Consider the following 72,089-nt stretch of genomic DNA (forward strand, 5'->3'; position numbering starts at 1 on the left):
TGATGACGAACTCAACTTCATGACCAACTTCTTTGGTAACAAAGATGACCAACTACCACCACCACCACCATCCATTGATAACAACAACAAAGACAAGGGTGTAATTGAGTCTCCAACGGTTCAAAATGATCATGCCAACAATGTTTTGGGCCACTCAGGCCTTTCGGGCGTCAATTCCTTTGGATTCAATAACAACAATGGTGATCACCAGTTCCTCAATGACAAGAACAATGGTGATCATCAGTTCGTCAATGACATGATTGTTGGAGGTGGTGGCTTTTCCTCTTCCACAACTGAGCCAAACATGTTCATAAATACCCATATTGAAGAACCACGAAAAACCCATTTGTCTTCTGACTTTTACCTCCCCAATCTGTTTGATGGAGCCACCACTACTTCACCTTCCATGGGTTGGTACTATCATGGTAACAACAGGGTGGATTCTCTAACTGGTCAAGCTTCTTCAAGTGGGAATGGGAAGAAAGATACGGATTTGAAGGAGATGTTTGCTGCTTCTCACTTCTCTCATGGTGGCAATGGCAACCCTAACTTTGTGCTCTAAGTATATGTACTCTCCATCCAATCTTTTCTTTTAATATTAGGCAATGGCGGTTAGATTTGGCTTCTTTCATATTAGATTCAGAGGTTGTTTGAGATGTTCTAAATAAGTGTATTTTTTGACTTTTTATGAAATATGAGTTGGGTTTGAAGTGATGTGATAGAGAGATGATGTGACTTAAATAAGATGATATGACTTAAATAGGATAGTAACTTTTTAACTTTTTTTAAAGATGCCAAACTTAATCTAAATATCCAGTCAAAATTCAAAAAGATTGTGGACTCCATAACAATAGCTGTCATCATGGATCCACAACTTTTTGTCAAAATTTAAACTGACCAACAAATCTGACTGAAGAGAAAGTTGAACTGATTTCTAAAAACTAAGCAAAGTGCCTTCAAGACTTTGGGTTACTTTTTGATAAATTGCATTGAATGAACACTTTGCCTGTATTAGAAATGACAGATAATTTGTTGATGGCAATATATATGTCCTACCTTATGAATTGTATTTGTTTTGTGCCTCGACTAATATTGGGTGTGGGGTGGGGGGGGGGGGGGGGGGGGTTTAAAATGTATTTTGGAGTTAGTTTTAGTGTTTGTTAATTAGTTGCAATGTAATTTTTTTTTTTAATTCAAGTTGCAATGTAATTACTCCTTCATTGGGGCGTTTCTTTTCTTTTTCCTAAATTTTCTTTTGGATTTTTCCTTTAATTTGACGATAGTGTTTTGGTTCTTTGGCAAACTCTCCATCGATTTGAATGCATTAAATAGCTATATATATGCGCACGTGTGTAGCATAGCTTACATTTGAATTTTTTTTTTTGTTTTGATGATTTGATAAATAGAAAAAATGAGTTAAATTTGAGAAATAGTAATTATTTGCCATGGCAGTTAATAATATGGCAGTTAATAATATTTGAATGGTGACTTCTCCAACCTCCCCTGGTTTTGCTGTCAAATAGGATCAGTAGATGGGTACCTTGTTTTTGGCTGCTGTTGTATGAATTGGTTGGTGGTCTGAATTACTTGGTCAGAATTGGCTGCTGCTGTTATGTGACCTGATTCTGGTGCTGGTCTGTAGGTGGTGATTGAGAGGAACATATTAGAATGGAATCTTCTTTTTGGTTTGCTAATGCACTAATAATTGGTGTGATGCTGCTAAGCTATTGGTGGTTGTTCTGCTGCTATTGCGGCTGCAGAGTGGCAGTTGTTGCCGCTGATTTGTCCTACTACGAATGCCTGCTTCATGAATCTTGGTTATGTGCTCTGCTGAAATCATCTGCTGTGAATTTCTGTTTTGTTTGTCTGATTTGTTTGTTTTGTTTTTGCTTTTGCTCTACATGTTGGTTACTCACCAACTTGGAGCTTGGAGTTTGTGCTAGCAGATAATTTGGTGTGCATCTAGGTGCCAACCTAGTTGGGATCTGAATGTTTCACTTTGATACTTTTTGCACTCTCCGCTTTATTGATGTATATTATCATACTCTGTATGTTTTGTTCCATCAATAAAGTTTCCTATTTTTGCTGATCAAAAAAAAAAAAAAAAAAAAATATGAGAAAAAAAGTGCGGCAAAATTTGTAATTATTTTTAGTTGTGTGTTTTATATAATAAATAAATATGGAATTTTTTTTTTTTTTCCCACTTATTAGTTCCTATCATCATAGCTTTGAAATGTATATTTATTTACTTCTATGTTAAATTAAGATTACCTCAAGTATTAAGGGGATCCTCTTTGTTCTAATCACACACAAAAAATAGAGGTCCAGTTTAATTTCTTAAATAAATAAATAAAGAAATTATTTCTATTATGTTTTTTACTCTTACCCTAGAAAAAAAAAAAATTCAAAGAGAGATCGTTACTTGTATATCTTTATAAAATTATAATAGGCGGACTACATATTTCCCACCTTGAATGTAATTATTGAAAAGAAGGTCTTTAATGCCATACTCAACAGTGATAATATGGATGCTTCGACACGAGTCACATAGCTCTAATATGTCGTTTTGTGATTGTATGTTAAAAGAAAATCATTATTTTTAATTTTTCATTTGAAATATGTTATCTGATGTTCTTACTGTTATTTTTCATGTTCTTTAAAACGGAATTTGGGTTCGGATGATTATGGAAGTCGTGACAAAAACAAACATGATCGATAGTCCGGGTGATTATGGGAGTCGTGACAAAAACAAATATGATTGATATATATATTTATTTTATGGACCGTTATATTACATAACAACCGGTCGTGTTTATAGTTCCAATAGTTGACAAATCTATCTTTGATATGCCTGCTGTTATTTTCCGTATGTTGTTAATGTTCGTTAAAATTTGAGATTTTAGATGTTACAAATTTAGCTATTCTTTCATTTCTAAACTATTTATCTTTTGCATTTTTCTAGAATTGTACATGAACAATTTAATGATACTAACTTGTTTGATTGACTATAAGTTGTTGCTGACATATGTACATTTCATGGAATATAAATAATAAACTCATTCTCAACTAGAAAACTTTTGCATTGAATTAAATTTCTGTCTAAACCTAAATGACATTTTCTAAAACCTATTTTTGTCAACAATGGAGGGAATTTTCTTATATTATCAAAAAGTTTCCATAGGACAAATAAGGAAATCTTTAAGGAATGAGTTTTCCTCAGTAAAACAACAATTCACATATCTATATATTATACAAGGAGAAGGGGATTTTTAATCCACAAATCTTGTGAGAGCTCCAATATCTCAATCTTAATTTCTTAATTTTTTGATTTAAAAAAAAAATAAACTCATCACTTATTGACTTCTCCTAAACATTTTTGACTTCTCCCATACATAACCTTTTCAACTTTTCCCATACTTATTATAGTTTTTTTTTCCACTTCTACCACATAATTCTTCACTTTCAACTTTTTTTTTCATACCTATTGTAGCCGGCAGCCCATCTTCACTTTCAACTTCTTTCAACTTCACTTTCAACTTTTTCCAAGTCAAGACAAATCAAGATTAAAAAAAAAAAAAAAAAAAAAATTCAAAATCGGTAAGTAATCTTTTCATTTATTTTTAATGATTCTTTTTTTCATTTACTTTTTTTATTATGAAAAAAAATAATTATAATTAGATAAATACGAACGGTCATAAAAAAAAAATTTAAATCCTATAAGTAATCTTTTTATTTATCTCTCTCTCTCTCTCTCTCTCTCTCTCTCTATCTTCTATTCTGGGTTGAGTAAGGCATGGTCAAACAGTGTGCATGTGAGGTGAAGGCAAAGATTAATATCTATAGCGCTACTAGGTGGCTCGAAAGGGAGCTGGCCCGATTGGCTCGAATTTCAAAATGACATCGTTTTGGAATTTTTTTTTTTCCTTCGCTTTTCTCTCTGTTTTCCTAGTTCTCTTCCAAACACAACCCAGAAAAGCTTTTGATCTCCTCTAACTCTCATCCACATATCCAATCCTCAAAATCAGCCCAACATTCAAAGCTAAAGACACCATCAAAACATTCCTCAATGACAAAACTCTCCTCTTATCCATCTTCATAGTATAGAGTTTAACTAGAATTTTAAAGAAATAAATAGACGGAGGTGGGTGGGTGGGTGGCGGAGAAGAACAAGTCAAAGGTGTTTTAGAGGTAGTGGGGATGTGTGTCAGATTTCGGCGAAAAACCATAGATCTATGTGTGTGTACACACACACACACACATATATATGAGAGAGAGAGAGCCACCCATCGGTGCTGCCATCACTGTCTCATCTGTGTATACACACACAGATCTATGTGTATACAGATCTGTTCCCCGTCTTTGTTTTTCTTCTCCATCTTTTCTCTTACTCCTTCTTCTCTCCATCATCTTTCTCTTTCTCCTTCTTTTCTTCCTCCTCATTCTCTCTATCTTTTCTCCTTCTCTCTCTTGCCTCTTCTCTCTTTCTTCTATTTGTTTCAGAGAGGGAAGGAAAAGAAAAAAAGAAAAGAAAAAAAAAGAATACCCAAAACGATGTCGTTTTGGGTATTCGAGCCATTTCGGGTCAATTTTTTTCGAGCTACAAAGTATTATTCTAATATCTATGGGGTTTGGAGATCTGAGTTTGATGGGCCATTTTTTATTTTTTATTTTTTTCCCCACTTATTTTATTTTATTTTTTTATCAAATTTTAATTTATTTGTTTGCTAACTTATTTTTACAGAGATTTTGCATAGGTTGTGTGTAGGGGAGACAAAGTTAGTTGCAGGGTCGTAGCTATTCAGGCCTCGTTTGGGAACAGGCTAATTTAGTAACTTTTTGGTTATTTGGCTAAAATATGAGCTAAAAAAAACTAGTATGTTTGGGATGACTTTTTGTCTTTTTACGAAAAGATGTGCAAAAAGTAGAGAGAAAAGAGAATCTTTAACTTTTTGGTATGGGTTGTTGGCTTTTTGACTAATTTAATAACTTTTTGATTTTTTGACTAAAAGAGAGGGTTCCCAAATGAGATTCCTTGTTTGATAAACCTAAATACTTGATCATTCTTTCTAAGTGTTTGACACATTTACACTCAAAAAAAAAAAAAAAAAATAAATAAATAAATTGCGATTTATATCTTATCTAGCAAAAAAAAAAAAAATTATAATTTGATTTTTTAATTCATTATATTTTTTGAAAAAAAAATTATTGAGTTTTTCAACTATCAATTAACTTAATTTGTAATTTGATTTTTAACTCACTGTATTTTTTGAAAAAACAGAAGAAGATTGTATTCATTAAGTTCACATAAAGTACCCATTATTGATGATAATTAGATTATATATTGAAAAACAAAAATTGTAATTGATTTTTTTAACTCATTGTGTTTTTTGAAAAAAAAAAAGGATTATATTCATTAAGTTCACATAAAATACCCATTATTGATAATGATTAGATTGAATTTTGAAAAAAAAAAATTGTAATTGATTTTTTTAACTCACTGTGCTTTTTGAAAAAAATAATAATTGTGTTTTTTAACTATCAATTGACTTAATTTGTGATTTGATTTTTAACTCATTATGTTTTTTGAAAAAAAAAAAAAGATTATATTCATTAGGTTCACATAAAGTATCCATTATTGATGATGTTTAAATTGAATTTTGAAAAAGAAAATTGTAATTGATTTTTTTGACTCACTTTGTTTTTTGAAAAAAAAAAAATTGATTGTATTTTTTAACTATCAATTGACTTAATTTGTGATTTGATTTTTAACTCACTGTGTTTTCTAGGGGGGGAAAGGATTGTATTCATTAGATTCACATAAAGTATCCATTATTTATTGATGATGATTAAATTGTATTTGGAAGGAAAAAATTTTAATTGATTTTTTTTAACTCACTATATTTTTTGAAAAATAAATTATTGTGTTTTTTAACTATCAATTAGCTTAATTTGTAATTAGGTTGTTAATTGAGGACAATTAGTTGCATGGAGATGTCTCAAAAGTCACAATGACAACAAATATTAATGTTCACAACAAGGTAAGAATAAACTATTATGTTATTCATTTTTCCGTATTATTTGTACATGACTTATAATTTTATACTTATCTTATTACTATTCTCATTGTATTATTTCACATAAGTTTATTTGGGATATTTAATTATTTTTCAATGATTTTTTAATGATGAAATAGTCATAAATCCTATATCCGAGGGCATTAGATTGCATGGAGATGTGTCACAGCCCGCAATGACAACAAATAATAACATTATTCTACAAAAATGTAATAATTATTTCCATTACAAGAAAAATCACCTTTGGCGACTAAATTTTTAGTTGCCAAAAGTCGACCTTTTAGTTTTCCCGACTAAAATTTTTAGTCGCCGCTTTTGTCCCGAATATATGGTCGTCGGAGGTATTGGCGACTAAAACTTTTTTAGCCGGCAAAAAGCAGGTCTTTAGTGACCAAAGTTTCAGTCGCCAATAGTGATTTACACTTTTGAAAATCATACATTTAGCGACTAATCCTTCAGTCGCCAATACTCACTGAATCGCCGACTAAACCGTTTAGTCGCCAAAATAAAGACTTTTGGTGACTAATAATTTTAGTCGCCAAAGGTGCTTCCGTGGAAAAAAAAAAAAATCAACTTTTTTGCTTTTTCTAAGATTCGAACCACTAACCTGTCCCACATTCTAAACCTTTAGCAACACACTCCCAACACTATGCCACTACAACACCACATGAATATATATGCAATATATATATTATTTATATAGTATATTGACCCGTATTAATATAAAACTATATGTATAAATATAATTATTTTTATTCAATATAATTTATGTAAAAAATAAATTATTTACTAAAAAAAATTGAGGCCACTTTTGGCGACTAAATATATTCTGTAATTTTGGGCTACTAATTATTTTTTAGTCGCTAAAAAAATAAGTTTCGCCTAAAAATAAACAGTTTTGGCGACTAAACCTGTTTTTGGTCGCCAAAAAGTCCACTTTTGGCTACTAAACTGAATTTTGGTTGCAAATTGCTTGTTTTTAGCTACTAAATTTTTTTTAGTAGCCAAAAAGCTTCACTTTCAGCAACCAAACTGTTTTTAGTCGCCAAAACACGTATAATCGGCGACCAAACTGTTTTTTAGTCGCCAAAACCTATACTTTTGGCTACTAAATTATTTTAGTCACCAAAAACCGTCACTTTTGGATACTAAAAAACCTTTAGTCGGTAAAACCCATATAATCGGCAACTAAATTGATTTTTAGTCGCCAATAACTATACATTTGGCTACTAAATTGTTTTAGTCGCCAAAAGTCTTCACTTTTGGCTACTAATTCCATTTTAGTCGCCGAAAATGGCACTTTTAGCGACAAAAATAATTTTTTTAGTCGCCATTTCTGCATTTTCTTGTAGTGTTCGTAATAATTTTGTTTAAAAAAATAATGCCAACTCCTGCAATTTAAATATACATTGTCTCATTATATATTTAATAATCACTTTAAAAAAATTTTGCTTGTGTTTTTTAACTGATTGTGTTTTTTTGAAAAAAAAAAATAAAAATTGATTCAGTTTGTTTGATTTGGATTTTCACGATTCACTTTTCAGAAAATTAATTTTTTTTGTTTTTCGTATATTTTTGTTTTCACTGAATTTTTTTTAATATTTTAAGCACTTTTTTTAGTTTTTAAATAAACCATACATAAATACACTTAATAAAATATAAATATTACTTAAAAAAATTTTGTAATTGTGTTTTTTTAATTGATTGTATTTTTTTGAGGAAAAAAAATGATTCAATTTGTTTGGTTTGAATTTTTAAGATTTACTTTTTAAAAAATTAAAAATTAGTAATAGTGGTTTATGATTTTAATCTTTTTTTTTTTATTTCTTTTTCTTTTTCTTTTTCATTCAATCATATAAACACATAATTCCCTGTTATTAAATAAAACAAACGTGAAATTTTGACAAAACTCAAGACAGCTTTCCACCTTACTCAATATAATTCTCACAATTATATATATTGTATGAATCTTATATCGTAAAGTTGGTATCTTAGAATCGAAAAAATAAATTCTTAATTTCATAGTCATTGGTAAATATCAAATACTAAAAGAATTCGAATACGTGATTTTGCACCTATGCCAAATGTAAGAATTGTTATCATCCCAAGTAATGAAAGTTAAACGATATGTATATAAATTCGTTTATAGAGAGAGATTAATTTATGTTTTTTCAAATATTTTGTAGATTTCATATTTTCGAATACTTGGGTACATCGAACAAATTGATATTGACAACCTTTAAATTGATTTGGGTAAAAGCTACTATCAAAAAGTTGAATATCATTATGGTCACATTGTTTGTCGTCATTGCATACATGATGATATTGATATTATAACGAGGTAATTTTCTTTAGGTAAATAATTGCTATATATAATAATAATTCAAACTTAACACGTGTTTTAATTTTTTATTAGGTACAATATTTCTTTTTAACAAGTTTTTTTTTTTAATTATTATATTAAATATAATGTTAACATCGTGGTTAAAGACAGTACTGGTTCAATAAATGTGACTATTCAAGATAAACAAACAGAGTTTATCTTGCGATGTCAACCATTGTATTTGAAGAATATGAGATCAAAGGTAGAAAACTATGAAATTTAGGGTCTAGCTTGTCTCATGTTGAGATTAAGATTAGACCGTCCAGTCCGGCCCATAGAGTCTATTTTTTAGCCCCATTTTGATAATCCGAACCGTTGAATGTGTAGAATTTGTCGAGTACTATATCTTTGAAAAAAATCACGTTAATCGGATATCGATAGTTATTTGATCGGATCAGATTTGTATAAAAAAAAATGAACGGTTAAAAAATAAACGGTTGACAGAATATCATCCGATCAAATAGCTATCGATATCCGATCAACGTGATTTCATACACGGCTATAGTACTCGACAAATTATATACATTCAACGGTTTGCATTATCAAAATGGAGCCCAAAAATGGGTCACATGGGCCGGACTCGACGGTCCAATCTTAATCTCAACATGAGACAAGCTGGATCCAAAATTTATTATAAATAATTTATTTTTACCTTTTTTAAACACAATTGTATAATTCTAAAATTTTATAGGATAATGGAGTTAGAATGATTAAAGATTATATTGCGTCATGCCGAGACCGTGTCTATGTATTTATCATACCTGTACCAACAATGCTACGTCAACTAGATTGTGCACCATGCGTGATCTTTGTTTTAAATATAAATTAGTCGGAATAATGTCTATACTTTTTAGAAGGTATAATAATAATAATAATAATACTACGTAAGTATAATATTTTTACTTTTTAACATTTTATAAACACATAATATATGTATTATTCATCAATTATAATACTAACTATCATGTTGACAATGCAGGAATGCCGATAGAAGACCCACAATAATTTAGATTTTAGTTATAATATATTTTATTTATTCAGTGAATTTCGAACATATATAATAAATTTTTATTTTTATTATTTCAATTATGAAATGTCAACATTTTCTTTCAAAATTACGTATATTTTATGCTAGCAATTTAAAAATATGTTTGTCATAATAATAAATAAAATTTTTAAATCTAATCCCATGTATAGCACGGGTAATATGCTAGTATCAAAGAAAAAAAAAATGAAAAGTTACAGTTAAAAAATAAATAAATAATTCACATGAAATAGCATAGTCAATCAAAATAAATTAGGGAAAGAAAAATAAAGTATATAACTTACTTTTTAACTAAATTAAAATTAATCATTTAATATTTAGGCATAGTTTGGGAAGTTGGTTTTGGTGGGTTAGGGGCTAAAATAGTCACAAAAAACAAAATAGGCTATTTTAGTCAGAAAAAACAAAACATTAAATCCAACCCATAATCATTACACTCCTCTTTCACAAAAAAAGTCAAAAAAGCTAAAAAGCTAAAAAACCCTTTCCAAATCAGACTTTTTAACTCCAGACTAAAATAATCAAAAAATTAAAAAGTTAAAAAACCAACCCACTTCCCAAACGGAGGCTTAAAAGCCCCCCTTACTGTAAACTATTCACTGAAGTTACTTAAATGTTACTAATGTCGTGGTTTTCTTTTAGAAAAAAGCGAAGTATTAACTGAACATTATTTTATCTCTCATTTAGTCCAACCATTTAATCATTACCACCACAATGTCAGGTTTCTTATTGGTAAAACTCAACTGCGACAAAGGTCCTGTTTGGTAGGATTTATTTTCAATTTATTTTAATTTTTAACTTAATTTAAGTTATTTTAATGTGTTTGGTTCAGCTTAACAATACAGTTTATAACTTTTTGTAAGTCACAAATCAATTTATTCTTTGAGTGGGGAGGAGAAACTTAATTTATAAGTCAAAAATCAGCTTATGTTCACAGTTATAAGTTATAAGCTGTTAAACTATAAGTTATAATCACTTTCCCACAGTTCTACCAAACGGGACCAAAGTGTAATTGCCAAACTGCAAAGTTTTCAAGAAGGGCTTTGCCAATGGCCTTTTTAGCCTAGCGGTATCGGAGGTTCGACTCCCACAAGCGCAAGGTTGTATGGTAAGTCTCCTTTGCCTTAGGCCATCTCCAACGGTGCATCAAACCTTGCATCAGATTTGAAATTTGATGAAAAAAATCTCCTTTTCTCACTCCAATGGTTTCACCAAATTGATATCAAAATGAGAATGGAACAAAAGTTTCATCAAACTGAGGACAAGCTTCAGATTTCATTTTTTCACTGTTCTATACCGTTGGATGGGGGCAACCGGTCAACCAACCGGATGTTTGGCCGGTTGACCCACCAGTCGACCGGTTCTCTTTCAAATAAGTAGGTTCAAACAAGGTAAAAAGGTTCAAACAGGTTAAAAAAAAAAAAAAAGTACCTTAGCGGTCGACCTGCCGGTCGATTCGCCGGTCGACCCACCGGATGACCCTTCCCTTTTGATGCACTGTTGGAGCAAGCTATATTAGATTGAGAAAATCAGCTATTTTTTACTCAGATTTGGTGAAAAAGTAATGCACCGTTGGAGAAGCTCTTATATCTGTACAAAACAAGTATTTTTTTGGGTCTTATATATATATATATATATTATGCAACAGTCCTAACAGCATTTTTAATGACAAATATTATAATAATATTTGTTAAAATTATAATTTGACAATAAATAGTATGTTACCCAAAAGACAACCTAAAGGGTGGGTGAATTAGGTTTTTACAAATAAAAATAATTATACCCTAATAAGAATTATGACTAGCACAATAGATAAATATAGTTAATGAAATAAAAAATAATTAAAATAAGTGTTCCAACAACTATGTCAGTTAATGATTTTAGCACAGTGAAAATGTGAAATATAGCTATGGCAATTTAAATAAAATAAAGAGATAAGAGAGAGAGAGAGACAAACAAATTTATAATGGTCCGGTTTCAACTCGGCCTATGTCCACTCCTCAAGCTTCACTTGAAATTTTTCACTATACTCTAACTTTAAGGGTGCTAGAACCTTTTCGCAGATGGAGCAATCCTCCACATATTTTACACAGACTTTCTAAGTCAAACACTGAGTAAACTACACTCTTACAAGGTTGAAAAGAATGTGTTTTTGCTTTCACAGAAAGTTACAAGAATTATCTCTCAAAGATAGATATAAAAATGAAGCTCTGATTTTTCTGTAAACCTTACATAGGAAAGATGGGCTCAAAGCTATACATCTCAATGTATAATTTCTGAAAGATGATCTAAACAAAAATTGAAGAACACTTCTCAGAGAATTTTTCAGAGAATAGATGTGAGTAATTATAGATCAAAGAATATTTTTTGATTTTTTTTTTGTAACCTGTTTACATTAGAGGTTTTGGTATATATAATGAAACTTATAACCGTTTATAGCCGTTGTATTCATTTGAATATCTTCCACTCTATCATTACTAATTTGAATATCTTCCACTTCATCATTACTAATTTGAATATCTTCCACTTGAATCTTTTGGCCTGCTGCTGTGCTGGGTTGTTTGAACCTTTTGTTTTGGGCAGTTTGAACCTCTAGTTGGGTATTATTTTTGGGTTGAAATGAACTTCTGATTTAAGCAAATATTAAATACATTCAAATAATATTTAGGATAAAAGTTTAGGTGAGAAATAATGAGACAAAATAAATTTTGATTCTTTCTATTTTTCTCTTTCAAATAAATTAAAACATAATTAAATAAATCATCAAAATAAATTTTGGATTCTATTTTTCTTTTTCAAATAAAATATAATTAAATAAATCATCAAAATAAATTTTGGATTCTATTTTTCTCTTTCAAATAAATTAAAATATAATTAAATAAATCATCAAAATAAATTTTGGATTTTATTTTTTTCTTTCAAATAAATTAAAACATAAGTAAATAAATTATCAAAATAAATAAGTCTAACAATCTCCCCCTTTTTTATGATGACACACAATGATGTTTTGATTTGATTTGGGAGTAAGAAAGACTCCCCCTCAAGTCATGCTCCCTGAATTCAATTCTTAATACATATCTTAATACATAGGTTAGGACATGTGTAATAAATAAACTTTAATCAATAACATGACATAAGATTAAGATATCAAACTATAAATACATAATTTCATATTAGTTTGAAAATAATACCATAATATATAACATCATAATACATAATATCATAATATATAACATCATAATACATAATATCAAAAGTTTCTCCCCCTGTGACATTATCAAAAAGGAAATCATGGCTCAGAATCGGGAAAAGGAGAAGAAAAATGATAGGGATAAATGACATAAAAAATAGATAATCAAAACAGAGATATAGACATATATATATATATATATATATATATATATATATATATATATATATGATTCGCCCATCTCTCTTTTTTCCGTCAAAAATCGCATCGGGCATGCGGCCTCGCTTTTGTGTCAGCCGACCGATAAAAGCAAGACGGGTCAACCAACTGCCTCGTCTGTCTCTCCTGCTTGTCTTCTTCTTCTTAATCACCCACTTCTCCTTCTTCGTCCTCATTCGCTTGTATCCCTTTCTACGTCGTCTTGAGAGAGATAGAGCATAAAGTCTACCAAAAACGACCCTCCTTTCGATTACATCTCTCTTGTCAACCATATGGCCTCGCCCCGTCCCCTCACTCTCTTTTTGGACCTGAATGACCCCTCAAGCGTTGCTGGGCTGAGTGCCCCGGCGCCTACTCTTCCTAACCTTCCTATGATGTCGATTGAGCAAATAATGATAACGCAATCAGATATTGAAGCCAATCATTTCACACTGACGTCTTGTATAGAGATGGTGATTACAGTCACAAAATTGGCGCATTGACTGTAGAATAGAACAAGTGAGCTCTACCAGGTCAACGCTCAACTCTCTCTGCTCCAACGCATGTACAAGGATGCGCGAGCAGAGATTTGTGCACTGAAGGCCGAAAATAAAGAGTTTAAACAGAAGACCACCACCATAGCCCGATTTGGAGCAACATTGTTCTTGGCTTTTGATAGTCGGTGGGGAGTGCTCGCTTTCAATGAAAGCACGGGGGCAGGGATGTCAAGCGTCGCCCAAGGCGATAAAAAGAAGAAGAGAGCTGTGGAAGGGGCGAGTAAGTGAGGTCGACCAATAGCCGAAAAAATGAAGGGAATTTGTTTTTTATTTTTTATTATTTTTATTTTTATTTTATGTAAATATGTATATTTTGATTTGTGTTTTTTTTTTATGTTTAATGTAATCACTTGAAGATGAAAGTAAAGTGCAAAAAAAATAAATCAAAATTAAGCCTCAGGGCAAAATAACAAAAAAATAAATAAAATAAAATAAAAAGAAAAGAAAAGAAGAAAAAAATAATAATAAAGGAAATGAAGCCTATTAGTAAAACAACAAAAAATAAATAAAAAAGTAAAAGATATTAAGCCTAATAGAAATAAAAAAATAAATTAAAATAAAATAATACCAGCAGAAATTATACTTAATGGGACGTCAGTGTTGCTGGAAGGGTAATGCAAAAAAAAAAAAAAAAAAAATACCATGAGAGTTTTAAAGAAAATCAATGTATGCAAAGTTAATTTTACCTCAAGATGTAGAATCCAAAAAAAAATTACAAAGTTGAGAATAACAAACTGTTAAGGATAATAAATGTATGAAGGACTTGAGAGCATGCAACTGATATAAATGTTTCCATATCAATGTAGCAATACACATATATCATTTTAACAAAAATTCAAGTTTCACAGTTGTGCGGGGAGCAAATATTCAGGCAAGCCCGCACTCCTTTCTTCCAAGCTCCTTCCTGTCCGATCGACCTGTGAGCACAACGACGATGAGCTACCCGGCGGTGTGTGGCCGGAAAACCCCTCCGACGATCAAGTTAGACACACACACAGGGATAGAGAGAGAGAGAGAGGACTGAGTTGTGTTTAGTGTTTTTCTCACCAAATTGTGTCATCTGCCAAGCATGGGGGGCGCAGACATGCTTATATACCTTCTGCGCCCCAAATCTACTTCCAGTGATCTCTCGACACGTGGTGCAGCACAAATCTTGCTGAACATCACCTAACCCGACTGCCAGCCCACTCTACTGGGAGCTTGGCAGCCGGGTTGTAGCATCTCGGCTGTCAACGGCCATGTTGTGCAGTTGGCCAGAGCACTCCGCTCGCCGCGCTCTATTTCGATCGAGCTCGGTTGCATCCTGGCATTGCCGAGCTCGGGACAGCTCACGCTGGTTTACCATCGGTCTTCCTGCCGAGCTAACTCTTGGACCGTGGAATAACCACGTGTCGCCTGGCGCCGGACATTCCGCTTGACCGGCTTCTAAATCGTGAAGCCAAACAGCCCGGTCCAACCACGCCTTCCCTTATCCGAGCAAAACCTCTAAGGATGGGGCCGTGTTACCGCGGCCCAACCTTGTTCGGCCAAATCCGTCCGGCCCAAACCTGTTTGGCCATTATCACGGCTCAAACCAGATCATAAATCTCCCTCTCAATTGCCCCTTAATTCCGTCCGCGCAAGCGTGATTGGGATTACCTGTTCTGACCGGGTTAACTCTTCCTCGGTCTTTAGTTTTGCGAGAGGTCAACAGGGCTACTTTACTTGCTCGGTTCCCTGACTTGCTCGGTCGTCGCTTCGTCTGACCAACCTGTCCCCTCAACTCTGTCGCCGCTATTAATGGGGGCACGTGTTATGCGCTGATTGGTCCTCGAGCGGCCAACCAACGCGTCCGTTAGCATTCAAATTTTTGGCGGTTTTTCCACCTTAAAAGCATGCCCAGCTTCCTTCATCCCACTCTTCTTGCTTCTCCATTCTCTTTGACGACCTAGAGCTCGTGCCATTCTTCCCTTGCCATTTCTGAGCTTGCGTTTGAAAGAGGAGCCACTGTCTTCAACTGGTAAGTCCTTCAAGCCCCCATTTTTACTATTTCACTTGGTATTGCACATATTAGGGCATAAATCTGTAGATTTTAGGACGTACCCTACCCCAAATCCTCACCTGGCCCTTATTCGCGTCGCTGTTCTTGCTGTTCTTCATTTTCCCTGATGAATACTGAAGATCTGGGGCGGACCAGGCTCCAGGTCTTCTTTTGATCCAAAAAATCATTCAGACCGAGCAAATAACCAGTCTGTCAAAACCTTAGGAGAAACCGGGTAGGCAGAGAACTCGGTCGCTAGACCGGGCTAAAATCTGGTCCGCTTGAGCGACCGAGCTCCTTGACTCACCCTATCGACCGAGGTGGTTGGCACCCTCTACGACCGAGCTAAGGTCAAGCTCGTTTTGCGCGACCGCGCTCACATTTACAATTGCCATCCTTTTCCTGTAGAGTCCAAGGGGACTACTGACCAAATATTGACGCTCTCAAAAACCGAGCAACCATCCAGACACCAGTCTTTGCCAAACCACCTCAGCCGAGCTAAACCAGCCGGCTACACATGGGGCGCTTCTGCTTCCTTGTTGACACCCCGGCTGCCTTGGCCGTATTCCGGGAAGACTACGGTGTCCCGGCAAATGTTCACCTAGAGCTCGCCGAGATCGAGACAACCCCTTGGGGCAGATTAGACCAGTGCCCCTTCACCGTTCTTTCCATTGTTGAAGGAGGCCTCCGCTTCTCAGTCAACCCTCTGCTGACCGAATTCCTACGCCGTACCGGGCTAGCACCCACACAAGTGTCAACCAACACCTACCAAATAATCAACGGCATTCACGAACTAAATAACCGGCTAGGGACCAACTTAGGTTTAGCCGAGATATTGCGACAGTACATCCTTAGGCACACTGGCGACGGCCTCGCCTACTATTTAAAGATTAGGCCGGGCAAAGAAAAAATAGTGACCGGTACCCCAGAAAAAGACTTATATGACGACAACTTCTTCTGGGTGTCCGGCAATTATGAAACAGCCGACGTACCGGGCTGGTTCATTAGCAAGAATTTCGGCGAGACATGTAAGTCGTGTTAACTTTCCCAGTCAATTGCCTTTGTTCCATAATCTGAACTTTAACATTTTTCTTCTTTCTTTTGCAGCAATCCACGCCTTACAAGCCAACTACCACTACCCCAACGAGGAAGCCATCATGGCCGTGCTCCGTTATCGCAACCGGGATTGCAACGAGCTGCTCGGCTACACCTCGACATACCGATACTCTGCTCCACGCCGGAGTAAGGTCACAAACTTCCTCCGTGCTCCATCACCTCCTCCAGACCCAACACTACCGGACGTGCCCCTAATCCGGTTAACCGAGGAAGAAGAGATGGCAAAACGAAGCCGTATCAAAAACCTCCTCACTGCAACATCCGCCGAGATACTGAGCGTCGTCACCCGCGCTCCAGCTGCCTGTCAATCAAGTGGCGCCGTGGTGGCGTTGGCGTCCCCAACCAGCAAGGAAGCCCGTCGGGCTGGGAAAAGGCCTCGCGCAGATCCCTCCGCCGAGCTGGTTGAAGAGCTGACTACCGAGCAACCCACCATCACCATAGACCCAACACCGGCATGGCGACCGCAGCTCAAGCACCGGGGTAAGGAGATCCCGGCAACGGCCTCCGTGAAGGGCGACAAAGAACATCTCCTTGCCTTTGACCTCTCCAAGGCCCTTCTCTTGTCGAGCGACGTGGTCAGAAGCGACCATGTCCCAGACACCCGACTGGTGAAGTCGGCCGTGAAGTCCATGACCAGGGTAAGAGTCTCAAACTTCTACTCAAATTTTCACAAGTGTTTACACGGTTTCCACTCTGATCCAATTTTCTTCTTGCAGGCCATCCAAAAGCAACACTTGGTCATGGAGCGTATCCATCAACTGCGGTAAAAGGCAAACGACACTGCCAGCCAAGTCCAAAGCCTTCAGACCGAGCTCGGCTGAGCAAAGTCCTCTCTTCAGATTGCTAATGCTGACAACACCAATTTGCTCGGCAAGATTGACGCCGCCGAACAAGAAAGAGATGCAATAAAAGTCGAGCTCGAGGCACTCAAAAAGTCAAAGGAGAAGGAGTACGAAGACACCAATAATGCCGGCTTCAAGGAGGCCGAGCACAGTTACAAGAAGCAAGTCTTTGCCACCCAGGACATTTACTTCCAGGCGGGTTGGAAGGCTGCTTGCACTCAGCTCGGTCAAGGTCCTGATACCGACGTGTTTGCCTCCCCACCGGCCGTCTTCCTACCGAGCTATCTCGTGCCATATGCCAACGACGTCTTCAGCGCGTTGCAGGCTGAGGCCGAAGAAGGACTTGAAGGAGAAGGCGAGGCAGATGCTGGGGGAGAGGATTGCCAAGAGCAGGAGCAGCCCGGCCAAACTGTGACCGGCGTCCGAGATCAAACCCCACCAATCAACCTGGAGGAAGCTGGCGATGAATTCACTAACCTTTCCCCCCTAGTGTAGTTTTCTTTGTTTTTCTTTCTTTTTTCTCCACATATGTAATTGGGCTGTCTGCCCCACCTCTTGTACATATTTTTATCATCAATGAAAAAGCTCAATTTTCTTGAAGTGTTGGCACGGTCAGCTGAGTAACCTCAACCAGACAAAATACTTCGGCAACATTAACCATCTTGCTGAACTTAACTAACCGGCAAAGGCATCTCGGTAGTAGATAAAGCTGAGCACGTCAACTCTTTCAACCAGAGTAAATCATCTCGGTTGAGAATACCCAGGTTGAGCAAAACATCAACTCTTTCAACCGGAGTAAATCATCTCGGTTGAGAATACCCAAGTTGAGCAAAACATTAAGGCCAAGTTTGGGAAGACTAAAAAAGTGCACTTTTTGTCTTTTTGGACTAAAAAATTGAGGTTGAAAATATGGATGTTTGGGTTAACTTTTTGACTTTTTATTGAAAAATGTGTAATAAAAAATTGTAAAAATTGATTTGTAGGGAAAAATTTGAATTGGGAGTTGTGCAGCCGTAATTGTTGACTTTTGGTGAATAGTGTTAACTTTTTAACTTTTTGAGTAACTTTTTGGCTTTTTAACTTTTTTTAAAGTCCCCAAACTTGGCCTAAATCTTTTAACAGGAGTAAATCATCTCCGTTAAGAATACCCAAGTTGAGCAAAACATCAACTCTTTCAACCGGAGTAAATCATCTCGGTTGAGAATCTCAAAACTCAAAGCAACATTAAAAATGCTGAGGCAAAGATGAGTCACTTTTATATATTGACAAAAATGAATATTACATGAAGTGTAAGGCAAAAAATTTCTTTGCACAAAAGAAAGCTAAAGCTAGAAATAATACAGCTTGAGGTTGGTTGCATTCCATGGTCGGGGTATTCCTCTACCATCCAAGTCCTCCAGGTGATATGCCCCATTGCCCGCCAGACCGGTTATCTTGTAAGGTCCTTTCCAATTTGCCCCTAGTTTGCCTTCACCTGGTACCAAGGTATTGCCCATGACTTTCCTCAAGACCCAATCACCTACTTTGAACGGTCTGGGGTGCACCGTTTTGTTGTATTTCCTTGAGAGCTCTTGTTGGTAGGCAGCCACATGGATGAGAGCCTTTTCCTGACGCTCTTCCACTAGATCTAGTTCAAGGGCAATGGCTTCGGCGTTCAGCTCGGGTTCAAAACTTTCACGTTTGAGGGTGGGCATGCCGACTTCCAAAGGTATGACTGCCTCCATGCAATAAGCCAAAGCAAATGGAGTTTCCCCGGTAGACCGCCGCGGGGTTGTTCAATATGCCCAAAGGACGCTGGGGAGTTCCTCAGCCCACTTTCCCTTGGCTTTTTCCAGCCGTTTCTTCAACCCATCAAGTATGATCTTCTTCGACGTCTCGGCTTGGCCATTGGACTGTGGGTAAGCCGGAGTAGAGTTGTAGAATTCAATCTTTAAATCTTCACAAAACCCTCTGAATAGGTGACCGTCAAACTGGTGCCGTTATCAGAGATCAGAATTTTGGGGACGCCAAACCGCGTGACCACGTTCTGCCAGACAAACCGCTTCACGTCTTTCTCCTTGATTATTGCCAAAGGCTCCGCTTCAACCCATTTAGTGAAGTAGTCTGTGGCCGCGATGAAGAACTTCTGGTTGCTTGGTGCTGTTGGGAGCGACCCAACTATATCTAGCCCCCACATCGCAAAGGGCCAAGGGCTGGTGAGGGGAAGAAGTTCCCTGGCCGGCTGGTGGATTTGGTGGGCAAACTTTTGGCATTTCTCACACTTGCGAACATATTTCTGGGCGTTGGCTTGCATGCATGGCCACCAGTAGCCTTGCGAAATAGCTCAGTAGGCCAAGGACCTGCCCCCTATATGACTGCCACAGATGCCTTCATGAATTTCGTAAAGGAAAGCTTCCACGCTGCTTGAGTGCACACACTTCAGGTAGGGACCGGTGAAAGACTTCTTGTATAAAGCGCCTAATGGAGAGAGCCAAAACCGTTTGGACTTCACCCGCACTTTATGTGCTTCCTTCTTGTCGGCTGGAAGGGTCTGTTCTCTGAGAAAGAGGATGATAGGGTCCATCCAAGAAGGACCTAGCTCGGCGCAGAGTACTTCTGTCTGCCCGGTTTCCTCAATGCTGGGCCTCGAAAGGAATTCAATCAAAAGAGGGTTGGGAGATGTGCTGTCAACCATAGAAGCAAGGCCAGCCAATTCATCTGCTCGGCCGTTTTCTTCTCGGCCAATTTGTTGGACCCTGATTGCCTGAAATCGCTTGATGTGGTCTCTGACCAGAGCTTGGTACTTCATCATTCTGTCATCTTTTGCCTCGTAAACCCCAGAAACTTGGTTAACCACAAGCTGGGAATCACTGTAAACCATTAGCTCGGATGCTTGCATCTGAAGTGAGCTCTTGAGACCGGCCAATAGCGCCTCGTACTCAGCCTCATTGTTGGATGCTGGGAAGCCAAGGGTGATAGAATGTTCAATAGTCAGTCCGTGACGGTTCGAGGCTCCATCAACAAAAAGTTTCCACATTTCGCCGACAAAGAGCTTCCAACACTCTGAGGGGTCCTGAGAAGCTTGAAGGTTGATGGGATCACGGTTGCTCGGCTGTTTGGCTTCCGGTCCCGTGTCGCCAGGCTGCGGTATTATGTCGGCCGCAGGCTCTGTGCTGAGCGGTTCCATTTTTTCCCTCCTCGGTGATGTGGTGTCGAACAAAGCGGGTTGGTCAGTGATACCCAACTCCGTCATCACATCACCGGGCTGTAGTATCGTATTAACTGAAGGTGCTTCGGCGGGGCGCGCAAGTTCCGCGTCGCCAATGCCGCCAAGCTGTGGTATTTTGGTCGAGCTTGCATTCACCTCTTCATTTGCCACGGCAATATCGACCGGGCATACCGGATGAGTTCCAGGTAAGAATTTAGCAACGAAGTCGGCCAAAGTCTGGGCTTTTATGGCAGTGCGCGGCTGGAACTTCACATCAAACTGTCCCAATTCGACCGCCCACTTAAGAAAACTTTTTAAGTAGAAATCGACATTTCAAGCTTGCCACGAATAAAATTGAAGCGATCCTCACTTAGGGGTTTTGTGAAAATATCCGCCAATTGCTTGTTGGTGTTTACAAATTCAAGTACAATATCCCATTTTTGAACATGATCTCTTAAAAAATGATGTTGAATTTCAATATATTTTGTTCGTGAGTGTTGAACTGGATTTTTGCTTAAATTGATGGCACTAATATTATCACATTTAATAGGGATATGATCATAATGCAAATCAAAGTCCTCTAATTGTTGTTTTATCCAAAGTATTTGGGCACAACAACTTCCGGAAGCTATATATTCAGTTTCGTCCGTTGATAAAGCAACATAATTTTACTTTTTGCTAAACCAAGACACTAATGAGTTACCAAGAAAATGACAAGTGCCACTGGTGGTTTTTCTATCACGTTTGCATCCGGCAAAGTCAGCATCCGAGTGACTAATTAAATCAAATGCAACACCTCTAGGATAAAACAATCCCAAATTTTGAGTGCCAACAAGATATCTAAAAATTCTTTTAACAGCACTGAGATGCGATTCCTTAGGATTTGATTTATATCTAGCACACATACAAACACTAAACATAATATCGGGTCTACTTACAGTTAAATAAAGAAGTGAGCCGATCATACCTCGACATTTTATTTGATCAATGGACTTACCTTTTTCATCTTTGTCTAGCTTAATGGATATTCTCATAGGTGTTCCAGCTATTTTTGAGTTATACATACCAAACTTTTTAAGTAGTTCTTTTGTGTACTTAGCTTGGTTGATAAAAATTCCTTCCTTACATTGTTTGATTTGAAGTCTAAGGAAATAATTTAGCTCCTCCATCATGCTCATCTCAAACTCATCTTGCATACACTTGGCAAATTCCTTACACAAGGTTTCATTAGTAGCATCAAATATAATGTCATCCACATATATTTGCACAATAAGTAAATCATTATTTTTAGTTTTAACAAAAAGTGTTGTGTCAATCGTTCTTATAGAAAAATTATTTTCAATCAAAAATTTACGTAATCATTCATACCATGCACGAGGTGCTTGTTTCAAACCATATAAAGCTTTTAATAATTTAAAAATATGATTTGGAAAAGCATAATCTTCAAAACCTGGGAGTTGTTTAACATAAACTTCCTCATTTATAAAACCATTAAGAAAGACACTTTTTACATCCATTTGATAAAGTTTGAAATCTCTAAAACATGCAAATGCAAGTAACATGCGAATGACTTCTAATCTAGCAACCGGAGCAAAGGTTTCATCGAAATCAATACCTTCTTCTTGATTGTATCCTTGGGCAACAAGTCTAACCTTGTTTCTTATAATTATGCCGGATTCATCAAGCTTGTTTCGAAAGATCCATTTGGTACCGAAAAATGGTATGATCTTTAGGTTTTAGCACAAGTTCTCACACTTTGTTTCTTTCAAATTGGTTAAGCTTTTCATGCATAGCTATCATCCAATGTTCATCGAATTCAGCTTTTTGAAAGTTTTTAGGCTCAATCTGTGAGAGAAAAGCCAAGTCACTACAAATGTTTCTAAGTGAAGAGCAAGTTTCAATACCTTTTGAAGGGTCACCTAGGATTAAATCTTTAGGGTGATTATGAACAAACTTCCATTCTCTTGGCAAATCATCATTGTTTCCTCATTCTTCTTGAGGTGGAAGAATAAGTTGTTCAATCTCTTTGTTCAACTAACATGGTTGGTTCTCTTCTTTGTAGATACTTGAATCTTCCACATTTGGTTCCAAATCTATATTATCACTAACAATTTGCTTTTGAGCAGAGATGTCATTTTCATCAAATGCCACATGTATAAATTCTTCCACAACAAGTGTTCTTTTATTAAAAACACGATGAGCTTTGCTAGTTAAGAAATAGCCAAGAAAAATTATTTCATTAGATTTTGAATCAAATTTACCTAAGTTATCCTTACCATTATTATGCACAAAATATTTACAACCAAAAACATGCAAGTGACTAATGTTGGGCTTTCTATCATGCCAAAGTTCATAAGGAGTCTTTTTGAGAATAGGTCTAATTAATGCACAATTTAAAATATAGCATGCGGTGTGAACGGCTTTGGCCCAAAAATATTTAGGAAGATTATTTTCGCAAAGTATTGTTCTACTCATCTCTTCTAAAGTTCTATTCTTCCTTTCTACTATACCATTTTGTTGAGGAGTTCTAGGTGCTGAAAAATTATGTCCAATACCATGCTCATCACAAAACAATTCAAATTTCTCATTTTTCAAGTTCTCTACCATGGTCGGTTCGAATATTAGTAATAAGAAATCCTTTTTCATTTTGAATTTTACGATAGAGTTTTGTGAAAGAAAAAAATGTTTCATCTTTGTGTGCTAAAAACATAACCTATGTAAATCTTGAATAATTATCAACAATAACAAGACAATAATGTTTACCACCTAGACTAGATGTCCTTGAGGGACCAATTAAATCCATATGCAGTGGTTGTAAAGGTCTAGTTGTGGAAATATGAGATTTTGATTTAAACGATGTTTTAGTTTGTTTTCCTTGTTGACAAACACTACAAAGATGATCTTTTTCAAATTTAATTTTTGGAAGTCTAATGACCAAATCATTTCTCAAAAGTTTAGCAATTAAATCCATATGAGCATGACCAAGTCTTCTATGCCATGACCAACTATTTTCATTATTAACATATAGACATTTTAACATCACTAGTATAGAGATCATTGAGATAAAAAACATAAACATTATCGTGACGAATACCAACGAATAAAGCTTTATGATCATTTGTGCTTTCAATTGTGCAATGTGATTTATCAAAAATAACTCGATTACCTTTATCACATAATTGACTAATACTAAGTAGATTATGCTTAAGTTCATTAACAAGTAAAACATTTTCAATAGAAAGGTTAGGAGAAATACCGATGCTACCAATACTGATGATTTTTCCTTTTTTGTTGTCTCCAAAAGTAACAAAGCCTCCATCTTTGGATGACAGTGTAGTAAAGAAGGATTTATCTCCGGTCATGTGTCTGGAACATCCACTATCAAGGTACCACTTCCCTCATTTAGCTTTGGACTTAAAGCAAACCTACAAGATGACAATCAAGTGTTAGTTTTTGGTATCCATAGTTTCTTGGGTCCTTCTTGGTTAGTTTTGTTAGATCCCTTAACAATCCAAATCTTTTTAATTCCCATGTTTATATTATTTTTGAATGGACAAGAAGATACATAATGGCCTTTCTTTCTACAATAATAACAAGTAATATGAGGGTGAGTCATGAGAGGTGCCTTTGCAAAAATTGTATTGAGATTCTTTTGTTTTTTAATAGGGTCATATCCAATGCCTGCTTTATCGAAAACACATCTTTGATTTCCAAGAAGCATGTTAAGATTATTTCTACCTTTTACAAAATTTTCAAGTGTTTTTGTTAAATCATCAATATTGTTTTTTAAAGTAGTTTTCTCATTAGAGATAGTATCAAAATCATTTTTCAAAACAATTTTTTCTTTCTTTAATTCTTCTACATTAACAGATAAAGATGCAACAGATTTCTTCAACACATTATTTTTGGCACAAACTTTTCTAAATTCATCTTGTAGTTCATGGAATGCACTTTCAAGTTCTTCATAAAGAGCAGTTACCTCATCTTGAGTAGAGTCTTCATCTTCAAGAGTCATGAGACATAAGTTGGCTACTTCATTTTCAGTTTCATCACTTGAGTTTTCATCTTCACTTTCTCCCCAAGCTGCTACCATGGCCTTTTTGTTTCTTTTGTAGTCTTTTCCATGATTCTTTAATTTTGGACAATCCATCTTCATATGTCTAGGATTTTTGCACTCATAGCAAATAATAAGCTCTTTCTTGTTATCTTTGTTGTACTTTTTCTTGAAAGGTCTTCTTCCTTAATAATTGTTTTTTTTTAAGTGCTTTTTGAGATTTCTACTAAACATGGCATAGCTTTCATCATCACTGGAGTTTTCATGTTCTTCTTCATTTGATGAGGCTTTGAATGTAATTTCACTTTTCTTTTTATTTTCAACATCCTCATGTCCTTTCATGGCGATCTCATGAGTTATAAGGGAACCCATAAGCTCATCCAATCCAAGTATGGAGAGATTTTTGGCTTCTATAATGGTCGTGACTTTTGCTTCCCAATTCTTTGGTAAACACCTAAGAATTTTTCTCACCAACTCACTGTTAGTATAAGTTTTGCCAAGAAATTTCAAAGAGTTTACAATTTCAGTAAATCTAGTAAACATACTTGAAATAGATTCATCAGAGTTCATTTTAAACAATTCATAACTATGAACAAGCATATCTTATACGAGATTCCTTTACTTGGTTTGTACCTTCATACATTACCTCAAGTTTGTCCCAAATTTCTTTTGCCGAATCACAGCTTGAAATTTTATTATACTCCTTAGAGTCTAATCCACAAATAATGGTGAGTTTGACTTTAGCATTAGCTTGCAATAATTTATGATCTTTCTCATCACATTCATTTTCAGTTTTAGGTTTACTAATATTGTCTACTAATTTGGTATGACTTTTTGGACCTTTGGTGACAATAATCCATATGGCCTAATCAGTGGCTTGTAGGTATAGTGTCATCTTATCCTTCCAACGACTATAGTTGTTTCCGTCAAATAATGGTAGCCTATTTGTGGCTTGTCCTTCAGCTAAGGTTGCCATGGATCGAAACTCCTAGATGGTTAAACCTAAAACAAGAGTCTAGACTATGATACCAATTATTACCCAAAAGACAACCTAAGAGGAGGGTGAATTAGGTTTTTACAAATAAAAATAATAATACCCTAATAAGAATTATGACTAGCACAATAGATAAATATAGTTAATGAAATAAAAAATAATTAAAACAAGTGTTTTAACAACTATGTCAGTTAATGATTTTAGCACAGTGAAAATGTGAAATATAGCTATGGCAATTTAAATAAAATAAAGAGACAAGGGAGAGAGAGGCAAACAAATTTATAGTAGTTCGGCTTCAACTCGGCCTACGTCCACTCCTCAAGCTTCACTTGAGATTTTTCACTATACTCTAGCTTCACAAGGCGCTAGCAACCTTTTCATAGATAAAGCAATCCTCCATAGATTTTACACAGACTTTCTAAGTCAAAAACACTGAGTAAACTACACTCTTACAAGGTTGAAAAGAATGTATTTTTGTTTTCACAGAAAGTTATAAGAATTATCTCTCAAAGATAGATATAAAAATGAAACTCTGGTTTTTCTGTAAACCTCACACAGGAAAGATGGGCTTAAAGTTATACATCTCAGTGTATAATTTCTGAAAGATGATGTAAACAAAAATTGAAAAACATTTCTCAGAGGATTTTTAGAGAATAGATGTGAATGATTATAGATCAAAGAATATTTTCTGATTTTTTTTTTTTTGTAACTTGTTTACATTAGAGGTTTTGGTATATATAATGAAACTTATAACTGTTTATAGTCGTTGTATTCATTTGAATATCTTTCACTCTATCATTACTAATTTGAATATCTTCTACTCCATCATTACTAATTTGAATATCTTCCACTTGAACATTTTGGCCTGCTGCTGTGCTGGACTGTTTGAATCTTTTGTTTTGAGCTGTTTGAACTTCTAGTTTGGGCATTATTTTTGGGTTGAAATGAACTCTTGATTTAAGTAAATATTAAATACATTCAAACAATATTTAGGATAAAAGTTTAGGTGAGAAATAATGGGACAAAATAAATTTTGATTCTTTCTATTTTTCTCTTTCAAATAAATTAAAACATAATTAAATAAATCATCAAAATAAATTTTGGATTCTATTTTTCTTTTTCAAATAAAATATAATTAAATAAATCATCAAAATAAATTTTGGATTCTATTTTTCTTTTTCAAATAAAATATAATTAAATAAATCATCAAAATAAATTTTGGATTCTATTTTTTTCTTTCAAATAAATTAAAATATAATTAAATAAATCATCAAAATAAATAAGTCTAACATAACAATAAATTGTCAAATTATAATAATGGTGCTTTAATGGTTACATGTCATTTTGGCAAATATCAATCAATTTTTTCACTAATTTTGTAGGTATTGTTTGGATATAAGTTTTTTAGTGATTTTTTTTTTTTTTTTTTGGTCTTCTATGACATTTTTAAAACTTTTTTTCAAAAAAAATTAAATATATATATATATTTTTTAAAACAAGAACAAAAAGAGTTGTTAAATCATTTTGCATTCCAAGACACCATTCAAACCGTTAGATGGGGTCATAATCCACGCCCAACATTCAATCTCTAGAATTTTCGAGGCTGAGCATCTCCATACTTCTTCATTTTGATCATCTCTCTCTCTCTCTCTCTCTATATATATATATATATATATGTTTCTCTCTAATTCCGCCCCTATAGACTAAGCATCTCTCTCTCAATCTGTCTTTCTTTCTCTTTCTCGCCATCTACATCCCTCTCTTCTTCATTTTGATCATCCCTCTCTTCTTCCTCACCAGTGCCGACCGTCTTCAAACTAGTCAACCCCCCTCTCTATGTGTCTGATTTCGCCCTTTGGGCTGATCTCTCTCTCTCTCTCTCTCTACATCTTCATCATTCTCTTCTTCATTTTGATCATCCCTCTCTTCTTCCTTACCAGCATCGATCGTTTTTAAATCAGTTGCCCCCTCTCTCTTTGTCTCTATGTCTCTCTAATTTTGATCGTTTATTGTCGAGTTCAATGGAACACCAGTTTTTGAACTTCAATGGAGCTTAATTGGCCTGGGAACAAGCTCTAGAAGTTGATGAAGAACAAGCCCTAGAGGTCGATTTTGGTTGAGATGAATAACAACTTCATCAATTATGCTGCCATGCTGAAATCTAAGTATTTGTCTTCTAAATTCCTTTCAGATTGCTTCAGAAATTTATATAAATTTGTGAGATTTGGGTTGATTGATCATTCTAATGAAATTTATGAAATTTGTGATTTGTTCTTCACTGAAATTTGTGAAATTTATGAATTTGTGAAATGGTACTTCCAGAAAATTGTGAAAGGGTACTTCCAGAAAATTTGTGAATTTATGAAATCAAATGAAGAAGGAATTCTGTATTTTTTTTTTAAATGACAAAAAAAATACCTCCAAAGATTTTAGGAGGTTTTTTTGGGAGAGGATCAACCGATTGGAGCCAAAATTCTATTAATCTTTGATGATGTGATATGTTTGGCAAATGCCAAAACTCCTGTCAAATTTGATAACAGAAATGACGTGTGTTATATTTGGCAAGATGAATAGCATGCCATTAGAGACTCATTCTTCTCTACTCTTGCCAAATTATAACTTTGGCAGCTCCTTTGGCAACTCCATTGGAGATGCTCTAAGGGTGTGGGAAAGGGAAACTACCAAGTGACAGTTGCTGATTAAATCTGCAATGGGTGACCTCATTTGATTTATCAACAATTCGTTGTGCATATCGTATCAGATAAAGCCTTTGGACTCACGAAACTTGAGCTTCTAAATCCATTGGTCTGATTCATAATAGGTCAGAGATTCCAACTGGAGTTCTCATACATGACGTGCTATCCATTGCAATGACCTCTTAGTGAAAATTCTGCGACAAACTTCCAAAAAATTTCAACCTTGACAACATGAAAACCAGATGGCGATCAACCACAGCAAAATGTCACGTCTCGCCAACTTACCCAGACAAAATGGCCTACCAAAAGGAAGTCTCAAGGAAGGGAGTCTAATGAAATATTCTGGAAGCTCTTGGAAGACTTGAAAAAATATGAGAATATGATACATAATTCTGTAATATACATAAAAGGATCTAGAAAGAGGTTCTAGAATATTCAAGTGAATATTAGAAGGATGGAAGTAATAGAAGCTTCTAGAATCTCCTAGAGAAATTGAGGTGGTAAAAGATCATTATACCTACCTCTAGAATGAGGTAGATGTTTTTATAGATATTTTTAAGGAGGATTCTAGAACCCTCTTGTAGGATAAGAAAAGCTTCCATGAGAAGCTTCTCTATAGTCTTTTTCTTGTATGCTCTAGAATATTCTAGAGAAGGCCTAAGATGCCTATAAATAGGAGATGGGCTTATTTGCTCCATCAATGATCCAAGAGTTGTAAAACTTTTTTATAGTGAATAAAAGGCATTCTCTCAAACTCTCTTGTGTTCCTCTTACTAGTCTTTCTTCTAAGTTAGTGAGCTAGGTTGACTTAGCATCATCAAGTGAAGCTTGAGATTGTCTAAGTACCGCACGGATAGCTTGGAAACAACCAAGGTTGTGACACGTGGTATCAGAGCCAGGTTGGAGACAAGAGAAGAAAAGGCAACAATGTCATCCGGTATAGAGGAGACTGTGACTGAGCAAGTCCGTGGAAGGGAAGCCACGAAGGGAAGGAAGGATAAGTCATGAGATGCTATGACCACCATGGATACACGGTTTGCCAAGGTGGAGCTTACCATGTGCGACTCGGGGGAGCGTCTTGATGTGTTGGAGCAAAGCCTTGAACAGGAGGTGGAGGGTCTCAAGAGGGAGATTAAGAAACTCCATGATGGCATGCTTTCCATCATCAATTCTATGACACATGATGCTTAGGTGGCCAATGATTCCTTTCAAGCCAAGGTGTTAAAGATGTTCGCACAGTTTGAAGCCTGCTTAGAGGAGGTGCACCAAGATGTGGCAATGTGCAAAAAGGCCAGAATCGGGGGAGCTGTGACCTTGCCGGGGACATTTAAGGTGGAGGTTCCAAAGCTAAAGCCTTTTGACGGAAAGAGGGATGCCAAAGAAGTGGACAACTACTTGTGGCACATGGAAAGACACTTCAAGGCAATGGCAGTAACCGAGGAAGGTGCCAAGGTACGCACCGCAGTCCTTTACCTTGTTGATACAGCAACACTATGGTGGCGTCGCCGGCATGTTGACATTGAGAGAGGTACGTGCACCATATCAACTTGGGATGATTTCAAAAGAGAACTTAGGAAGCAATTTTATCTCGAGGTGTGGCCTACCAAGCAAGGAAGAGCATGAAAAATCTTAAACACACAAGTCTATTTGGGACTATGTAAGGGAATTCTCTACACTCATGCTAGAAATCTCGAATATGACTGATAAGGAATTGCTCTTCAACTTTCTAGACAACCTACAACCATGGGTAGAGCAAGAGTTACGACGCCGAGGTGTGCAAGACCTTGCGACGACCATGGCAATGGTAGAATCACTTATTGAGTACAAACGTGGGGATGACAAGGCCAAGACATCCAAGGGTGACCCTAGCAGAACTTTTAGTGAAAGTGAGGAAGAAGAGGATGAAGGCATCCGAAGCAAGGAAAGGCACGGCAAGCCTCCCACTGGCAAAGAGGGCAAAGACAAGGTCAGAGAGAACAGGGAGAGATTCAAACCCAAGACCAAGTGTTTTCTATGTGACGGACCACATTGGGCAAGAAAGTGTCCCAAGAGGCAAGCCCTTACTGCCATGATTGAAGAACAGGAAAAGGTGGAGACTCCGCAGATAGGATCTCTACAGCTACTCGGTGCCATCGAATCGAAGCCTACTACATTGACCCAATAGGATAAGGGTTTAATGTACGTGGATGCCAAGATCAACAGGAGAGTGACCCAAGTCATGGTAAACACGGGTGCGTCACACAACTTCATCAATGCAGAGGAGACCAAGAGGCTTGGTCTTAAACTTGACAAGGGTCAAGAATTGATGAAGACGGTGAACACCAAGGCAAAGCCCGTAGATGGCATAGCTCGAGGGGTTGAGCTGCAGCTTGGTGGGTGGCGCAGAAAAGTCAATTTTTCGATAACATCACTCGATGACCATGATGTGGTGCTAGGAATGGAGTTCTTGTGGGAATTCAACGTAGCACTGTTACCTCGCAACAACATTATGTGCATTATGGAGGGTGGATCTTGCATGGTGCCAATGATGAGTAAGTTGAATACTAAACTCAAACTTCTATTAGCTATGTATATTAAGTCGGAGACAGACAAGAAAGAGGTAGTAAGCATTGTGAAGAAGATGACTGGCTCTGCAGAAGATAGTCCACCGACATGTGTAGTTGTTAAGTCATCAATAGGGCAAGTGGACAAGGCAAATCTAAGAAGGCGTAAGTCAAGGAGAAAACCTACGACTTCGAGGAAGAAGGCGCGACGAGGGCATCGCGAGCATGAGTGTGGGAGAATGTCATGTCCCGCCAACTTACCCAGACAGAATTGCCTACCAAAAGGAAGTCTCAAGGAAGGGAGGCTAATGGAATGTTCTGGAAGCTCCTGGAAGACTTGAGAAAATATGAGAATATGATATATAATTCTATAATATACATGAAAGGATCTAGAAAGAAGTTCTAGAATATTCAAGTGAATATTAGAAGGATGGAAGCAATAAAAGCTTCTAGAACCTCCTAGAGAAATGGAGGTGGTAAAAGATCATTGTATCTACCTCTAGAATGAGATAGATGTTTGTATAGATATTTTTAAGGAGGATTCTAGAACCCTCGTGTAGGATAAGAAAAGCTTCCATGAGAAGCTTCTCCATAGTCCTTTTCTTGTATGCTCTGGAATATTCTAGAGAAGGCCTAAGATCCCTATAAATAGGAGAGAGGCTTATTTGCTCCATCAATGATCCAAGAGTTGTAAAACTTTCTTATAGTGAATACAAGGCATTCTCTCAAACTCTCTTGTGTTCCTCTTACTTGTCTTTCTTTTAAGTTAGTGAGTTAGGCTGACTTAACTTAGCATCATCAAGTGAAGCTTGAGATTGTCTAAGTGCCGCACGGATAGCTTGGAAACAACCAAAGCCGTGACAAAAAGCTTCCAAAATCAGAGATTGTGGGTATGTTTGGTTTGTGTTTGAGAGATGTGTTTTAGAGATAAAAAGTAGGAAAACATGTTTGGTTTGGTTTTTTTTAAAAGATGTTTTGGAAAATTATTTTGAGATAGAGTTTTGGAAAAAGTGATTGATTTGATGTGTGAGAGAGAGATTTGTTTGGAAAACTTGTTTGATTTACAAATTTTGGGAAATTTTTTTGGAAAAATTTGTTTGGTTTGGTTATTTTTGAAAACTTATTTGTAGAGAAAATTTCCCAAATTTTTTTCAGAAAATCAAACCAAATGAGCCCTGTGTTTCTAACCCTCCTACTGAAAAGCAAAAACAACTAAAAACAAATTACCAAAACAACCAAGAACCTTGGAGAAAGTTGAATTTTTCCATTAATGTGATTGAAAGATATAATGTTACAATTTCCTTGCCAAAAACAAAAGGCATGCCCGAGAGAAATTGACTCAAAAATGAAATTCAAGGTTAAACAATCAATAATACTTTTTTACTACTTGTTGCAACTGCTATTTCCAAATCCCTGGATTCTTCGTATGCCAGTTTCTATTTCATGGAAAAAAAAAAAAAGAAAAAAAAAAAAGGTGTACAAAACATCTTTTTGAGAAACCTTCAGCTTGTTTCAAGTCCTCATATTTGATTTGTGCACTCATTCAAATGGGATTCGACTGGCAGCATGCAGGAAGCATCAATACCTCTTGTTCTCCTTTCTTATCCAGAGTCAGAAGAATTTTGAGGGATCAGGACATTTTTGCCCTGGCAAAAAATACTCCAGCAAACAGACCTGGATGAAATACACATTAATTGACGTTATCTTTCAATTATAATTACATATCTCAAGTGTTTATGGTCCGTAACAATGATCATTTTGCTTACCAAATAGGATGCTGAAGCAATTTGGTAGGCTGAGTGGAACCTTGAACAACACTATACCAGCAATAGAGAGAGGAATCTTGTTTAAGGAGCCCACCAAACTGTAAAGCAGCAGCACAAAGTGTCAATGGAGAATACAATTAGTGTAAAAGAAAAATTGGGCTCACAATTAAAATTTTATTATTTTCCCATTGAGAATTCTTAACAAAACCAAACGCTTGAAAAACATTGACGCAGGAATTTATTACTAGTAATGAGATTCCTTGCTTCCTTGACATTCCTGTCATTTAAACATAGCCTGAATGTATAATTCCAATCTGGAAAGAAGTCCAGTGGTTAACTGGCATGCTATCACTATGCTATTTGTGAAACATCCATTAAGTTTAAGCAGAGTGATTCCTAAGCTTGTAAAAGCAACAGGATTTTCAAAATCATGTAGCCCCCACTCCCAACCGCCTTATTATTTTTCATAACAATCTTTGGCCACTTTTTGTCCTACGGAATCTAACAATCTGAAATCACAAGCTCACAGCTATGCCTCGGCAAGCAATTTATGCAGAACATAAACCTAGTCATCTGCATATTTACCCTACTAAAACACAGTGTAGTTGCATAGAGAACTTGTTTAGGACCCACTCGCAGAGGCGTAATTTAAATGATGAGCACAAATGAAGCTTTCAACATTTGGAGTGATTTCAAGTTTAACTGTGTGCTTTTACCTGTAAGTGGTGGGCCCAGTTTGATTTAGAAACCACATAGAGGTGAAACTTATGGCAAGTCCAAGCAGTCCACTAGCTGTTGCAACAAACCAAAACATGGGCATTCTGATGACATCACTGCAAGTTGAAACCCAAACACACAACAGAGTCGTCAGACCACAAATTTTAGTATAACCACAAATTTAAGAATTAGAAACTTGTGCTTACGCATTAATTACATATTTCCATTCCTCAAACAGAATAATCAAGAAGATTGCAAAAGGCAAGGATAACATATTATTCAGCAACACCATTGAAATTTCATTAAGAGATCCAGATCTTGTCAACTGTTTTGCTTTGTCCATGATGCGCCGCAATGTGAGCTGTCGCAAAGTACAAATGTTTTGTGGTAATTAAGAACTAAAAATGTAGGCATGCCTGAACCAAGAATAATAAAGTTTCCATAAACAAACTTGTAAGCAAACAAACAGGTCAAGGGCATATGGATGAATTGAATGAGCCTAGCAGAAAATACATACCGAGTAACTTGCTGTCAGAATGCAATTCACAATTTGCCATGTATAACCCACTGCATCAAAGGAAAGATCTGTGATACCGCCACTTATAGCTGAAATGATCTGCGATGCAATCCACCAAGGGCTGAAAAGTGCTAAAAGGTACATTTGAAGTACATATTCTAGAAAAGCAGCAAATAATCAGCTGGATGGAGCATAAGATGAAACTTGTACTAATACCATACAATAAGAACAAATAATGTGGTTTGCATATTAATGAACTAGGTCCCCAACATTTGGTTTCATTAGTTCATCCTCTATTTTGTAAAATATGTAATGAACAATGAAAACAAAAATAGTGATATTTTTAAAGGGGAAAGAAATTGTGACTGTTATAATAAACTGCAATTTATATATTCTAGGGGTTTTTGGTAATAAGTCCCTCAATTTCAAACATTATTGCCAAAAGGACAAGCTAAAAACATTTAATTCATTAAGGACAAAGTTCAAAATATTTAAAAATATGACAATAATACCCTCTACTTCTATCATTTTCTTACATTACTACAACCACCACTGATCATTGTCTACCCTTACCGACCACCACTGGCGACCATTAATCACCCTAACCGGCGACAATTTTCCGGAGACCCTTATTGGTTGGCGAAATTTTTCTGGCAAAATTTTTCAGTAGCAATAAAATTTTACTTTGTTAATTTGGATAATAAAATTTTATTGTTTACTTTAAACATATAAATAGTGAATTTTTGCCATTGTTATCACTAACCACCACACTTACTATAATTATTACCATTATTCATATAAATATTAAATGAGAAATCAGTCATAACATTGAATTAATAACGTTAACATATTCGAGTAAAATTTTACTATTTCGCTATTGAACGTACTAAAATAACATTTTCGTTTGAGATCCCAAAATCAATATTCAAACTGATAATGACAAAAAAATGCACTAAAATAAAAATATATACATATAGAGAGAGAGAAAAAGAGAGAGAAAAAGATAGAGAAATGGAGGAATAGAGAGAGCTACATATATTGCCTCAGATCTGGTTCAAACCTGAGTAAAATTTTACTATCTGAAAAACAGAGCATCATGAGGAGACAAAGAGAAAGAGAGGGAGAGAATATAGATCTAAGATGATAGATCTTAGATATGAGGTTGTCAATCTCAAATCTGAGATCTTGGAGGAGAAGAATGACTATGGTGGTTACTAGTGGTATAGTGGCATTGAATGGTGCCGGTGGTTGAGACGGTGGTGGTGGTGGTGGCGGTGACGAACGGCGCCGGTGGTTGAGACGGTGGTGGTGGGGGCGGTGGAAACGGTGGTGGTTGTGATGGTGGAGAGCTCTTAGAAAGAGAGAAAAAGTTGACACATACAGAGGGAGAAAGAGAAGAAAGATAGCCAGAGAGTGTGTGTGAAGGGGTAAATTTGTCACAAAATATAAATATGAAAATTTTTGTCCTTACAAGATTTCTTTTGGAGGAGTTTACGAGCCAAAAAATTAGAGTTTGCCCTTTTCAAGAAAAACGGACTCTAGGAAGGAATTATGGCAAAAAATCCCTATATTCTAAGCATTCAAATGTGAATAGACTAATCAGAATAATCTGTGAAATTTCTTTTTGTTGGGAACATAATTCCTGGAAAAAAAAAAATTGTACTTAAGTAGTTGCCTGCTATAAGTATAGTCACAAAAATAAAATGCATACTGAAGGACAACTACAACATTACCCTAGGCAGAATCACCTTGCCTATTCATCTCTCAATCTCATGCTTACTGTTTTCCTCAAGCAAAAGCATAATTTACAGGCAGTTTGGTTCAAGGATTTCAGAACTAGCTTAGAGCCAAATGCAAAGCAACGTGTATAATGTACCATCAAGAACATAGCAGTCCACACTTTCTGATTCTGACACTTCCGGAAAATATAGAATTCACCAATTGCTGTTAAAATATTTGTCACATTCTTCAGAATCGTCACCATAGCAATATTTATGTATTTCAAACTGAAAAGATTAACCAAACAATATTAAGTGCACATAAATATATGACTGAACATATTGATCAATAAATTCACACATTTTTTTCCTTTAAACAGATCTACATGCTGTTCTCTTTTCACGAATCCCTTGTGGTCAGAAGCACATCATTCCAATCTAGATCAACATTCAGTTGAATTCACCGAAAATTCTTAAGTGCACAAGGATATATAACTGGATAAACAGAAGACTGGAAACATTTTGTAGAAAGAACCATATATTGCAGCTCCCTTTCTTTTCACCATTGTGCTCTCGATGGTTTGAGTTCATGTGTATCAAGATCAGTTGGTGAATATAGGAAGAGTACCCAAATGTATAATGTGGTTCATGGCTTACCTATACATTCCCGAAACTAGCATGCCAATGAATATTACATTTACAGGGATCCAGACCTTGATTAGATTCCAATTCAATTTCTCCAGTGACACTGCTCCACAGAAACCCAGAACCAGCACTATAACAGTACTAATTAAATTCTGCAAGAAGTAAGGTAATGAATATGATTGACAATATTAAATTACAATAGTGAAGAAAAAAAAGATCATCCAATATGTGAGAAACAGGGTCAATATCAGCAAAAAAAAAAGTTTAAAAGGTTTAACATAAAGGGCACAGTGCTTACCAATTAAAGATCAGCTATGAAAAAATAGAATTGACATACAATTTAAATTTACTACTAGGATTGTAAAAAGCAATTCATACCTAAATTTTTTTTAACCCAACTAGAAAGGAGATTTTGTCGTGAATAAGTTGACGTACCTGATAAAACATTAATGAGATTCCTGCATCGAAAGCATAACTTGATAAAACAATTTTGTTCAGCAATATCATGCTGCAAGAAGAAAAGCAGTAAGCTGTTCCAGACAATAGAGGTCCAGATTTTTTTCCTGATCCGTGTTCTCGCTTTTCCTCTATATCAATCAAGAGATTAACACTATCACCAATAGCAGCTTTAGTTCCCCGAGAAAGTCTGCTTTAAGGATTTAAATATCAGTAAAATATCAAGGATCACATTAAGCCTTCCAAATGTCCAATCAATTGATTCATAACAAGTCATTGAATAAAATGTCAAATAGATATACAACTGCTAATTGGAATACTGTGTAACTGGAAAAACATTATTAGATCAAAATCCAAAGAAGTCAATTCAAAGAAAAAATAACTAGAGCTGAATTGTCCACGGTGCATATTAAATGACATATCATTTCTTGATCTTAAATTGTGAGACCTCAAATAGGCAACACCTCCGCTACCCAAAAAATAAATAGTTGTAGAATGTTAGATTTTTGTATTGAGCTTCAAGCGATGGAGTCACCCAAGCTCATGAAGATGATCATGGTGGAAAAGAAAATTGCAAATCATACATATGAAAACAGTTACACTATAACAGAGTAATAACATACTGATATAATAACTGTCACAGATGAGAAGTTGAAAGTACTACCTGTCAGATGCTACCTTGTATTCTTCATCTGTTGAAATATTACTTATTGTCCTATTTCCATGCCTACGAAAACCATTAAAAAGCTCGTGTACCACATTAGCCCTCTCACCAGTTGTCACCTTCCCATTTGAAGAGCTGAAATCTGGTGCCATGGAATCTGGGCAAACAACTGCATCTATCTTGTAATCGGACGACATGGCACTGACCTAGCACTAATAGAGAAGCCGTACAACCCAATTTAGACTTGGAAATTAAATGTAAATTGCGTGATTGGGCATCAAGACTTGTTAGATGTTCACTTGAATGCCAAAGCAACAATTCTTGCAATCCTTAACCTCTATTTAACTTCCATTAATCAGATGCCAAAAAAATCATAATTTGGAAACTAATTACAACAAACTTTGTCAAAGTATAGCAGCTGTAAAATCCCAAGTTTTTTTTTTTTTATGAATTCACACCCATGTGCTCACATACATAGGCACCCAAAAAATCTCATATCGAAAAAGCGAAAAGAAGCAGACTAGTTTGAAGTGTGGCAGGCAACAAGAATGTTAATTAAGCAGACAACTAGAGCTCTCTCTTAACGATAGAACACCAAGAGCATTTCAAACGATCAAAAGGTAGACGGAGCCACAGATTTTTGGCAAACTATTGTTGTTCAAAATTGTGAAATTAAATAAATAGATTTATGAAGAAAACAAATTATATACCAAGAACATATGCTGATAATTACAACTAAATTTCAACAGAAATACACAAAAAACAATAAAGGGTAAAGAGACAAAACCGAAGCCTGCACGGAAACAGTTTCCTTAAAACAGATTTCGCCGCCTCATGGGTCGAGTGCTTGAGGAAACCCGGCGTCTGTCTCCCAGGATACGATGGTCAAAACCAGCTACGGCAGAAGCACTATCTGTCTAGCTTAGCGAACAAAACAATGGCAGCACTCTCTCACAATAGGAACTATCAAGCAAACTGACTTGTAAAATGGAAGCAAAAATTTCTATATTGAAACTTGACAGGAGGGTCTCAATTTATACATGTATAGGGGAGAGAGGAAAAGCCTCCAGCCTTTAAGGCTAGTCATTAAAACACCAAGCATCCATAGCCCTTTTCCACAAAATGAAAAGTATGGATGCCCAAAGGATTCACACCCTTTAGCCAAGAAAAAAGATTTAAATACTCTTTAAAATCCTATTCATGAATCTAACATCATGAAGCAATTTCTTGGCAATTTCTTATTCAAAACCCAATGGTTTTTGGCTCACTAGGACCCAACACAAAAAATGGTTAGGACCCACTTTAATATTTAATTAAAGTCACCACACTTTAATATTAAATTAAAGTCCCCAAAAATCATTTTTTCCAACAATCCCCCACATAAATAAAAATTGACCGAATGACTCAACAAACGGACATCGTTCAACAATAAAGACTCTGAGAGAGAGTACAACGGACTAACCCCGACATCAGAGAAGGTAGCTTTTGGCTTTGAACCTCTCCCAGTGAAAACCTATCGAGTTTACTGGCAGATCAGTGAATAAGACATCTTGAACTGCTCTACCGTTTATGTAAACTGAGACAATAGATCTCACACGGGAATTACTCCTACCACCATTATGTTCTCACTGGTGTGTCCTGTGTGGCCCTGGACACTAGCCTGGTTTAGCGAGTGGTTTCAAAGAATCTTGGCCTGCCCAATTCTTCTAGAAGCGGCCCCACTTCAAACTCACATAGGTGACTCTACTAAAGTATCCTGCAATACTTAGCTCAACAGCTTAACACATAAGAGTCATTAAAAGCTCAGCTTATCCTCTACACTTGCAGGTATCACTAATAGAAGGAATGGCTGGAGGTTTAACCTCCTCAGTGACATACCACCGTTACACGCAATTAGGTTGTCCCATTGAACCTAGATCTTGGGATCTCCAGTCAACTAGGTTGGGTTTCCATTCCGGTAACTTCCAAAGGCCTTAACCCCATTCCTTTTGACGATGTTTTGACTAACACTCGACTTAACCCTTTGGTTAGCGGATCCGCAATGTTGTCCTTAGACTTTACAAAGTCTAAAGAGACAACTCCATTCGAGAGTAGTTGTCGTATGGAATTATGTCTATGACGGATATGTCTAGACTTTCCATTATACATATTACTCTGTGCCCTACCAATTGCAGATTGACAATCACAATGAATACAAATAGCTGACACAGGTTTAGACCAACGTGGAATATCTTCAATGAAATGGCGAAGCCATTCTGCTTCTTCCGTTGCTTTATCCAAAGCAATAAACTCTGATTCCATCGTTGATCTAGATATACACGTTTGCTTGGAAGATTTCCAAGACACGGCTGCCCCACCAAGAGTGAACACATATCCACTAGTGGACTTTGAGTCCTTTATATCTGATATCCAATTCGCGTCACTATATCCTTCAAGCACCGCTGGATATCGAGTATAATGCAGCCCATAATCTCGAGTGTAGCGTAAATACCTTAACACCCGCACAATGCCCTTCCAATGAGAAGCATCAGGATTACTTGTGTATCTACTAAGCCTGCTAACCGAGTAAGCTATATCTGGCCTAGTACAACTCATCAGATACATTAAACTTCCAATTACTCGAGAATATTCTAACTGAGAGACACTCTCTTTATTATTCTTGGTAAAGTGTAGACTTAAGTCTACAGGTGTCGATGACACACTCGTATCTGATCCACTAAACTTCTCAAGTATCTTATCAACATAATGAGACTGAGAAAGTACAATTCCGTCAGAGATTCTGGTAATCTTAATTCCCAGAATAACATCTGCAATGCTCATATCCTTCATGTCAAATTTGGAGTTTAACAACTTCTTAGTAGTTTTGATCATTTCATCGTTACTACCTATAATGAGCATATCATCAACATAGACACAAAATGACATAACCTCTGTCAGTGTCTTTGACATAAATACACTTGTCACATTCGTTGATTCGAAACCCATTTGACAACATTACATTGTCAAACTTCTCATGCCATTGTTTAGGCGCTTGCTTCAAACCATACAAAGATTTGACAAGTTTACAGACTTTCTTGCTTTGTCCTGGAGCTAAAAACCCTTCAGGTTGCTCCATATAGATTTCTTCATTCAAATCCCTATTTAAGAAAACTGTCTTTACATCCATCTGGTGTATCTCAAGATTGCGCAAAACTGCTATCGCAATCACTATGCGAATGGATGTTATCCTAGTTACATGTGAGTACGTATCAAAGTAATCCAGGCCTTCTCGTTGCCTGTACCCTTTGATAACGAGGCTCGCCTTATACTTGTCAATAGACCCATCGGCCTTCATTTTTCGTTTAAAAAACCATTTGCAGCCTAAAGGCTTACAACCTGGAGGTAAATCTACCAACTCCCAGGTTTGGTTCTGTAAGATGGAGTCAATCTCACTTTTGATCGCTTCTTTCCATAAAGGACTCTCAGGAGAAGTCACAACTTCGTGGAAAGTTTGAGGTTCGTTCTCAACCATATAAGTCAAGAAGTCTGGACCAAAAGATTTGGATGTCCTAGCCCTTTTACTCCGTCTGGGCTCAACTAAAACCTCAATTTGATCATCACCTGGATCATCAACGTGATCATCCTCACTAGCAAGCTCATCAAATTGCTCCAAAGACCTTGGAACCCCTGCATGGGTTCGGCAAGGAAAAATGTCTTCAAAGAAACATGCATTCCTTGACTCCATGATGGTATTACTGTGTAGGTCTGGAATTTCAGACTTATGAACAAGAAACCGATATGCACTACTATTATGTGCATAACCAATGAATATACAATCCACAGATTTCGGGCCTATCCTAACCCGTTAGGGTGTAGGAATCGCCACTATTACAAGATACCCCCACATTCGTAAGAATTTATAAGAAGGCTTAACGCCTTTCCATAACTCATACGGGATCTTGTCCACTTCGCTTCAACACAAGTTTCACACTTGTGTTTCGTCAGAACAACCTTGTCGGACTCAAAAAACCATGCGAAAAACATGTTTACTGAGAAGAGACCTTGAGACAAGATTCTAACGAATGTTCGGAACATACAGGACTTCGTTCAAGGTTAGCTCTTTTCCTGAGGTTAACATCAGGACCACCTTTCCCTCAACAAATGAGGTAGTAGAGTTTCCCATAAACAACTTCTCACCGTTTGTAACCGGTTTGAAAGTTGTAAACAACTCATTCTCGGAGCAGATGTGGCGTGTAGCCCTAGTAAAACTAAAAGCCTCGCTACCACAGTTGTAGCACTACCCAAAGAATTGAGAACCAGGTTCCCGCGGCTTGTAAGCCAGCTTCTTTGCAACACCACCCCTTGGCCCCAGCTAAGAGCCCTTGTTCAAGGGGGGCTTCTTCCTTATCCCAGAAGATTTGCCATGCTCAATGACATTGGCCTTCACTGAGTCGAGAACCAGGTTCCCGCGGCTTGTAAGCCAGCTTCTTTGCAACACCACCCCTTGGCCCCAGCTAAGAGCCCTTGTGCAAGGGGGGCTTCTTCTTTATCCCAGAAGATTTGCCATGCTCAATAACATTGGCCTTCACTGAGGAGGTACTCCCTCATTTCTTTCTATTATCCTCCTCATCACGGAGTCGGATAATCAGGTCTTCTTTGTAGAATTTATACAAAGTTTAAACAAATCCTTGTGTCACAATGATTATGAAACTCTCAAAATCATATCACAGTAAATACATTCCCAGAATGTCATCAACCGAATTAGGCACCTAAATATATTTGGTCCAACCTATCACTCTGAAGCCAATAGTCTTACTATTAGGAAGCACAAATCCAGTGTTCAATAGTCTACTATTCGGAACTTCATAACATGGCCAGTAGTCTTATCATTAGGAATCACTAATTTCTCAGCATGTGGTTAGTAGACTTTCTACTACTAGGAATCACAATTTCTTAACCTGTGATCAGTAGTCACTTTACTACTAGGAATCACAACGTCCTGACATAGGATCAATAAACTCTTTCATTACTAGGAATCATCATGTCTTGACATATGACCAGTAGCCTCTCCACTACTAGGAATCATGATGTCTTGACATGTGATCAGTAATCTGTTCACTACTAGAAACCACAATCTCATAACTGTGTAGCCAGTGGTCTAACACCTCCTAGGAACCACCAGTTTTCTATCTCTGTGATCAGTGATCTTGTACTCACTAGGAACCACCAATTTAAGAATATATTTGGAATTTAAAAATCCAAAAAAAATATTCACCCACTATAACAGGTTATCTCATCTTTGCTTTCAAGCAAAGTCACATAGCAATCACAAGGATACCAAACTAATTGCCTCTGATCAAATCAGAGAAATTTTTAATGCAATCCTATGATTTCCTTTAATCATACTTGATCTCTCAAGATCTTTCTTTAAGAATCTCGCGAGGCTAAGGTTGTCAGGTGGAACAACATTTCTGTTTGTCACCTTTTGAAGCCATTTCTGAAACATCACAACAGAATTTCACTTCTGTGATTCCAGAAAATAAACTTAACCCTTAGAAAATCCCTTAGATGGAAATTTAATTCAAAACTAGTCTCACCATTTAACCTAGAATGGAACATGGTCAGGAATGTTTCCAGGAAGACTGGAGGGGTCACATCGGTCCCACTTAAAACCCAGTTAACCTTTTGACAAAACATTCAAGAGCATGTTGACTCCTAGTCTATAGGAAACAATTTAAAAATTAAGATTTCCAGAAGATAAACCAGGTTATAACAAACCGATTCCCAAGCAAATAAAATTTGCTACCAGAATTACACCACACATAAAAGTTAACCGGTACTCCCGGAACTAAGCCCATTATTTCTGAATAAAATCAAAAATATTTTAGCTAATGCTAAAATTTGGTTTCCTTTCTCAAAACCAAAACACTTTGGACATAATCAGATTATAACCAAAGACTTTCTCCAAATTTGGTTTTCCAACACTTTGGGAATAAAATGATTAAACCCAAAGACTTCCTCAAACTCCAAAGGTTTGAAACCAAATCCATCTTAGTTGTCATTTCTGAACAAATAAGAACTACTCTTTAGCCAAAGCTAAAACTTTGGTTTCTATCACAGAAAACCAACCCAAGTTCCAAACTTACAAACAATTTAAAAAATTGCTATAACAATTACACGCATATAAAATGCTTCTAACAAAACAAACAAATAAAACTTGCTACCACAAATTGATAAACAAACCAACTACATCTCAAGCAAAAAACATGCTTCAAACATTTAAACAAAATAGCCAATCCATAAGGATTCTATTTAGTCCAAAAGCCTTTCCACGCTTAGGTATTCCTATTCAACACAAAAGTTAGTAGTCCAAACATTTTTGTTTTTACATCCCAAATACTATTCATTTGGTTTTATATTTGTTTTCGGCATTGGTATCCCTACAAAGAAAGTTAGTAGCAAACCACAACAAAATACAAACAAATAATCTAAAAAATTTAATTATAATAAATAATTGAAACCATCTAGCCAACTATTAATTATATAAGTAACCAACTAATATAAGGTACCAAAACAAAATACAATTTGTAACTTCAAAATTAAATTACAACTTTAAAATAAAGTTCAATACTCATGAGTCATGAATGAAATTAATTCATAATAAACATTTAAACTAATAACTCCAAATAGATAAGTCAAATTCAAAGTTAATGCACCCAATTAAATAATTCAAATTAATGCACCTAATTAAATAATTCAGATTAATGCACCCAAAGAAATAATTTAGATTAATGCACCTAATTAAATAACTCAGATTAATGCACCCAATTAGATAATTTAGATTAATCATGTACACAATTCATAAAACTCTATAACTCCAAATACATTAAATTATGTAATCTAGCCTAGAAAATAATAAGCATGCAAGAAATTAAAAAAAAACTAGAATAGAATTAGCATATCAAAATTGTAACATCCATAAATTATATTTTATAACCTTAAAATTCATGCAAATCATGGTAGGGGAATGATGAACCATATGCATAAAACAAGATCATACTAATACAATTAAGTATGCAAATTTATAATAGAGCATTCTAATTAAACTAAGCAATTAGAGAGTACCATTGCATAATTTACAATTATTGAAATAGTGAGCAATTCCGCAACAATTCCTAGTAACATTATACAAAACTAACCTAATAGTCTATATAAATCTATTCGATCAATTTCATAGAAAAGATATATAAAATTCTGTTTTAAGCTTGTTGTTCAAAATTGTGAAATTAAATAAATAGATTTATGAAGAAAACAAATTATGTACCAAGAATATATGCTGATAATTATAACTAAATTTCAACAGAAATACACAAAAAACAATAAAGGGTAAAGAGACAAAACCGAAGCCTGCACGGAAGCAGTTTCCTTAAAACAGATTTCGCCGCCTCACGGGTCGAGTGCTTGAGGAAACCCGGCGTCTGTCTCCCAGGATACGACGGTCAAAACCAGCTACGGCAGAAGCACTATCTGTTTAGCTTAGCGAACAAAACAATGGCAGCACTCTCTCACAATAGGAACTATCAAGCAAACTGACTTGTAAAATGGAAGCAAAAATTTCTATATTGAAACTTGACAGGAGGGTCTCAATTTATACATGTATAGGGGAGAGAGGAAAAGCCTCCAGCCTTTAAGGCTAGTCATTAAAACACCAAGCATCCATAGCCCTTTTCCACAAAATGAAAAGTATGGATGCCCAAAGGATTCACCCCCTTTAGCCAAGAAAAAAGATTTAAATACTCTTTAAAATCTTATTCATGAATCTAACATCATGAAGCAATTTCTTGGCAATTTCTTATTCAAAACCCAATAGTTTTTGGCTCACTAGGACCCAACACAAAAAATGGTTAGAACCCACTTTAATATTTAATTAAAGTCACCACACTTTAATATTAAATTAAAGTCCCCAAAAATCATTTTTTCCAACAACTATATGTGTCCCTAGTCAATACATGTTTACATCTTCAAACATTACCTATAATTGTGTCCGAAGAACATAAAAATATGAAACATGAACTAAACTGAATTTATTGAAACGGATGCACAAAGACGAAATTCAAAAAACAGTAAATTTGTTATTTATAATACATACCGATCCATTAACTCTTCTAAAGCAAATCAAGAAAACTATATTCGTTGAACAAATCCAGTATTCTAAAAAAAAAATAAAAAAATACCAACCTAGAGCTTGCAAAAAGCGATTTTTATGATTAACTAAGAACAAGTAAATAACAATTTGGAGTGTAAATCAAATCAATTCAAATACTAACTAAGAGGCGGAGTACTTACCAATTAAAATTATGAAGATAAGCAAATTTGGAAGGTATCTTCAAAGGGCCCTGGTTCCGAGCAACTATTGTAAAGCTATAATTACCTATATATAACCAATTATACCAAAACTGAATATGAACACACGCGTAGCTAATTAAAGTAATCTAAATTCCTCGGTAATAATGAAAGGTTTACATATACCGATTGAAATGTGGATTCCGAATGATTTAACGAACACGATCGCAGCTGAAAAAATGGCGAGTCTAGAAGAGGAAGAAGAAGAAGAAGATGAGAGAAAAAGGTCATGAGAAAGACGTGATTGTCAATCTTTTAGCAACGCACGCAAAGGCAAAGGGCGTGGATCCATCTGAAAACAAGCCAATAATGTATTACAAAATGACAGAGAGAGAAAAATAAGTGGGAGGTTTGATGATTGGGAAAGCTGAGCTCTGAAACCAATATATGTATATGGGTTGCGGAGAGGAGAGGGAGAGAGAGAGGAATGAGAAGGCGGGATTCGAGGAATGTGAGAAGCGCCTAACAAGTTGAATAATAATGGAAGTGGAACTGTTTCCGAGGCTCCATTAGTCAAAAGCTCTGAGCGATCCATTCTCTCACCCGCCACTCTGTCTCCCACGCTCCCTCCCTCCCTCCACTTCAAAAGGATGAAAGAGACCTGAGAGAAACGCAGCAATATAAATATGGTATTTTTTTGAGTTCAGAAATTATTTTAGACACCCAATTTTTAATTTTTTTTTAACCATAATAATAATTTTAAATAAAATTATTAAAAAAGACATTATTAATTTTGAGATATCAGGTCTTTTAATTAAATCTACACACTTATTATATTATAAATTAGGATTTATAAAAACACCCATCTTCATCATCACTCATCACTCATCCATCTTCCCTAAATCTCGCTTTCAAAACCTACTCACTCTCAACATCTTGAAAATTCTTTGACGGCAATATTCCGGTAGTAATAGTGGCAACTATTTTACTACTCTTCTCCGCCAATGGCAATATTTCAATGGTAACAGTGGCAACCCTTTGGCGGAATGCAGGTCTGAACATTACTTATTTGCTCGAGAATGCAGGTCCGAACATGAAAAATTCTTAACATATTGAATGGTTAAATTGTTAACGCTTGCAGAAATTTTTATTTTTTCAAATTCAAGAATACATTCCCGAACAAATAAGTAATGTTCGCAAATGCAGGTCCAATTATGGAAATTTCTTAACATATTAAACGGTCAAAATTGTTAACGATTGCAGAAGTTTTCATTTTTTCAAGTTCAGGAATACAGACCCGAACATTACTTATTTGTTCGGGAAGGGATTCCCGAACAAATAAATAAAGTTCGAGAATGCAGGTCCGAATATGAAAATTTCTTGACACATTAAATGGTCAAAATTTTTAATACTAGTAGAAGTTATCGGAAGTAGCCCAAATCCATTATTAGGTTCAAAAGTTATTCCTTTATCGCGTAACTTTAATAGTATTGTTGCGTACACAATTTTATAATATCTACCAACAAAACTAACCAAACCAATTATTATAAATTTTTTTCCTGCAAGAGAAGAAATTATTACGATAAAACTAAGAAATTATATGTGTGTGTATATATATATATAGCATACCAACTGTGACAATGATGAATGAGGAAGCAAAGACAGTAATCACATTGGCTCTTCTCCTTCTTGGTTGGTTTTGTAAAGGTTTTTTGTTAGAGGTTTTTTTTTTTTTTTTTTTTTTTGGGGTGTGGAAGGTTTTCATTCAATGGGTGAAATGCTTTCATGAGAATAATTTTATTATTAGTTGGGAGGGAAAAAAGAAATTTTGAGGGTTTCAAAATTTACAAGTGGAGGTCCAAAAAAATAGAGGGTCCAAAATAATTTATGAGATGCTAATAGCATCACTCATTTTTTTCCTAAAAGGGCAAACTTCTCTCAGTCCGATTAGAGTGTACTGTTAGGTCTGTGGGATTCATTACGGCTCTTATTTCGATACTTGTTTGAGTGTTTTATTTTTGTAAAAAATCACATTGATCATATATGAATAATTATTTAATCGGATTAGATTTCTATTAACGGTAAATAAATTGTTACAAAAATTTGATCCGATCAAGTAGTTATCGATATCCGATTAATGTGATTTTTTATAGGAATAAAGTACTTGATGAATTCTACATATTCAATAGTTCAAATTATCGAAACAAAACCTGTGTTCAACCTCACAAGCCCAACAACATTGTCCAGTATGGACTGGAGACAAGTTTAGTCCTTTCTAAAACAATAACCCACGTAATTTCTTTCTCCTACAATTTATTATAGAAGAAAGTCATATAATTTTATATTTTTTAAAGTTATAATTAAAAAAATAAAGAATAAAATTATATGTATTAATTGATTTATTAATTAATATATTAACAAATAATATGACATAATTTTAAAAATTTTGAATCTTTATAATTTATATAATAGGTGGGTCTATAGTTTTAGGTCCCGTTTGTTTTGAGAGATAAAGATGTGAATTGTATTGAGATGGAGGTGGGACTCATTATGGTCATGTTTGATTAGGGGTTTGGGAGGATGGATTGGATTACCAATTCGTGGGACCCACAAAACCCTTGTTTGGATGCAACAAAATGTTATAAGATTAGTAGTGTAGAGGGTTTAGTAATCCCCCTCTGTAGGAGGATTAACTTGGGTAAATTTTAGGTGGAATTAGGAAAATAGTGAGGGGATTGAGTTTATTTTATATTAAAAAAAATAATGAAACTTTTTTTTTACCAAGTGCACCTATTTGTTTTAATATAGAAATAATTTATTTATTTATTTTATATAAAAATAATTTAACAATCTCATCACTAATCATCTCCCATACTATCATTAAAATAAACACATTTTTACTTTAATCCCCTCACTAACAATCCACACATTAACAATGTCTTCACTAATAATTCTCTCACTAATAATCTCATCCAACTTAATCCGCCAAACAAGTGTGTCCTATATGTTGGGTTTGATGGAGAGGGGATTCATAATTCCCTAGATTAAGATGGGTTTGGTGTTAGGATTGAAATGGACGAGGTGGATGTGGTATTAGGAAATTAGTCCTCTAGCTTAGGTTATTTTTTATTTTTTATTTACATGTTGGGCATTTTTTTTAACATTAGTGTTTAATATTTTTGTATTTTTTGTTAAGCAGAAATTGTAATTTTATTTGTTTTAATGTTTTATATTTATTTTATAGGGTAATAATTTAACAATTTTCACACTAATAACTATCATTAAAATAAATATAATTTTATTTAATTCCCTCACTATCAATCCCTTCATTAACAATCCCTCATTATTAATCCATTTATTATCAATCTCCTCTATTTTACCTAAAAAAACAAACGTGATCTTAAAATAATAATATCCAACCATATCACCCCACTAAAAAAAATTTATAATTAAATATCTTAAAATAATATCATAATTAAGAAAAAAAAAACATAACTAAAGTTACGGAAAATTCTCCAAATATATAATTGTAATTTCTCAAAAAATTGGGTGTGTGAATTGAATTGGCAACGTGGAAATATTTTGAAACTGATGTTTTGAAAGTGGGGTGTGGGCCCATTCAGTAGGCTTTACTAACACCATGTCCATAGATCACGTGTCTGACTGAAGTAGGTCTTCTACTTAATGGATTGGGATCAGATCCACTAACCCTAACTAGTGTATTCGGCCCAAGTTCATAGCGGTGGACCAAGAAACAATGAAATTCATATCCTTTTTTTATTTTTATTTTTACAGAAAAATCCTCTCACTTTTTCGCATGTTCAAAACAGCGTCTCTCATAGAGATTATCAAAATATCCTGTTATCCATTATGAGCAAGATATTATAATCTGAAAACTTGTTTTAACCTCTCAAGATAAGTTCTATTTAAGTTAGGACTCGCGCAACGATGAAAGTATCGAACTCACACAAAGTATTGTGGTAACAACAACTTGAGACTTAACTTCCTAACCAACTGTGTTACGCCCAAGATATTGACCCAAAGAGTTTCGAATTTGAGACCTGGGGTTTTAACTCCCAAACCTTTACCAAGTGCGCTACTACCTTGGTTACATATCTCATTTATTAAAACAAAAAAGAAAAATAAATTCTTTAAAAATCACGACTCATCTAGAAGTGGACAAACATCGGGTTGGGTTGGAATCGGACTAGACCGGCACTATAATAAGAGTATAAGTGTCATTTTAAATTCGGCTCAGACTGACATCAGGCCTAACCTAATCATTCCAAACCTGGTCTTAAAAGAATTTTCAAATTCCAAACCTGTCCACTTAATCTAGTAGATATGAACTCTTAGTAATATTTTTATTATCTTGAAGTGCTATTAAATTATTTAAACATTTTTAATAATATTTAAATTTAAAATATTAATTTAATTTAATTATAAAATAAGTATATATATGTATTTTTTATATTTTATTTTATTTTAAATTCATTACTTAACTTAATAATATTAAAATTAAAAATTTTAAAATGGGCGAGTCAGGACGGATTGGGCTAAAACTCTTTATCCTAAGCTTAGCCCAAAATTAAATGGATTAAAAAATTGTGTCCAGTGTGGCCCTATTGGCTAAATATTTTTCCACAACTCTAAAATTATCGGACTAGGATGCACGGGTTGGGCGGGCTATTGGGCCGATAGCCACCCCTACACTCATCCTTCACAATTTTTTATGATATTACCAAAAAAATAAAATACCTACATAATTTCTTATAAAAAAATGTCCTTTCGACCATCAATAATATCCGTAAACATGTAAAAGTTTGCCAAAATATGTAGCCAACAAAAAAACATTAATAATTTGTTTGGATTGAAAGATCTAATGAAAAAAAAAAGAAGAGAAGAACATATATGGATAGAAAGATATCTCTATCAATTCTTTGGACGATTAAAACGACGCTACTGAAAAAAGTATTTTTTGCAACCGCTACAAGCCATCGCAAATAATAGAAATACAGTCGCAAAAGATCTTTTGCGACGGCCCATGAGACGACAAATGAGAGTCGCGAATGTGGGGGTGGCAAATACTTTTTGCGACCGCAAAACAACAGTCGCAAACTATTTGCGACCACCTAACCTACTTATGGCGACTAATGTTTTACCATCGCAAAAAGTTTTAAAAATGCCTACAATGTATTAGCGACCATCCTGTTACCGTCGAAAAAAAAAAACAAAACAAAACAAAACAAAAAAAAAAAAAAACAAGAAACATAAAAGTGTAACATTAAGCACTGTGGGAATAGCCATGGCCAAAACACTATCCATTAAGCTCCAACAAGAAACATAACAATGTAACGTTCGTTCAAGAGGTGAAATGGGACTTGGCAATATAAAAAACACTGAAAATGAAAAAATAATGGAAAGGGAAAAAAGAAACACACCATGCCCCTTCCAAGCTCTTAAGTAATTTGCTCACAAACAATAATCAAGTGTCAATGTTTAAGAAGAGTGTCTCGGGAGCCTTATTAATCCATTAAGCTTCAAATAAAACCAAATAATTGGCTTCAAACAAAGCACAAAATACTATCTGGAAAACTCCATACCAAGTGAAGATGTTCGATTAAAGAGGCCCTGCATTGAAGTGTAAATTAAAAGCCCCTGTTCTGCACAAGATCTTATAATCTGTCTCCCTAAAAATTCACAAGAAAAAAAAGAAGAAGGAAAGAAAGAGAGAAATAATAATATACCTAACCAAGAATAACAGCTGTATCAGTGCTCTTTAAGTCTGGAGCCAAATATTGGCAGTCATGGTGCCCATTATACCACCAAACAAATTCTTTGGCCTAGTGTATCCCTGCCAAATCCTAAAAAGAAAACCAAGAAGAAAGACATAAACAACAGAGACTACAACTGCCTTCGAAGCATTTGACTATCACTAGTTTAAAGATACAAGGCCACAAAGTCTTCCATCAACACAGTTATGTATATTGATTTTATAGATGACTAAACAAAAATAGAAACAAAACCAAAAATTTTATACATACTTCTCCAAGGGTACCGAGAACTCTATCACTTTTAGCACCATAGGCAAGCACAACCTGGTCAGCAAAACACATTCATCAAATAATAAAAGTAGTTGTGATCAATTAATACAAATCAACACAAGATCTCATCTAGAGCTGGCATCTTACCACATGATCCAAGTACATCCACACCTTGGCCAGTCGGAGTGTATGGCTCAGAACCAGACTCTTCAATAAAATTGAGGTTTCTCATTAACTTGAAATGCCTTTGCTTTTCTTTAGCAAATTGTGCTGCATAACCCTTCAAACAGTTTACCAAAATCTCACATTAAGATCCCATTAATAGACATCAATAAAAAACACCATATGGCATTTAAAAAGTGTGTGCATTGTTGTTGCCTTACCTTGTCCATGTTTGGGACAAGCTCTTGTAGTTTCCTCATTCTTTCACTAATCCGGTCTCTCCTCACCTATGAATCGCATGAATAAAGAAAGAAAACAAGTCACCAATGATAGATATAAATAAGAAAAAGCTGGCTTTCATTTTGGACAATCAACAATAAGAAGATTTGAGGAACCTAAAACCAAACTAGGGCCCTATCATCAACTGCAACCACAGTCATATCAGCAACTGTAGCCTAGCTCAAGCCAGAACAGAGCTAGGAAAAGCAGCAGCTACAGCCACTACGAAATGCACAACAGCAGCCAGCTCCAGCCACAACCTCACAGCAACATTGCAACAGTATCAAACCAGCAAGCAACAATAGTAGCAACAGCAGCAGTATCAAACCAGCATGCAACAACAACAACAGCAGCTCCAGCCACATTTCTCTGCTTTTGTGTTTTTGAATCTATTGTTTGTATGTGTGTAAATGTATTGAATTTATGTGAGCTGCCAAATTATGAACTAGTAACTAGGTTCAATTCACTCTTGTGATTTGTGGAGTCTTGAATTTTTTGAGAAATTGAAAGATGAGACTTAAATAATGTAACTATGTGAATCACTTAGTCAAACTTATTAAAGTTAACTTTAAAATAACTGAAAATACTTTTTCAAAGTAGAATTGCTTAAGAGCATCTCCAACACTTGACTAATTTTTTTCATCTAATTTGATTCCAGATTTGAGTGAAAAGCTTGCTTTGATATGAATAATCTAATCCTTTCATCAAATTTTCGTCAAAATCATTTTAAAAATTCTCATCTTATCCCAAATTTCACTTTTCATCAATTTTGAATGCTTCATCTTTTTAAACTTTTATCAAATTCAAATTTGATGAGTTCACAAAAGATGAAAAAATTTACTCTCCTTTGATTTGATGAAAGGATTGAAGATTATTTTTGAGTACTTCTTCATTTGAATATAAATTTGATGAAAGAAAATGTGAAGGTTTGGAGATGCTCTTAAGCATGTGATTTTAAAATTTAAGTTATAAGGCTCAAAATAAGTTTTACCAAGCGGGTACTTACTGTGATCAAGATTTTAGAGTCCAATGCTGGGAGGTTTTTTCTTTCTGAATTTCATGTGTTTAGAGGTGGTATAGCAATCCGGGCTTAGACCCAACCCATTTATTGATTTTGAATCCATTCTCCCGCTGCTTATTCTTTGGTCACCAAGTTTCCTAGTGTTCAAGCTAGATTCTAACATAACTGCATTGTGTAAGAGACATCTTGAATAAATTTAATGTTGAATGTCCTCAAGTATGATTTTCAAGGCATTTCCCTCTCATTGTTCTAGAGCCAAAAGTTTAAATTCCTAGGAACACTATACCAAAGCCTAAGTATGAACTAAAAAAGTCTAGAATATGACATTCCTACATCATCAATATAATGATTATTCGAATATAAAATTCAAAGTTTTGACTTTGATCCACATCCATGATAGACATCATCTTTTCACAGTTTAAGTCCTTGATGATACTAAAGCCTCTTTGCATAAAAATCGATACATAAGATTAAAATTTATTGCCTATAGCTTTGACATACAGATTTTAATCTGATTAAATCTATCTAAGTTGATTAAATGAGCAACCTCATTCCAAATCTACTCCGTTTCAATAAGTGAGAAACCAAGTTGAACTATGTAGTAATAACTAAAATGCCTCTATAAGAGATCCAGGGAACATATTATTACTTTGTATGCATTAAGAATAATAGCAATATGAGGGCATAAAGAAAAGAAAACATATTGATGAACCCATATCAGCAATTAGTAGCCCATAAGAATTAAATAGCAACCAGAACCTAAACAAAGAGGGAAAGGGAGAGAGAGAGAGAGAGAGATTACCTTAGGTGAAGGGCAATAAAATGCTTGCTTTTCATTCTCATTCGATGGACCAATTGTTCACCCATTTCAATTATCAGATCAGTGAACTTCCACATCTCCATCATCATATAGTACCTTTAACACAAAATTGATCAGAGAAAACTTCTTTTTTTGGTAAGTAAAGAAATTTTATATTAAAATATATATGTATATATACATATATATTACAGAAAGGTTAAAGACTTTAGTCATGAAGCAGAGTATACAGACTACCAGTAAAAATGCACGAGAAATTAGAGAACAAGAAACTCCAAATGATTGTTTATTAACATTATCATATTCAATGTATTGAAGTGTTGTACTTAATTTGAAGTGTTTTATGTTATGCCTCATTTTAAGTCATTAGAGCAAGCCAAGAATTTCCATGGTCTAAGGATTGGGAGGCCGATATGCAAGACTACTTTGGCATGGTTCCAAAATCTGTAACACGTATGAGATGATTAAATATCCTAAAGAGTGCTGAAAGCAAGGTAATTGAGTTGTCAAGGTGGAAGGACATTGGGGGAAATAGGGGCAATTGCCCCTGCTGATATTGAAAGAAAGAAAAAAAAAATGTAGCCACTTATGCTGTCATTCAACGATAGCTTGCAGAAAATTTACCCCCACTCACCTTTGAATTTTGCCCCATTTTGATGAGTTATATGAATTTAGATGTACTGTAAGGTTTGAGTTTTTGGTATAAATTTGTTTAAAAATCTTGTGAGACATGTAAATTTTTTTATATAATTGAAAAATCTACAAATCCCCTAGATATTGATTTGTGATTATGTATCAATTTTAAGTAGTAAATATCAACCCCAATCAAACAATCAAGACAAATCGACATAATGATTTTAACATGAAAAAACCACAATTGGAGCGCCTCCAATTGTGATAAAAAACCACGGGCCAAAGCCACAAAACAATCCACTAAGAAGACAAAAGGAATTACACAAGTGTACTCTCAATTACCTAGCGAATCTACGCCCGAATTGAACCAACCCCTATATGCCTCTTCCACCACGGTCTTCACCTCGGAACTGTCTTGCCCAACGTTGAATCCACAACGCTGATGTCGAATCACGACGATGAGCCACTTTGGAATCCACCGAAGAAGAACACTCTCTTTTGTATAGAATAAACAAACAATCCTTTGATGTATACTTCTTAAACCATGAGTTGAATACTCAATCAAACATCAAAGAAAACTAGCAAAATAGCCCCAGATATAAACCCTAATATCCAAGAAGAAGATCTGGGAGCCGTAACCCTAAAATCTGACTGAAACACATATTTATAGCAATCTATTTCGCGATCTCCGCTTGAGCAGGAATGGCCACTCGAGCAAACCTCGCTTGTGCGCAGAAAAGTTCGGTCGAGCGTAAAATCCCAACTTCTAGTACTTTTGCAGACAAATCAAACTTCTAGAACCAAACATTCTCCGCTTGAACGCATAAACGGCCGCTCGAGCAGACAAGCAACTTCGAATGTATTTTTGCATTTTGCTTTTTGGGGCACTGCCCCTCAACCCCACCATGGCACTGCCCGGACCCTCCAATGGGAGCTGCTCCCTAGACCCCCGCGAGCTGACCGGGCAGCTCGATCCCTGTCATAGTCAGCGAAGTGGCAAACATGAAAGAATTAACACCACAAACTTTTCTACAAGGCATAATTCGAGTTGGATTCGCATTTACAAACTTGTACGGGAAAGAAATAAACCTTCTCGTATAATCCTATTGATCAAGTCCGTGCTCCTTCGTACGACATCGCTTTACTCCCTGAAAACACAAACATGAACTAGCCGGCGGGTGTGTGTCGGATACCTCTCCGATGCCTAAGTCAGAAAAATAGACCAATAGAAAAAATCTCTGCATATTCGGGAATCAAAGTTATGTTACCTCTCCATAGGTGATGTTGTGAGCTTTTATAGGTTCCGCGTGGCACAATCCTAGTAGGACTTTTACTCCTCTATGTAGAGTCCTCCTAGGAGTCATACTCCTGAAAGATAATGCTTATCCTTTAACACCCCCCTCACTGCTCAAACCAAGTGAGATGATTTTACCATGGTCGGATTTCAATATGACCGAGGTAAGCATGGCCATGCTAAGCCGCAGAGTAGACCAAACTATTCCTAGTTTGGTTCTTCCTTTCACTGCTCTTACCTCAGTTTCCCCTGTACAAACCATGGTGTGCTTAGACCGAGCTAACAATAATACACCATGACCGGGCTAACTCTGAGCGTGGCAACCGAGCTAACTGCAAAGCTCTCTTGGACTGGACTATCTTGAAGGCCATCTTGGACCGGGCTAACTTTAAGGCCTTTATACTCAGCCTTTTTTACCGTGGCCCACAACGGCCTACTACTCAGCTCAGCCCAATTTAGATATAAATTTCCCTCTCAATTGCCCCTTAATTCCATCTGCGCAGCATGATAGGGATTACCCGTTTACTAGCCGAGCTAAAAAATCTTTTAGCATTCCAACCGAGCTAAAAACTCTTATTATTCCAACCGGACTAAATTCTTTAGTATTTCAACCGGGCTAGGTTAACATCGGGCTACTTAAATGTGCCCGGTCAAAACGTCTCTTCAATCGCAGCAACTGAATCGCTTCTTATCTCAAGGACACGTGGCACACTCTGATTGGCCCAATACAACTGTCACGCCGTCTTCGTATCTCGTAAAATTTGAACAGTCCCGCTCTTTTTTGTCCTTCCTTCTACTCAAAACAAAACCTTTTTGTTTTTGGATCTTTCACTTCACTTGCACTATTCATCTTTTTCTCTCTGAGTCTTTATTTCTCCTAAACACAGTGCTTGCATAAACTCGTGTTCTTGCTGAGATTACTTTCATCCCCAGTCCCTTTACCTTGAACTGGTATGTAACTCACAACTGTTTCCTTTCTGTTGATTTCGTTCTTGTTTTGTACAACATAGCATGTGTATTTGTACGTTTTTTAAAGCACATTCCATTTTTGCATCCCCTTCTCTGAAAAACTTGCGCAATAGAACAATCGCACTTAAGAACAACCTATAGAACGATGTATTTGATCCAAAATCATACTCCAACCGAACTAGGAAATAGTTTGTATTAGTTGTGAACCTAGCCATAAACAACTGAACTAAAACTTAACACTATTCTTGTAATTTCAACGAGTCTTAGTACGGTCTGCTTTAACTTAGCCGAGCTAGAGAACCAAACTAGGTTTTGTGCAACACTGTTGTAGAAAGTCTCAACCCCCGACCGAGCTATAACTTGGAGGCAGAGCCAGCTCTCTTAGTCAAGACTGGACTAAGAATGCTGCCCCAAATGCTTCAACCGAGCTAAAGTACCTTGCTCAAACCAGGCTAAGAAGGGGTAGTGTCCCCACCTAGCCGAGCTAGGACTTCATTTATCTTGCCTTTGTTTCTTTTAGTGCAGTCCATCGATCTGTGCTTAACACCTTTCTCTTTTCACTTTGCAGACTTAGGTTGCCAGGCACTCCTTTGAACGCTCGACCGAGTTACTCAGCGTCATTTCACGACCGAGCTAGTACATAGCTTATTTATACATAAGTTAAAACTTCATGGGTAAATATAGGTTTTTGGTAAACACACCAGGTGGTATGACTGAGTTCCGAAGGGACTACCATATCCTTGATGATGTCCATCTGACTCTAGCCGAGCTAGATGCCACCCCTTGGAGAAACCGGGGTTTTGTTCCTTTCACCCTTCTTTCGATTGTAGAAACCGGCCTAAGATTCCCCGTACAACCCCGTCTTTGTGAATTCCTCAGACAAACCAACCTTTGCCCTACCCAATTTTTCACCAATTCTTACTGCATAATAAACGGCATAGCCGAGCTAAACCGTCAGGCTGGCCTTAATCTTGGTCTAGCCGAGCTCTTCCATCAATACTCTATAGGATCGGCCGAAGATGGCTGGGTATATTACTTAAGAATAAGGCGCCAGCGTGAAAAGATAATAAAAGATACCCCGGATAAAGATGTGAATGACGATGATTTCTTGTGGGTATCTGGGAATTTTGAGGATCAACAAGCCCAGATCCCGGGTGACAGAATAAATTGGAACAAGGGTGTAGCTGGTAGGATTACCTTGGTCCGAATCCATGCTTTTCCTTATTTCAGTTTTCTTTATCCTGAACCGTACTAACTGTTACCCTTCTGCATGCAGATTTGAACTTTCTCAAGTCCCAATACAGCTATCCCAACTTGAATACACTGCGCGCCGCACTACGATATCTCAAACGGAGCTGGGCTAAGTTACTCAATTTTGAACCGACATACCAATATAGTAGCAAATGAAAGACCAGGGTAACCGACTTCTTATTAGAAGCCTCTCCTGAACTGGACCCAAACTTGCCCAAAATCAGATTAATCCCTTTAACCGCTAAGCAAGAGATGGCCAAAAAACGAGCTGTGAGGGCCCTTTTGACCGAAACAAACCAAGCTGAGGTACCACCAGCAAGCCTATCCCAAGAGACCGTGGTAGCTCTGTCAACCCACCAGCCTTCGTCATCCCGTCCAAACAAGCGTGCTCGGACTTCCACAACTGAGCAACGCCTTGTTGATGAAGACGAAACCGTGGTTCCACAAACCACTCCGCCAAGCCCCCCACCTGAGCGCTCAGACCGAGCTACCTCCTCAAAGTGGGTACCCAAGACCATGTTTCAGAACCATGCTATCTGTGATTCTGATTCAGTGGTCGCAGAGAAAGATCATCTTATGGCATTCAACCTTGCCAAAGGCGTCTGTCTTATGGCCGACATGAAGCACCATGATCACCTGACCGAGCTAAAGCCTATTCGCTCATCAACAAAATCCATGGTGCTGGCAAGTAGTCGGTCCACTTACCTGTCTAATTTTTTCTAACTTTCTGCTCGGTTTAAAAGTTTCTTATCATCCTATTGCAGGCCATACAGAAAAATCACATCGCTCACAAGGGTGTATTGGAATTTCGTAAAACGACAAGGCAAGTAATGGCCGACGTAACCGAAAAAACCGCTGAGCTAGAAGAGGCCAGGAAGCAGCTGGCTGAGCTACGAACCGAGAATAGTCGTCTGTCCGGTCTTGTTAGCTTGGCTGAGGCGGAAAAACCAAAAGGCTGCAATCGTGATAAAAGACAAATATTTGCGCGAGCTAGCCAAGCTTGAAGGGAAAAAGAATGCCGAGATAACCAAGCTTGAGAAGAAGCTGGAAGATGCGAAAGACCGTGGCTTTAAAGAAGGTGAAGCCCTGTATATTAAGTAGTGTGAAGCTGCAAAGGATCTTTGCTTTAAATGCAGGTGGAGGGGTGCTGTGGTGCAGCTCGGACATGGGCCTGAGACTGAGGTCTTCAATCCTCCTCAATACTTCATACCGAGCTCACTTGCGGAGTATGCTGCCACCACTCAGCAATAATTTCTTGAAGCTTTAGACGATGAAGAAGAAACCGTGCCCATCGATACCCCGGTTGTCAATGATCCCGTCGATCAGTCAGCTCGGGCGAAGCCAATGGTGGAAGACCTGACTAACGACCAACCTACTGAAATCGTGCCTCCGACCGAAACCGTGCTCTTGACTGAAACCGGGCTCCGAGTTGAACTAGATGCTGATCTTGACGACCTATTTGCCTGACTTTGTATTTTTCTTCTTTTTTGTTATTTTGGAAAGAAGTTGTAACCGGGCTGAGGCCTCTCTTTTTTGTACTTGATTTGCATGATCAATGAAATTTCTTTTGTTCCAACTATTATTTCGGTTTACTTCTATGCATATACTGTGCTTTCCAACTGTAGTCTGAATGAAGTAGAACATTCTCTGGCCAAGATACTTTATCCCGGTCGTAGCTTTCCAATCTATCAAGCCATAGTTGCCAACCTTTTCAGTCTAGATTCTTATCTCGGCTGAAAAACAATAACTGTTGGTTTTTCCAGCCAACCACTCTTTAGCCTAGATCTTTATCTTGGTTGAAGAGTACAAAGTGTTAGTTTTTCCAGCCAACCACTCTTCAGCCTGAATCCTTATCTCGATTAAAGAGTACAAAGTGTTGGTTTTTCCAGCCAACCACTCTTCAGCCTGAATCCTTATCTCGGCTGAAGAGGACTAAGTGTTGGTTTTTCTAGCCAACCACTCTTCAACTTGATCCTTATCTCGGTTGAAGAGGACTAAATGTTTTTTCCAGCCTCTAAGTTTGGTTATTCCTGTCAACCTAGAGTAAAGTGTTTGGTTATTCCGACCAAACGTCTTGCAGCCTGGATCCTTATCCTAGGAGGAGGGGTGTTGGTTATTCTAGCCAACCTCTAAGTTGGTTTTTCCAGCCAACTAAGAGTAAAGTGTTTGGTTTTTTCAGCCAAATGTCCTGCAGCCTAGATCTTTATCTTGGGCTTAGGAGGGGTGTTAGTTATTCCAGCCAACCTCTAAGTTGGTTTTTTCAGCCAACCAAGAGTAAAGTGTTTGGTTTTTCCAACCAAACGTCCTGCAGCCTGGATCCATATCCTGGGCTTAGGAGGGGTGTTGGTTTTTCCAGCCAACCTCTTCAGCACTGATCCTGATCTTAGCTGAAGAGCATGCAAAGTTGGTTATTCTGGCCAACTATGCTTACAGTGCTCCTAACTCATTAAAACAATCTTTTACAGAAGGAAACAACTATACTGAAAAGAAGCTACTTGTTTTATTGAGAAAGAAAAAGGAAAATTACAAATACTAAGGAGAGAAAGCTAAAAATAAAATAGTTTGAGATTGGCAGTGTTCCATGGCCTGGGGATGGCTTTGTTGTCCTCATCTTCCAAGTGGTATGTCCCTTTTCTTGCTAATCCGACCACTTTGTAAGGTCTTACCTAATTGGGCCCCAATTTGCCGTCTCCGGGTACCATGGTGTTTCCTATTACTTTGCGTAGTACCCAATCTCCAATCTTGAATTGCCTTGGGTACACTGTCTTGTTATACTTTCTGGATAACTCTTGCTGGTATGAAGCGATGTGAACCAGTGCTCTTTCTCTTCTTTTTTCTTCAAGGTTGAGTTCTAATGCTATGGCCTCTCTATTTAAGTCTGGATCAAAATTTTCACTTCTAATTGTGGGGAGGCCCACTTCCAGTGGGATTACTGCTTCCATGCCATAGGCTAAGAAAAAGGGTGTTTCTCCGGTTGATCGCCGAGGTGTGGTGCGGTAAGCCCAAAAAACATGAGGAAGTTCTTCTGCCCACTTGCCTTTTGCTTTCTCTAACCTTTTCTTCAATCCATCCAAGACGACTTTGTTTGATGCTTCTGCTTGGCCATTAGCTTGGGGGTATGCCGGTATAGAATTGTAGAACTCTATTTTGTATTCTTCACAAAAGCCGCTAAAAATTTTGCCGTCGAACTGGATGCCATTGTCTGATATTAGAGTTTTTGGTATGCCGAACCGAGTAATGATATTCTGCCAGATGAACTTCTTCACATCTTTCTCTTTTACTGACGCTAGTGCTTCTGCCTCTACCCACTTTGTGAAGTAGTCTGTTGTTGCTATAAAGAATTTCCTATTGCCGAGTGCTATTGGGAGTGGCCCTACTATGTCCAAGCCTCATATTGTGAAGGGTCATGGGTTAGTTAATGGTAGGAGTTCTCTGGCTGGCTGATGTATTTGGTGTGCGAACGTTTGACATTTCTCACACCTCTTTACATACTTCTCTGAATCTGCTTGCATGTACGACCACCAATATCCTTGGGAAATGGCTCTGTAAACTAATGATCTTCTGCCTTGGTGGCTTCCGCATATGCTTTCGTATATCTCAAACAAGAATGTTTCAACTTTGCTGGGATGGACACACTTCAGATAAGGTCCTGTGAAAGATTTCTTGTACAAGGCCATTGATGGGAAGAGCCAAAATCGCTGCGACTTTGCTCTTATTTTGTTGGCCTCTTTTTTCTCTTCTGGTAGGACGCTGTCTTTTAAGAATGCTATGATGGGATCCATCCATGAAGTTCGGCGCAACATACTTCTTCTACTTCGGGTTCTTCAATGCTTGATCTTGGTAAGTAGTCAATCAGTAACAGATGTGGGACGGATGTTTCTGCCATTGAAGCAAAGCCTGCTAGTTCGTCCGCTCTACTGTTCTCTTCCCTATCAATCTGTTCTATCTGCACTACTTCAAATTTCTTGATCTCTTTTCTGACTAATTCTTGGTACTTAGCCATCTTGTCGTCTTTTGCCTCGTAATCACCTGAAATTTGGTTTACCACCAGCTGTGAGTCACTGTAAACCATTAGCTCGGTGGCCTTTATGTAGGATGCTGATTTCAGTCCTGCTAAAAGTGCTTCATATTCTGCCTCGTTGTTTGATGTTGTGAAGCCAAGGTTGACTGCTTGTTCCATTACTAGGCCATCTGGTGAGATGAGGACTATGCTGAGTCCTGCTCCTTGTCTGTTGGATGCTCCATCCACAAAGAGCTTCTACATCTCTCCTACGAATAACTTCCAGTCGGTAGAGGGATCGGATGATGCCTTGGGGTCCTGAGTGTTGCTGGTGTTTTCTTCAAAGTCCATGCTTGTTGTTTGTCCCTCATTATTTGATTGTACCAAGTCCTCATTTGTTGGTGAGTCTTTGCTTGGTGTAGCATCGTTTGTTCTTTTTTCTCTTACTTTACTCTGGTCCGCCTCAGGGTCTGACTGGGTATCCTGTATCAGGGGTTGCGCTATTCCGGTGTCAACTTCTAACCCTAGTTCGGTTGTATCGGTCAGGTCGACTGGGCAGATATGATGACTTTCTGGGGTGAATTCTGCGACAAAGTCAAATTGTCCCAACTCCACCGCCCACTTCAAGATTCGCCTAGAAAAGTTCGCCTTCTCAAACAGAGCTTTTAATGGGAAAGTTGTGAGGACGATTATGGTGTGGGCGTGAAAGTAGTGCGGCAACTTCCTTGATGCCATCATCAAGGCTAAGGCCAATTTTTCCAATGGTAAGTACCTAGTTTCCGCGCCCAGCAATGTCTTGCTGACATAAAAGATGGGTAGATGTTGGATTTCTTCTACTCGGACCAACACTGCGCTAATTGCGTGTTGTGAGATTGCTAGGTACAAAAATAGTTCTTCTCCAGGTATTGGGGTCACTAGCAGCGGTGGAGAAGACATGTATTCTTTCAAACTTTCAAGGGCACAGTCGCATTCTTCATCCCACTGAAACTTGGCCTTCAACGCTTAAAAGAATGGTCGACATCTGTCTGACGACCGCCTTATGAACCGGTTCAGTGCAGCTGCCATACCGGTGAGATGCTGTACTTCTTTTGCTGAGTTGGGCCTCTCTAGATCCTGGATTGCTTTAATCTGAGAAGGGTCTGCCTTTATGCCACGGTTGGTTACCAGGAAGCCTAGGAATTTGCCAGATCCTACGCCGAACGCACACTTAGATGCATTAAGGCGTAACTTGTGTTTCTTCAGGATCTGAAACATCTCACCTAGGTCCTTGAGATGGTCACTCTTGTCCTTGCTCTTGACTACCATGTCGTCGATGTAAGCCTCCATTGTTCTGCCTAACAACGGTTCAAACATCTTAGTGACCATCTATTGGAATGTTGCCCCTGCGTTCTTCAGGCCAAAGGGCATGACCTTGTAGCAATATAGTCCTCTTGGCGTCGTAAAAGATGTAACCTCCTGGTCTGGCTCATACATGGCGATTTGATGGTACCCTCTGTACGCATCAAGAAAGCTAAGACGGTTGTGTTCTGCTGTCAGATCTACCAGTTGGTCTATCCGTGGTAGAGGAAAGCTGTCCTTTGGGCATGCCTTGTTGACTGTTTTGTAGTCCACATAGACACGCCATTTTCCATTCTTTTTAGGTACCATTACTGTGTTAGAGATCCATCTGGGGTAGTGCACCTCTCTGATAGCTCCTGCTTCTAGCAGGTTTTCTACTTCTTTCGCCATTATCTCGGCATGGTGGAGTGCCGATCTGCAAGTGCGCTGTATAATTGGTCTGGCAGTTGGATGGACTTTCAATTGGTGACAGATGAAGCTTGGGTCAATGCCAGGCATGTCATACGGCGTCCAGGAAAACACTTCGATGTTAGAGGTCAAGAATTCCATGACCTCTATTCTTTCAGCGCTGGACATAAATGAGCCAAGCAAAAAGAACTTATCCGGGTTCTTTTCATCTATTCTCACATGTACCAAATCTTTCACTGCCTTCTGTTCAGCGGCTTTGCCAACATCCGCAAATAATTCATTATTTTCGGGCTCTTCCACTATTTGGACAAACCCCTTGGCAGCTCGGCTGCCATTTATTGTGACGAAGCATTACTTGGACATAATTTGATCTCCATAGACCTCTTCAATTACTCTGGCTCCGTTAGGGAACCGCATTACTTGATGGTAGGTTGATGCTATCGCTCTCATGGCGTGTAGCCATGTCCTTCCCAAGATTATGTTGTAAGTGGAGGGCACTTTCAATACCCAAAATTCCACTTGTTTAGTCATGCTTCCTGCTCTGACTGGGAGAATTATCTTGCGGACTGGCCATTCTGGCATTGAGTTGAACCCGATTAGGGAAGATACGGCAGGTGCCAAGTCTTTGTCCTTCAATTTCAACTGTTTGAAAGTTTCGTAGTACATTATCTCGCATGAGCTTCCTTGGTCAATTAAAATTCGCTTGACGTCGTAATCCTTGATGCGGAGAGTGACGACCAGTGCATCGTTGTGGGGGCAATATATCATTTCCAAGTCTTTGTTTGAAAAAGACATGACATTCGTGGCCTCTGTTTTCCCCTTTTTAATGGTGGGCTGCGCGCTTAATACCTCCCTTAAGTGCTCAGCCTTCTTTATCATGCCCCTGAGCTCACATACTCGCTCAGGCTCGAATACCCCATGTATTACGTTTATCACGCCTTGAGGTGGGGCGTCATTCGGTGTTCCGTCTGGGTGATCGTGGTTTTGTGAGGCTGGATGCGTCCCTCCTTCTATGTACCGGTCCAAGTGACCAGCCGCCACTAATTCCTCTAGATGCTGTCTTAATGGCGTGTAGTTTTCAGTGCGGTGCCCTTTTTCCTTATGGAAGGTGCACCGAGATCTTTCGTCGTACTCCTTCTGTGCTTTTCCCAATTTAGTTGGCCATTTGACGAAAGGTTCATCACGTATTTCACTGAGAATTTGGTAGATTGGTTTCTTGAATATCGTGGTAATGGTAGTGCGGACTCTCAACCATCTTTTATCTCGGTCCTCTTCATTGTCTCGCCTACCTCGTCCATTCTTGCTTTGACGTTCTACTGTATTGACCTTCGCTGTAGTATTCTTGTCTGGTGTTGCTGTTGCACCAGATTTTACCTTGGCACGGGCGTCATCCTCCTCCACCCGAATATGTTGGTGCACTCTTTCCATTAAGGCTTCCATCGTAAGGGGTGGAGTCATTGTAATCGAATCCCTCAATCTGTTTCCGACTGGAAGTCCTCTTTTGTATTGTGCGATGGCGAGATTGGTGGGGCAGTCCCCTATCTGGTTGAACGTCTCCCAGTAGCGACTATTGTAGGACCTCAGTGTTTCTTTGTCGCCTATGTCAATGGAGAGTAGCTGACCAATCTCCACTGGTGTCTTGGTGTTCGTTCTGAATCTTGTCACGAACGCTTTCGCTAATTGTGCCCAGGAGGCTATGCTGCCTTCTGGTAGCCTTTCGAACCAGGTTAAACCTAGGTCGCCAAGGCTAGATGGGAATAGGATGCATATCAAAGCTTCGTTCCGCCGGTATACTGCCATAACTTGGCGAAAATGGCTTAGGTGCATGGAAGGGTCTGTCTTCCCTTCGTACGTGGTAAATTTAGGCTGGATGAAGCCTGAGGGTAATGGAGAGTTCTCAATCGTCGGAACGAACGGCAAGCTATGTAGTCTTGCCAATGCTTTATCTGTTAGTTCGTAGGCAAGGTGTGGTATTGGCATTCCAACCTTGACGCTTTCATGCGTTTGAGGAGCCAACCGCTGAAAGGCTGAAATTCTGTGCGGGTCGCGTGCCTTAGCATCCTCCTTCTGTCGCGCCCTTTTTTCAAGCACTGTCCGTAAATCGGACGATCTAGGCAACTCCGTTTGCCTGGATGATGTCAGATGCGTATGTGAGGGCCGATAGGTACTTTCCTCAGTGTAAGACCTCAATGATCTCTGTGGGAGCTGAATAAGTAGAAGAGTCAGAAGATGCGTACTCCATAAATTAGATACTATCCGGCTTCATATTACGTGACTAGGATGCCGAATACGTTAGGAAAACCGAATAGACGGAGGTCAGTGGCTCCGAATGAATAAAAGGGGAATGGGATAAAAGTAGGCTCAGGTCCCGAGGCCCAAAAAGCAAGTATAAATACAAGAATCATAGATTTAGAAAGGTATGTAAGAATCATTTCACTAAATTTGGGAAACAAGCTGTTCTGAGTGTCTGAACTAACTTGTCCGTCGGAGTGCTAATTCCAGCACCCCCGACCGGAGTGTTTGTGTCTTTTGAGGTGACTAGCTGAGGATCACTAGCGTCTCCCAAGATCTGAAGAGTATTTCCAAAACCACTTCTCCACAACTTGCGTCGTCTGTGGGAATACTCAAATACATCCATGGCAGGCGTGACTGAAGATCCTCCGATAGCCACTGACGAGACCGCACAGAGAGGTGACCTCATTCCAGCGAACTCGCTTGGACCAAAAACCATCGCAGCAAGACTTGCCTCGGACCTCTGCTCATCTCCAAACCCAACACAAAAGACAATACAAGCGACCATGGCACAAGCTAGGCAAACCAAACAGAGGTTGGACAACATCATCGCTGAGAACGAACGCCTTCGTCGCGATCTAGCCTCGGAAATAGCAAAATCTAAACAGATGGTGCGCCAGGCTTCTGAGCGACCCCCGAGGGAAGATGATCGATGATCTCAGACCCGAAAGCAAGAAACTGATGGCCGCCATGCTTCAACAGATCATCTTGAGGAGTTGGTAAAGGATGAACGTCTCCACCAATGAGTCCGGAGGAGTGTGGTCGAAACACCTGCCCGTCCGAAGGATGCATTTCCGCTTGACACCGTCCATATGATATACAGCTTGCCAGCAGCCCCGGCCGTGCATGCGATCCAATCACATCCAGGCCCCCAACAGCAATTCACGCCAGCAAAGCGGCCCCGAGAAATGCCAAGTATCACCTTTGACGATTCTGATTTGATCAGTGTAACACTCCCTCACATCGATCCGTTGGTTGTTGTGCTGCGCGTAAATCGGTTCACCGTCAAACGCATTCTTATCGACCAGGGCAGTACCTTGGAGGTTATGTATTATAAAACCTTCACCAAACTCAGATTCAGCGAGTCAGACCTGACTCCGTCTCTTTATCCACTATTTGGCTTCAATGCCACTTCAGAGTACCCATTGGGAAAGATCAGCTTACCCATTCGAGCAGGCTCCAGAACGGTGGACGTGGAATTCTTGGTCGTCAGGCTGCCATCACCGTACAATCTCATCATGGGGCGATCGTGGTTGCATACCTTGCAGGCCGTCCCAAGCACCTATCATCAGCTGCTACGTTTCCCAACAGAACACGGCATTGAGCAAATCCGTGGATCCTAGAAATCGGCACAAGCATGTTATCTCCTTGTCGCCAGAACGCCAAAGGAATTGCAAGTAAACTCCATTGAGGTGCCGAATCGGGAGATCCTGGACGATGTTGGGCGGTATCCAAATGACAAGGCCATGGAAGATTTAGACCGAGTTGACATTGATGGCAACCCAGAAAAGTTTTTCATGATCGGCGCCTCTCTGAATTAGGCTGACAGGCAGCAGCTGATCTCTTTCTTGCTCAATAACCTTGACGTCTTTGCGTGGACTCCGTACGAAATGTCGAGAATAGACCCGTTAGTTTCACAGCACCATCTGAATGTCGATCCGAAATGTAAGCCGATCATTCAGAAAGGTTGACGGTCAGCCGCGAAGCACACTGCCACTGTTGTTGAAGAAGTAGACAGACTGCTTGACGCCGGGGCAATTAGAGAAGTCACTTACCCTACGTGGCTCTCCAATACAGTGGTGGTGAAGAAGAAAAATGGGACTTGGCGAGTGTGCGTTGACTTCACGGATCTGAACAAAGCTTGCCCCAAAGACTGTTTTCCTCTACCTAGAATCGACCAGCTCGTCGATGCGACGGCACGTCATCAACGCATGAGCTTCCTCGATGCTTACAGAGGCTACCATCAAATCGCCATGCATCCAGATGACCAGGACAAAACTGCCTTCCTCACCCTAAGAGGAACCTATTGCTACAAAGTTATGCCCTTTGGGCTGAAGAATGCAGGGGCAACCTACCAAAGATTGGTCACCGCCATGTTCAAAGAGCAACTCGGCCACACTATGGAAGTATACATCGACGATACGGTGGTCAAGTCCAAAGAAGAACAGAGTCATATAGCCGATTTAGAAAAGACATTCAGCATCTTATGCAAATACAGAATGAAACTGAACGCTTCCAAGTGTGCGTTCAGAATCGGCTCTGGCAAATTCTTGGGTTACATCGTCAATCACCGAGGAATCGAAGCCAACCTGAGGCAAGTCACAGCAATCTTGGAACTCGGCTCCCCCCGTTCAATAAAAGAAGTCCAAAAGTTGATGGGGATGGCCGTTGCACTCAACAGGTTCATCAGTCGGTCTACAGATCGCTGCCGACAATTCTTTCAGACACTACGGCAGGGTAAGGCTTTTGAATGGTCCGTCGAATATGAATCAGCCTTCAACGGACTCAAGACCTACCTCTGCTCAGTACTTCTCTTGACAACACCCGCCACTGGTGACCCGCTCATCCTATATTTGGCAGTTTCTGATAGGGCCGTCAGCGCCGTACTGTTAAAAGAGGAGGAGGGAGAGCAACGACCAGTATATTATGTGAGCAAAGCAATGGTTGACGCCGAAACACGCTACCTTCCGCTGGAAAAACTCATCTTAGCCCTAGTCATGGCGGCAAGAAAACTGATGCATTACTTTCAGGGACATAGCATTGAGGTGCTAATAGATTATCCCCTCCGATCAGTTCTACGGAGTGCAGAAGTATCAGGACGTGTTTCAAAATGGGCTCTCGAACTCGGCCAATACGACATTCAATTTTTACCTAAAATTGCAATCAAGGGGCAGGTGTTGGCCGACTTTGTTGCCGAATTCATCGGCGAGCTTGCTAGCCTCAAACCTGATGAAGTTCGACCAAAGGCTGAAGTTCTACCAAAGCCGAACTGGAGAATTTATGTCGGGGATATTTGGCAATTATACTATGATGGATCATCTAACCAAAGGGGTAGTGGCGCCGGAGTTGTAATCATGTCTCCAGACGGCGCAGTAATTGAGCAGGCCGTCAAGCTTGGCTTCGAAGCATCAAATAACGAAGCCGAATATGAAGCCCTTCTAGCCGGTCTGCGGAATGCGCACCTTCTCGGCGCTCGGCGTCTGCTTGTGTTTTGTGATTCAAAATTGGTAATCAATCAGCTAAAGGGGGAGTACGCGACAAGAAACGACCGTATGGCGGTCTACATGAAAACGGCCAATTCTTTGCTGGCAAAATTGACCATCATGAACTGAACCAAATAACACGCGACCAGAACACACACGCGGATGCCTTGGCGTGCCTAGCCTCCGTCATCAATTTTGAGATCAAACGGACCATCGAAGTAGGTTTCGTCCCGGAGCCGAGTAGTGGCCCTTCGAAGGAAATCCACATCAACGTTATAGAATTCGCACCAAGCTGGATGGACCCCATTGCTGCATTCCTCTCTTTTGAACAACTCTCAGAGGACAAAAAGAAGCACACAAGCTGTGAAATAAAGCCCTACGATACTATCTGGATCCGCAAGGAGGGCTTTACAAAAAGTCCCTCTCTGGTCCATATTTGGAATGCGTGCACCCCGACAAAGTGGAGGAGCTTCTGACAGAGATACATGAGGGCAGTTGTGGTGCCCATTCTGGCGGATGCTCCCTGGCCCATCGAGCTATAACGCAGGGATACTATTAGCCGACAATGAGAGCTGACGTGGAGAGTTATGTAAAAAAATGCAAATAATGCCAAAAGTTCTCCCCATTAACCCATCTGCCTGCTGAAGAGTTGAACTCTATCACCATCCCCTGGCTGTTTGCTCAATGGGACTTGATATCGTAGGACCGTTGCCTAGGGCCCCAGGGAACGAGTGATTCTTAATCGTCGCGACAGACTACTTCACAAAATGGGTCGAAGCAGAGGCTTTAACACATATACGAGATGCTGACATTAAACGCTTTGTATGGAGAAACATCATAACACGATTCGGCATTCCGAGAGCTCTCATCTCAGACAATGGCACCCAGTTCGATTGTGGCGTATATCGAGAGTTATGCAACAAATATGGCATTCGGCCTTACTTCTCGACACCGGCCTACCCCCAAAGCAATGGTCAAGCCGAAGCCTCTAACAAATCCATCCTGGACGGCATCAAAAAGAGACTGGAAAAGGCTAAAGGCAAATGGGTCGAAGAATTGCCGAGTGTATTGTGGGCTCATCGTACTACGCCGAGGAGATCCACTGGAGAAACACCGTTTGCTCTATGCTTTGGAACCCAGGCAATCTTACCCCTAGAAATTGGCCTCCCAACTCTGAAATCGCAAGTTTTTGATATGGGCCGAAACAACATGATGCTTGCCCCAGATCTGATTCTGATCGAAATGCGAAGAGACCGTGCCTTGGCATCCATGGCACGGTATCAGTAATAGCTCGTCAAATCGTATAATCAGCGAGTTCAGTTGCGCCGATACACGCCAGGGGAGCTTGTCCTGAAGAAGGTACTTCCAGCCGACCGGAGACCGGCCGATGGAAAATTGGGTCCAAACTAGGACGGCCCCTATCAGATAGAATCCATCGCAGGAACAAGGGCATATTGGCTCTCAGACATGTCAGGAAGAAGCCTGCCACGGCCTTGGAATTCAACATATTTATGTAAATTCTATCATTGACCCAACTTGTGGGCTTGATACTTGTACATATTCCACCGTTGCAATACAAACCTTCTCGTTTTCTCAAGCTCGCCCCCCAAGCCTTTAAGGGCCGATTAAGCCTTCTAAGGCCAAAATAAGTCTCCAGATTTGGAGCCCCCTTTGGTGCATGTCACCTCAGGGCCGATAAAGCCTCCGGATTTGGAGCCCCCTCTGGTGCAGGTCACCTTAGGGCCGATTAAGTCTCCGGATTCGGAGCCCCCTTTGGTGCAGGTCACCTCAAGGCCGATTAAGTCTCCGAATTCAGAGCGCCCTTCGTAGATAGCACGATTGGCCAAAATAAAGTCTCCGGATTCGGAGCCCTCTTTGGTGCATGTCACCTTAGGGCCCATAAAGCCTCCGGATTCGGAGCCCCCTTTGGTGTAGGTCACATTAGGGCCGATTAAGTCTCCGGATTCGGAGCCCCCTTTGGTGTAGGTCACCTCAGGGCCGATTAAGTCTCTGGATTTGGAGCGCCCTTCGTGAATATCACGATTGGCCCAAATAAAGCCTCCGGATTCAGAGCCCCTTTCGGTGCATGACACTTTAGGGCCGATTAAGTCTCCGGATTCGGAGCCCCTTTTGGTGCAGGTCACCTCAGGGCTGATTAAGTCTTCGGATTCGGAGCGTCCTTCGTGGATATCACGATTGGCCCAAATAAAGCCTCTGGATTCGGAGCCCCTTTCGGTGCATGACACCTTACGGCTGATTAAGTCTCCGGATTCGGAGCCCCCTTTGGTGCAGGTCACCTCAGGGCCGATTAAGTCTCTGGATTCGAAGCACCTTTCGTGGATATCACGATTGGCCCAAATAAAGCCTCCGGATTCGGAGCCCCTTTCGGTGCATGACACCTTAGGGCCGATTAAGCCTATTAAGGCCGATTAAGACTCCGGATTCAGAGCGCCCTTCGTGCATATCACAATTGGCCAAAATAAAGCCTTCGGATTTGGAGCCCCTTTCGGTGCATGACACCTTAGGGCCGATTAAGCCTATTAAGGCCGATTAAGACTCCGGATTCGGAGCGCCCTTCGTGCATATCACGATTGGCCAAAATAAAGCCTCCGGCTTCGGAGTCCCTTTTGGTGCATGACACCTTAGGGCCGATTAAGCCTATTAAGGCCGATTA

General features: G+C 38.0%; 2 protein-coding genes across 5 annotated transcripts in view; one reads left to right on the forward strand and one right to left on the reverse strand.

The window, feature by feature from the left end:
* LOC114257718 (transcription factor MYB64-like) overlaps positions 1 to 562 on the forward strand; it is a 3,221-nt gene extending 2,659 nt beyond the window's left edge. Inside the window, exon 3 of the mRNA XM_082904952.1 lies at positions 1 to 562. This exon is cut by the window's left edge and continues 404 nt beyond it. Coding sequence (XP_082761078.1) covers positions 1 to 562 — 562 coding nt within the window.
* Positions 563 to 32,143: 31,581 nt separating this feature from the next.
* Positions 32,144 to 46,386, reverse strand: LOC114257740 (GDP-mannose transporter GONST2). 4 transcript variants are annotated; one of them, XM_082906696.1, is made up of 12 exons: positions 45,891 to 46,356; positions 45,708 to 45,792; positions 38,170 to 38,299; positions 37,383 to 37,594; positions 36,698 to 36,908; positions 36,275 to 36,414; positions 35,776 to 35,905; positions 33,900 to 33,998; positions 33,589 to 33,743; positions 33,382 to 33,498; positions 32,666 to 32,763; positions 32,144 to 32,573 (listed from the first exon to the last, which is right to left on the reverse strand). In XM_082906696.1, the coding sequence occupies exons 4-12, from the start codon at positions 37,577 to 37,579 to the stop codon at positions 32,530 to 32,532; spliced, it is 1,191 nt and encodes a 396-aa protein (XP_082762822.1). In that variant the 5' UTR covers positions 37,580 to 37,594; positions 38,170 to 38,299; positions 45,708 to 45,792; positions 45,891 to 46,356; the 3' UTR covers positions 32,144 to 32,529. The 4 variants fall into 4 exon arrangements, with proteins under 4 accessions (XP_082762822.1, XP_082762821.1, XP_082762820.1 ...); XM_082906695.1 differs by lacking the exon at positions 38,170 to 38,299 and adding an exon at positions 44,763 to 44,888; XM_082906694.1 differs by lacking the exon at positions 38,170 to 38,299 and adding an exon at positions 44,763 to 44,896.
* Between the last annotated feature and the right edge of the window lie 25,703 nt (positions 46,387 to 72,089).

This window comes from Camellia sinensis, chromosome 14, assembly GCF_055761805.1.
Source record: "Camellia sinensis isolate YWXY chromosome 14, ASM5576180v1, whole genome shotgun sequence".
Taxonomy (NCBI): Eukaryota; Viridiplantae; Streptophyta; class Magnoliopsida; order Ericales; family Theaceae; genus Camellia; species Camellia sinensis.

Excerpts from the sequence above, each read along its gene's own strand:
- LOC114257740 (XM_028197527.2), bottom strand. The coding sequence starts at position 37,579 with ATGTCGTCCGATTACAAGATAGATGCAGTTGTTTGCCCAGATTCCATG. Across the intron at positions 33,999-35,775 it reads GGACTGCTATGTTCTTGATG|ATCATTTCAGCTATAAGTGG; the intron begins GTACATTATACA and ends ATTGCATCGCAG. Across the intron at positions 33,744-33,899 it reads TTCTGACAGCAAGTTACTCG|CTCACATTGCGGCGCATCAT; the intron begins GTATGTATTTTC and ends ACTTTGCGACAG.